Here is a 72,089-nt window from a genome sequence, read left to right as displayed (position 1 = left end):
TGTTCGAACAACTCCTTAAGTGAGTAAATCCTGCACCGGTAATATTAGCTGAAACTTTTCGCTTACTTAACCACTACATAAAGATTGGCGGAGGAAGATTTATAGGGTGCACACAGCTTCTTCAGGTTTGGATCCATAGTCACTTCTGGAAGACTAACAGGATCTCTTACCGCCGATTCAGCACTACTTATTCTCTTTTGGGGGAATTCCTTACACTTAATGGAAAGAAGGTACCCAAAAGAAAAATGGATAAAAGTATTCACACACCTTTAGGATAGAGATATTTTTGGAGAGCCCCTTGGTTAACCTATAGTAACATTCTTTTTCGATGTGGAGACTCAGAAATCATAATTGGATTATGGGGAGGAGTCAGATATTCTCCCCTTTTGGCACTTCGATAGTATGGAGGCATGCCAATTTGTCCTAACTACACACGAAATATTTGTATCAGAATTTGCATACCATGGGGACAACTACAAGAAAAATGTCAAGGAAGTAGCTGAGTCATGGAAGAAGATATTTCATATGGATATTGTGGCTGCTAAAGACATGCTTACCCTAGACTATTTGGAGTGGCAGAAGTTAGGAAAGAATGACACCATCCCCGTCCCATATTATGAAGACACTCGGACCATGGAAGAACATCTTAAACTCGTTCCTTTTAACTAGAAATAGAAAGAATAATTCGAAGAAGAAAGAAAGAGGTGAAACAAAGGCAAAGGGAACTTGAGGTCGAAAGATTCCAGTGGAACATACACTAAGCATGTCATAGATGGGCTCTTTAAAATCAATGATATAAGCTACTTTATCCCACCAATCATCACTCACAAGCTTTTCTTTCACAAAGTTTGTTTTCACCATGTCATTCTCCCTATAAGAATTCCATTCATCACTAATGACCATTGCTTGAAGTCCCTGCTTGATGAGCTTAAACCTCTTAAGCATCACAATGATCGAAGCAAATGCGTATCGGCACTGAAAGTAACTTAAGAGGACTAAATCTTTGAAAGATTACCAATCTCATGTTATGATTCATGATGAAATTGTTGATTATTATGGCATCCCCGTGAATATTAGTAATTCAATGGCACAGGTCATGTGTTTCCTCATTTCCGTCGACATTTTTTGCCGAACAAATATTATTCAAGGCAATCGAAGAAAAACGAGTATCGGCAACTGAAAGTAACTAAGGACTAAATCTTTGAAAGATTACCAATCTCATGTTGTGGTTCATCATGAAATTATTGATTTGTATGGCATCCCCGTGAATATTAGTAATTCAATGGCACAAGTCATATGTTTCCTCATTTCCGTCGAACTGTTTTGCCGAACAAATGTTATTCAAGGCAAGATTAAGTGCATGGACAACACACGGTGTCCAATAAATATGAGGATACATGCTCTCAATAATCTTTCCTGCCCCCTTGCAATTAGTTGCATTGTCAATAATAATCTGCTCCACATTTTGATGACCAACCTCATCAATCACTTCTTTAATCAAATTAACAATGAAAAACTTATCTTTGACTTCACCAAAACAAATCACAACTTTAAGAAACATAAGTTCATTTCCAGAAGTATCCATGAAATTAATGAGAGGCTTTCTTGTTGGATCACTTCAACCATCACACACAATAGTTAACCCTTTTTCTTGCCATGTTGCTTTAATTGGTTGCAAGAGCTTCTCAACATTATTTTTTTCTTGTTGGAGCAATGTGGTTCGTAATTTATTATAACCAGGGGGAAGATAACCAGGAATATTGTGAGTTGTAGCAAAAGTGAAAGCCCTGTGATAATGAGGATTTTTAGCAAGATTAAAGGGCAAACCACTGGTGTAGAACATTCTTGCAATTTCTTCATCTAATTGGGCTCTCGTATTCATGTCGAATGCTATAGAAAGAGGTCACAAACAAGGCTTTCTCTTCTTAGAAGAAGAATCAATCTCAATTCCAACTGAAGATTGAGAGGGAAAATAAACTTCTCTAGTTACTCCTTGTTTCTTTATATTCTCCCACTCTTCTACCAACCTTACCATTTCAAGTTTTTGATTTGTAGTTACCTTTTTGTAAATTGCAACTCCTTCACCTGTAATTTGAAGCAAATGTGCTTTTATCCTACTATAGCTTCCATTACGAGTTTCGCTGCAAATGTTACATTGAAAATTCCAAGTTCCTCCAACAGTCCCTCGCTTTTCTATCTTTGTCACATAATTCCACAATGGAGATAAATTCGCATTTTGGGACAATGAAATTGACACACTCCCACTATTACTACCAGCCCCACTACCACTTTGAGATGGCATATTTATACTACATTAATATGTTTAAATTTAAAAAAATTAAATAAGTTTAAATATCATACATCAATTGAATGTAATTGAAAATAAAGCATGTTGATTAATGTTTACATGGTTTTAATAAAGCCTAGCCCCTAAACCAATTAACGAAGAGGTCAAATAAACATAGTGCAACATGTGAAATAAACCTAAGGTTATTTATTGACTTTGATTTTCTTTTTCAGTAGTTCATTTTGAGAATATAAAAGGCGAAAATAGATGTGAATATAAGTTACATACATACTACTATTAATGAATATAAAAGGATATTCATTAAAATCAATTTAGATCCTTCATCTGTTGAAGTGCTTAAGAGTTTAGTCTCTGACAACCTAAAAGTGGACTCGAACAAGACAATGTGATGATAACCCTAATATGTTTTGTTTCGAGTTGTGAAAAGGTTTCCGGAAAATGGATTTTGTTCTATCCTATTTCGAATATAGAATTTGTTATCTATTTTTTGTTCTTGAGAAATCGAAATTGCTACTACTATAAAAATGAAAACCAACACTGTTTAAATTGCAAAGGATATTCGGTAATGAAAATAAATTGAAAGGGTAGAGAAAATAAATTGAAAAACATAGAGAAATGGAGAACTTACATAGCCAACTGAGAGTTTGAAACCTAGAAGTCTTCACTTTAGCATCACAAATTTAGTTTTTGAAATGAAATAAAGTTGTTTTCTAATTTTTGTGATGAGAGTTGAGAGACGATGAGAGAAGAAAAAGGGCATTAAGAAGCTGTAAAATTAGGTTTTTCTATGAGTTTTTTTTAAATGGAAAATGACAAATAAAAAGATCCTGGGGACGCATGTGAAAGTCACATGCCATCCCGAACGTCCCCATGTCTCGGTGAAACATCCCCGACTTCGTTCAGCCGTACCCTACCACCGTGGCACGTCCTCGGTAAGTACCCCAGCCATCCCCGTATCGGGGACGTATCGGGTACTTGAAACGACACAATTATGGTGTCTATGTGCTTCCTAGTTGGTAGTCGATTGCTCGTCTCTGTTTAATGGAGTCAACCTGACGAGGGTTGCGTTTGTCTAACACTGACGGGGTAGTTTCGACTGTAACTGGGAAAACGTCTATTGACGATATTTTTCGAGACTTCTTAGGCAACTTCATGTTTGCTTTCAACAAAGACTCAGGGTTCTCTACGATCCTCTTCATCGAACTTTGAGGTATCTGCCATGGTCTTCTTCTGGCGTGGGCTCACGGTTTTGAACGAGACTTGGTTCAAACTGACAATAGTGAAGCTTACCATCTCTTACTTCAAGCGTCAATGGAAAGTTCTTTTTCGCAAGTCCGACAAATCGTAGCTCTACTCGGCAATGTCTGGTATGTGGATTTCAGTTTGGTGAAAAGAGAAGCGAATGGTGTTACCAACTTTCTGGCTAAGTTTTCTCCACGTGATGATGGTTGGTTAGTTATTTTTCCTTCTCCCCTAGCTGGACTCGACACTGTTCTTGATAGGGATCTTCATGATCTTTTCTTATATATGATCTCATTGATTTTTAATTCTCGAGCTTCTGCTTCATTAAAAAAACTATAGCTTATATTAAATCCCATTTTCTAAACAAAGTTACTATCAGTCTACAAGATCAATCCCCAAACACTGAATGCAACTCGATCTAGATTTTATCCTCAAACACTACATGCAACTCAATCTAGATTTTATTGGTAAATAAATGAATGAACAAATAGATAGTTTATCCTAATATTTAAGCTTAATTTAACTTTAACATTATTCACAATATTCTTATCAGAGAATTAATAGAAAATTTTGATTTAATCTTATTTAAAGGTTTTATTGTTTGAATCACAACTGAAAATTCGGAATTTAAAATGTATAAAAGGATAGAGAAGCTAAATCCAAAATTATTCATAGTTTAAAGACTGATAAAAGAAATCGACTCAAAATTTTGTACATTCTAAGGAAAAATATGATTTTCGAAGCGACACCGTTTGAAATCGAAAATCCCTTATATAAGCCTAGCTTGCAACTCGAAAATAAAAAATTTCTAAAAAGAAAAAGAAATCCCTACAAGGTGACAAAAGGGAGAAAATGAGACCAATTCCGATGGAATTCGTGGTTGACCAAGACGATCAAGGCTCAGCAATGGAGGTCGACGATGTTGAGCAGCTCGAGATCTGCGGCGAAAGTGCCATCTCCTTCGAGAACAAGCTCACCGACTTCGATTCTTCAACAACTTCGAGGACGATTTCGATGACACTGACATCAACTAAAAGAGAGAAAAAAATATCAGAGTTCTGATATTTCCACTTTTCTCTCTGTCCCCGCTTTCTAACTCGAACTGTTCTCTGGATAATGGTGTTGTAATCTACAAATTTTTGTCGGTATAAATGTGATTTCTCATTTTAGAATCATCTTTCAATTTATTTCATTTCTGTTACTGTGCTTTATTTATGAGTCTGGTTAACAATTAAATATGACTATAGCATGTCAATCAAATGTTGCATTTGGATCACAAGGAAAATCTGGGTGAATTCTTAAATTGTACGTAATTTTATTTTTATTTACATTATATAATCTAGCAATCCCTAGAATTCACTCTCAAATTCTTAATTCGGAGGCGCAGTGAAATCCCAAACCATAATTGAATTTACGTCTTCGTACTGTTGAGCTTCAGTTTGCTCATATTTTAAGACATTAAATTATTAAATTTCATCGTCAATTTTTATTACATTTCTATTTTGATTTTTAAATTGCAGTGATTTTCATTTTGATCACTTCTTATTTTGTTCACTTTAACGGCATCTATCTTCCATTAATATACAGACTCGGCTTAATTGAGTTGGCATTATTGCATAAAAAGTTAAATTAAAATATTTCTTAGACGTGTAATTGTATTCGTAAAAGCATCTTCTAGGTTTGTATGAGATGTGTATTATTATATTATTATATATTACTTTTATTATTATTTTAAAACTCGTTTTCTTTTTTCTTTTTTTTTTGTGTAAGGTCCAACCCGCAACCCTACTAGGCCCATGTGTGCAGACCCAACAAGGCTATGGTTTCTGCCATTTGCTCCCAGCCTCTAGCATCTCCACTATTGGATCAAGATGAGATCCAACAGCCTACGAAAGAGACCAACCTTAGGGTTTCTAAACCTAACAACCCCCAGTCTCCTAGCAATGGGGGATTCGCTCCACAACCCTAATTTTTTTGACCGATTTTGAAGAAGTTATCCCCTAGTGGGAAACTAATTTCGGGAAATCAAGCCAATAATCAACAACCTAAATGATTCTAATCTAACTAGAACTCTAAACCGAACAAAAAAAGGGGATCTTTAAGGCTATAAATCCCTGCAAAATGAAAAGAAATTGATTACATTGAAGCAAAGAATACTTATAAATTTCGAAAAGAAACTCAAGAAAAAGGTATTATTCTTACTTTTTTCATCTTTGCTCTTGCATGTTGTTTATTTGGTTTATTTTGTTTTTCGTTTTGACTCGAAAAACCCACGAACGGAGGAAGTTGATGACCAGAGGAGGTTGAGTGCGAAAGATCTTCTTTAGATCTAGCTCTCATTGAGGCTTTTTAACGAAGATGATTGTGGTATTTGAAAGAGGATGATGTGGGTTTTTGAATGGTGAAAAAACGGTTTGGTTTTGGCGCAAGTCTACGGCGGGCGGCCGGCGGAGCATGGTCGAAATCTGGGTTGCCATGAACTCCGGTTGAATGTTCTTCGTTTGTCGAAGAACACTTCAGAGAAAACACTGGATTCGTTTTGATTCATTTTTAGGGAGAGCGGAGAAATAAATTTTGTTTCTTCATTTTGTGTTTTATAGCTTACCCGAAAACCCACTCGGATCCCCTGAGGATCCGTGTGTTTTGCCGTGGGTTGGGTCTAATTCCCATTCAACCCCTTAAGGTTTTATGCGAATTCGTTCATTCATTTACTACATTTTTTTCAATTTAGCCCCACACTTTATTTTATTTTTGCAATTTGGTCCTTTATATATTTCATGTTTTCATTTAATTGTATTTAAAAGACTATTACGTTTTTTGTGATTTTGACCCGACAGCAATTGTTCTTATTTTTATTTTTTTAATTTAATTAATTCTTAAATTGTCTTTTTTAACTTGATCTTGCCATTTGCATTTTTCTTTTATTTTAATCGATCTCTTATTCACATCATTTTCTTTATTATTTTGTGTTTCTTAATCTGTGTGGTTTGTTCCTTTATGTGGCATGAATTCGTTCTATTTATTTTTTGCATTTCATTCTGTTAATTTTATGTCCATTTATTTTTTTATTTTTTTTTTTTTGCATGTATGTACATATGTATTTCTTTTTTTCTTTATTTAAAGTATTAAAATTTAATTTTTGTTAATTCTTCCTTTTGAATCACTCAATATTTTATTTTCACAACCTAACCTCTTTTTGACCTTTTTTAGGGGTACTTTAAATTGATTAAAAGTAAGTAATTTGGATTGGATTTTTACTTTTAATTTAACTTGTAATTTTTGCAATTAAGACAACTAGGAAATTAAGTTAGTACCGAAAGGACAGAATAATGATGCTAATCCTTCCTTGAGTATAACTGACTCCTGAACTCGACATATTTTTGGTAAGACGCGGATCAGGTAAGGAAATAAACTGAGGTGTCCGATCAACCTAATTTTTATTTTTAAAGATAAATGGTCGGTGGCGACTTTAACCCATTTATTTAAGTCAAAGCCCGATTTCGGGCCCACCCAAAGACGATTACGACAACTTGACGACTCTGCTGGGGACAGGTAAGTGAGTCAGTCTAAAATTAATTTCTGGTTGTCTTCTTAAGCGAAATTTATAAGGTTAAATTTTAATTTATTTATTCGATCCTTATTACTTATCTTTGATTATTTTTCAAATAAATAGTTGTACTGACGTTTTTTCAATGATTTTAGCTTCTTAAAATTTTCATCTCAGGCTATATAGCAAGCTCCAAACCCTTTTATAAGTGGAGGTGAAAGCGACGCCATCGTGGGAATTTATTATCCGTATAGGCCTAGCAAGTAACCTTCGGGATTCACATACCTTATGTTTTCGTGTGAATTTATTCTCCGTATAGACATAAGGGAATGTGTCCTCTTGAGTTTAACTTGGTCCACATAAGCTTGTAATGGGCTTAGGACTGAGGGTCTGGCAAGCCCAAGGGGGCACTAGCAAGGAGAACTCGGGTACCCTTTTTAGAACTTAAATCGGGACACTACAAAGAATCAGAGCCCACCCCAAAACTCCATTTCAAAACTTAGGTTGCTTGAGTGATTTACGTCTTTATTTATTATTCAAATCCTGTAGTATATGCGGTTGGGACTTGTTTAAAATTAAGCATGTGGGGTAGGATCATTTTTACTTCTCTTTCATTTTTTGTTCTCTTTTTTATCATTCGCATCATTAAAAGAGGTGATTGTTCCACGAAAAGTGTTCGTTACACACAAATAACCTGCATTAATGGACAAAGGGGTTGTAATGTAATAGGTGAAAAACGCAGGGGTCTGACTATGGTCCGAAAATATTCAGAAAGAAAAGGAAGACAATCTGCAAGGAAACTGTGTGTCATATCTGGTTGGTTATGCTTCTTTCAGCCTTAAGCATAATGATGTTCAAGAATATAGTATTTGGGACAATTGGAAAAGTGACCAGAAACGAAGATTCTACTAGCGGTATGGTGATATCACACTTCTACTCTATGTCAAGATAGATGAGCACCTAATTCGAGCCTTAGTATAATTCTGGAATCTGGGGTACAGCTGTTTCACATTTAACCACGAAGACATGGTACCCACAATCGAAGCATATACCACTTTGCTTCATTACAAAGAAATCATAATGGACCGGGTTTACACCAAGTACATCAAGAGTCAGCCTTTCAAGAATGGGTTGGCGAAAGTTGCGGGGGTAGATGAGAAGTGGGTAACTGACCGGATTCAGCACAAAGGTAATGGGAAGGAATTGCTTGGACCCATATCAAGAAACTAATGAGAATCATCCTGATGAATGGAAGGCATAAACCTTTTTGTGCTGGGCCTTTATGGTTTGGTTATCTTCCCAAAGACTTTGGGATACATTAAGGCGGTTGTGGTAGAATTGTTCGAACAACTCCTTCAGTGAGTAAATCCTGCACCGGCAATATTAGCTGAAACTTTTCGCTTACTTACCAACTACATAAAGATTGGCGGAGGAAGATTTATAGGGTGCACACAGCTTCTTCAGGTTTGGATCCATAGTCACTTCTGGAAGACTAACGGGATCTCTTACCGCCGATTCAGTACCACTTATTCTCCTTTTGGAGAATTCCTTACACTGAATGGCAAGAAGGGTCCCAAAAGAAAAATGGATAAAAGTATTCACACACTTTAGGATAGGGATATTGTCTGGAGAGTCCCTTGGTTAACCCATAGTGGTATTCTTTTCTGATTTGGAGACTTATAAACTGTAATTGGATAATGAGGAGGAGTCATATATTCTCCACTTTTGGCACTTCAGCAGTATGGGGGCATGCCAGTTTGTCCTAACTACACACGAAATATTTGGATCAGAATTTGCATACCATGGGGACAACTACAAGAAAAATGTCAAGGAAGTAGCTGAGTCATGGAAGAAGATATTTTGTATGGATATTGTGGCTACTAAAGACATGCTTACCCTAGATTATTTGGAGTGGCAGAAGTTAAGGAAAAATGACATCATCCCTCTACCATTATGAAGACACTCGGACCATGGAAGAACATCTTAAACTCGTTTCTTCCGAACTAGAAATAGCAAAGAAATAATTCGAAGCAAAAAAGAAAGGGCTGAAACAAAGGCTAAGGGAACTCAAGGCCGAAAGATTCCAGTCAAAATTATATGCCGATACTCAGAAGGATCGGGCAGATAAGCTAGAAAGAGAATAAGAAAATCTCCTTTGAGCTTGAAGATTTGAGAAAAGGATATCAAGAGCAAGTCCAGAGCAATTCCAATCTGAAGAGATCTTCTGAATACAAGAAAAGTGAAGCTAGCAGCCTGAAAGAAAGTTCGAAGGACAAGTTGAAAGGAAACCCTAAAAGAACAACTTAAGACCTCCCCAAAGACGTTTGTTAGATTGCCAGCACTAGAATTAGCTTTTGAGGATCCAGATAGCTGATTTAGAGAAGTCTCATCAAAAATAGTAAGAACAGGATGGCCAAACCATAGCTGAGTTAGAGGCTATTGTGGACAGGTTCAATAAACAAGTAAGAGAGCTTTAGATAGTTCCCTTTGATATAGGATTTCAATGGCATTTTCGTTGGGAACATGCCCAGCAAAGGGTGAAAACTAGAGATGCAGTCATCGAGATTTCTTGGAACAAGTACAAAAAGCAACTTGTCACTTGCACGGTTTATCAATAGAAGCTGGAGTGTTCGGCATGGTATTCAACCAGTGACATATGAAGGAAGACTTGTCAACCTGTTAGAAGTTGTTCGGGGTTAAGAGGACTTAGTCAGAATGTACCTTTAAGATGTTTATCTCTTAAAAAAATAAACATTTTGTCTCAATAAAGATTATTTATAATAACAGACACTTTTGATCAATGACTTTAATTCTCATGCATCATGCATTTTTTCATACTTTGCATTTTATTTTTATTTTCCATGTTTTTAAATTCACATTAACTAACAGAAAATGTCTCATCAGAAGAGGGAACAAACATCGGGTTTACCTCCACAAGATCTGGACACGCATCATCCTCACAACACTTGTACAAAGAAAATACAAACGGAAGCAAAATCGTTCAACTCGAAGAGAACATTTGAGGTTGCAAAGAGAGTTGGAAGAAAAAATAAGTTAGAATAATCAAAGTACTCTGGAAACGATCACTAAAAGCCAAGAGTCTTTGGTCGATCAAATTATTGCCAAGTTATCTTGCTTAAATCAAGCAAGTGTGCCTGGGGTAGGGTCATCTGAAGGGGTAGCTATGCCACCTACCCTGCAGGTGGTTATCTCACCTGGAATCTTACCAGAAATTCAAGGGGACTCATCCGCTGCAAAAGCAAAGGCCTCGTTTACTGTAAAGGTATAGACTTCTGTATCCAAACTTGAGAATAATCTGGATGATTACCATATACCGGATTTTGATGAAGAATAAAAGGCAAAGAAAATGGAAGAAAAAATCAAGTTGTTGGAGGACCAAATGAAGGTGGTTAAGGGGGACCATGATTACTATGGAGTTGATGCCTTAGAGCTAAGCTTAGTCCCGGATTTGGTAATTCCACCAAAATTCGAGGTCCCTGAGTTTGAGAAATTCGATGGGAACAATTTCCCTTCAGCTCACATTACCATGTTTTGTCGAAAGATGACATGATATGTAGAAAATGACCAACTCCTGATTTATTGCTTCCAGAGAGTCTGTCTAGTTCGTCCATCTAGTGGTACAATCAGTTGAACCGATCTCATATCAAGACCTATAAAGATCTAGCCAAGTCATTCTTGGAACAATAAAAACATACAAATGATACGAAACTAGATTGAGTTATGTTCCAAAGTATGGAGAACAAGTAACGAAAGTTGCAGACAGTATGCACAGAGATTTAAGGATTCAGTTGTGCAAGTTCATCCACCCTTGGACGAGAAGCAAAACCAGGAAGCTCTTCGTGCAAACGCTGAAGGCTCCTTACTTCGGGCACCTAGTAGCAATCACAACTGGAAATTTTTCTGACTTAGTTATGGTCGGGGAGATGATAGAAATGGCCATAAAATAAGGTAAGATCGAAGGAGATGAATCAAGCAAGAAACCTCCTATGAAGAAGAGGGATGGAGAGATTAACAACATCAACACCTACAACCCAATAAATGTATTACAATCTCTAACTCAAAAAAAACTGCATCTGTACCGTCAGGTACTTCTAGACAAAATCCAAAGGAACCTATGAAAGAAAGAGAAAATGAGCATTTTGATCCTATTCTCATGAAGTACAAAGAATTGTATCAACGACTCTTTGACACTCATGTAGTGTCACCATACCCAATGGAACCTATGAAGCCCCCATTCCCCAAGTGGTATGATGAGAACGCTCACTGCGAATATCATTGTGGTGTTCTGGGGCACACTATTGAGAATTGCCTCGCATTCAAGAGTATCGTGCAAAGAATGCACAATAAGAATTGGATCCACTTCAAATCAGGAGCACCAAATTTTGCACAAAATCATTTTCCTAATCATCAAGAGACTGGGATTAATGCAATCACTAAAGAGAAAGGAAGGAAAGTTAAAACTGTGTTTCTGAAATAAAGTCTTCTTTGGCTTAGGTATGGAGATAGATAGTGAAAGCAGGATTTCTTGCACCACATTGTGATACATCAAGAGGTGAAGATGGTAACAATGTTGTTTCCACAATGAAGAAGGGCATGTGTACAAGATTACTCAGAGTTTAAAGCTTTTATCCAGCTCATGATGGATAGGTATGAGTTGGAATTATATGAAGAAGTCCAAGACACTCCAGAAGTATATGTTTGTGCGACTGAAGATTCATCCGAAAATGGATATGGCAGGGATCGTCCTTTGGTAATTACCCCTAAAATAAGGATAGGAGATAAAGCGCAAGCAATGGTGGTGATCACAGCACCCAACCTTTTTTTCTACAAAGACAACAAGCAACTGCCTTGGAAATATGGATGCCAAGTAAGCACTCTGAAGGAAGATGACAACAAAGTGGGGCATGCCGTGGGGAAATACTACTCCCAAGAGGCTAAGTCCACCCAAAGACCACTTGAACCATTCAAAGTGGACGTGATGGCAATAAACGACCCAATAAAAGAGGAAGAAGCTATAGAGTTTTTGAAATTTTTTAAACACAGTGAGTACAATATCGTGGAATAATTACATAGCTTGACAACACGTATTTCAATATTGACACTGCTGCTAAGTTCAAAGGCACATAGGGAGGCACTTCTGAATGTCCTAAATCAGACATTTGTGCCACAAGACATGCCAGTCAACAAGATTGATCGACTGGTTACCAACAGTCAAGATGATAATATCATCTTATTTTCTGATGATGAGATTCTGACTAATGGAAGAGGTCGAGCTAAGGCATTACTCATCACAACTCATTGCAAGGGGCACGCCTTACCTAGTGTGTTAATTGACAATGGTTCTTCCCTTAATGTGATTCCTTTGTTATATTGAAAAGGCAACCTATGGATACTTCCCACATGAGAGCATGCCAGAGTGTGGTCTGAGCATTAAATGGGACCAAGAGGGATGTAATTGGCAAGATTGAGGTACCCTTAACCATTAGACCCGCTACTTACAACATCGAATTCTTGGTGATGGACATCATGCCTTCCTACAACTACCTTTTAAGAAGGCCTTGGATCCATTAAACTAGAGCAGTACCATCTACGCTGCACTAGAAAGTCAAGTTTGTCATTGATGGGGCTCTTGTAATAATTAATGTTGAAGAAGATATAGTGGCGAGTGTGACCACTGATGCCCCATACATAGACGTAAATGAGGAAGTGATAGAGTGTTCGTTCCGCTCTCTAGAGTTTTTGAATGCCACATTTGTGGCTGAAGGAGGAAAGATTTCCAAACACAGGCTCTCTGAATGCACTAAAATGCAGATCAAGCAGACTTTGGGAAGAGGTGCCAAGGTAGGAAGGGGGTTTGGGAGTTTTTTGCAAGGAATGATTGACCCATTCTTCCTATAACAAAGTTAGACCAGTTCAGGCTTGTTTTTTAGCCCAGTCAACAACAGAAGAGGAAGGAAATTCATAAGAGTTGAGAAAGAAGGTTGGCCAATTAAACGAGAATGAATTTCAATGGGAACTCATTGTTTTCCCACCTCTTTACAATTTAAATATGGTGGCTACGTGTTTGAGACCACCTTACCAGATTGAGAAGTTGCTTTAAAAGATTTGAATATCAACGCCATAAGCACAGATAATTCTGAAGATGCAGATAGATCTGGAATCCGCCCATTGCCACCCGGATTTATGCTTAGCAACTGGACGGCTGAATAGCTACTTGTGGTTTTCAAATGTCTTTCAGAGTAATACTCAAACTCTCCCTATTCGCCTATACCCAGGGCAATAGGTGATCTTTTATAAGGGTGAATACATGGTTTTTATTATCATTCAATAAAAGATGTAGTTTATTTCCCATAAAACATTTCTTCTTACTTTGTTTCATTTCATTTCCTTTTAAATTTAATTTTCTTTCATTATGTAATTCATTTCATCTCCTTTCGAATTTATTTTTCTTTCATTCTATGTGGGATGTTTACCGCTTGCATATACACATTTCGTTTCTCCTTCCCCTTTCAGGTCCTAAGATATTAATGATGCATGCATTGATGATCCTAACCCGTAGGTGGATATTGAACAATTCAATTGTCTTGGGGAAATTGATGAATGTGACAATGAAGAAGAGTACAACTTACCTTCTAAATTATTAAGGATGTTAGAAAGAGAGGATAAATAAATATTGCCACATGAAGAGGAAATTGAGGTCTTGAATCTGGGCATAGAAGAGGAAATAAAGGAAGTTAAAATTGGCACAATTCTCTCGGCTGAAGCAAGACAAAACTTGATAAACTTACTTCAAGAATACAAGGATTTGTTTGCATGGTCGTATCAAGACATGCCTGGGCTAGATATGGATATGGTAGTCCACAAACTATCTATCAAACTAGAATGTAAACCCGTGCAGCAAAAGCTAAGGAGAATGAGACCTGAAATGCTCCTTAAAATAAAAGAAGAAGTCAAGAAGCAGTTCAATGTTGGCTTCCTTCAAGTGGCCAAGTACCCGGAATGGGTAGCAAACGTAGTGTCAGTTCCAAAGAAGGACGGGAAAGTGCACATGTGTGTCGACTACAGAGACCTTAACAAAATAAGTCTTAAAGATAACTTTCCCTTGTCGCACATAGACACTTTGGTGGATAATACAGCAGGGAACACTTTCTTCTCGTTCATGGATGGATTCTCAGGATATAACCAGATTAAGATGCATCCTGATGACATGGAAAAGACCACATTCGTCAAATTATGGGGAAATTTCTGCTACAAGGTGATGCCCTTCGGATTAAAGAATGTTGGGGCAACGTACCAAAGAGTTATGGTGACCTTGTTTCATGACATGATGCACAAGGAAATTGAAGTTCATGTCGACGACATAATTGTCAAGGCACAAACCGAAAACGAATATGTCGAGAATCTGAGAAAGCTCTTCCAAAGATTAAGAAAGTTCCGTTGAGACTGAACCCCAGCAAGTGTACCTTCGGAGTAATATCTGGAAAGTTTTTAGGCTTCGTGGTCAGCCGGAAAGCATCGAAGTTGATCCTGATAAAGTTAAGGCCATCCTAATTTACCTTCGCCATAAACATAAAAAGAAGTTCGAGGTTTCCTGGGCAGATTGAATTATATTATGCGATTCATATCTCAATTGACCGACAAGTGTGACTCAATTTTCTGCCTTCTTCGAAAAATAGCTCTGGAATATGAGATGAAGACTGCCAGAGAGCATTCAAGAGAATAAAAGAGTATTTATCTCGCGCTCCATTTTTAATGTCTCCTATTCCGGGCAAACCTTTATTCATGTATTTGTCCATCTTCGAGAATTCAATGGGATGTGTCCGGGGTTAACATTATGAGTCCGAAAGAAAGGAAAGAGTCATTTACTACCTGAGCAAGAAGTTCACTGATTGTGAAGTTAGATACTCACCCATTGAAAAAGATCGATGCTCTTTTTCTGGGCTACACCTAGACTCAGACAGTACATGTTGTACTACACCACTTGGTTGATTTCCAAGTTGGATCCACTAAAGTACATGATGGGTGTGTTCGCTCTCTCCGGAAGGTTAGACAAATGGCAGATGTTATTATCTGAATTTGACATCAAATACGTGAGCCAAAGGCTATAAAGGGAAGTGTCATATCTGACTTTTTGGTAAGCAGAGTGGCCGAAAATTATGAGCCACTGGACTTTGACTTCCCAGAAGAAGACTTGATGGTCATATCTCTAGAAGAAGCAAGCACATCTACAAGTGATTCCTGAAAAATGCATTTTGATGGTGCATCAAATGCATTAGGACATGGTATTGGGGCTATATTAGTCTCACCTGAGGGAATGCATTACCCGTTCACTAGCATATTGAACTTTGATTGCACAACAACATGGCAGAGTATAAAGCTTGTGTTTTGGGGATTTGAGCTACTATTGGACAGAACATAAAGACCTTATGGATATATGGAGATTTGGCTTTAGTAATCTATCAACTCCGATGAGAATGGGAGACGAAATATGTAAAGCTGGTGGAGTACCGAAAGCTAATATTGGATCTACTCAAAGAGTTTGATTAAGTTACCTTCCATTACGTGCCTAGAGAAGATAATCAAATGGTTGATGCTTAAGCTACCTTGGCAGCTGCATTTAAGGCTGGTGGGGAGTCAGACATGATGCCAATTGACATGCAGTCGTATGAGTACCCGGATCATTGTTAGCAAATCGAAGAAGTAAAAGACACTCAGCCATGGTACCACGACATTCTGCAATACATCAAAAACCGATGTTATCCAGAGGAAGCCACCAAAACTGATAAAATAACTATTAGAAGGATGACGACTGGATATGTTCTTGATGGGGAAGTCTTATACAAGAAAAGCCATGATCAAATCCTGTTGAGATGTGTAGATGTAGAATAGGCAAAGATGATATTAGAAGAGGTACATGACGGAGTTTGCGGAACGGATGCGAATGGACATATGATGTCGAAACAAATAATGAGATACGGATATTTCTGGTTCACATTGAAAGGCGACTGCATCAACTATGCTAGAAGATGTTATAAATGTCAAATCTACAAGGATAAAATAAATGTTCCACCTCAACCTCTTCATGTGATGACGACACCATGGCCCTTCTCTATGTGGGGCATGGATGTTATCGGGAAAATCCATCCGAAGGCTTCAAATGGTCATCGATTCATTCTTGTAGCAATTGATTATTTTACCAAGTGGGTGGAGGTTGTGTCATATGCCAGTGTCACTTAGTCCACTATTTGCAAGTTCTTGAAAAAATAGATCATATGTCGGTATGGTTTACCCGAAAGAATCATTACCAATAATGCTACAAACCTCAACAATAAGATGATGGACGCTCTTGTGAACAATTCAACATAAAGCATTACAATTCTACTGCTTATAGACCGAAGATGAATGGAGCAATAGAAGTAGCGAACAAAAACATCAAGATAATAGTGGAGAAAACGACTGAGACATACAAGGATTGCACGAGAAATTGCCTTTTGCTTTGTTTGCTTACGGAACTTCAGTACAAACTTCGACTGGGGCAACCCCATTTTCATTAGCATATGGGATGGAGGCAGTATTGCCCATTGAGGTGGAGATTTTGTCGCTCTGGGTTTTGTCCGAAGTTAAACTAGACGATGCAGAATGGGTACAAACTCGATATGATCAGTTGAACCTAATAGAAGAAAAGAGGTTGAAAGCCATTCATCATAGTCAACTCTACCAAAAGCGAATAATTCGAGCACATAATAAGAAGATGCACCCAAGAGTATTCCGTGAAGGAGATCTTGTGGTAAAGAGGATTTGGCCAATTCAAAAAGACTTCAGAGGAAAATGGATGTCAAATTGGGAGGGGCCTTATGTCGTGAAAAAGGCCTTCTCTGGAGGAGCACTTGTCCTGACTGAAATGGACGGGTCGGAACTACCTAATCTCATTAATTCAGATGCAGTCAAAAAATATTTCGCTCAGGATGAAAACCCGAGAAGGCGCCCTAAGTTGAAGCAAAAAAAGAAAAAAACAAGAAAATAAAATGTTTAGGGTGAAAACCCAAAAGGACACCCTAAATTGCAAAAAAAATAAAATAAGGAAAATAAGGTGGGTCCAAGATGAAAACCCGCGAGCGTCTTGAAACCAATGATGGATCCGAGTTAAAAACTCGAAAGGGCAATTTGGATAATGATTCAGGAAAGGTCTTGGATTAAGACAGTAAAGCATTACGGCATCCAAATCTTTTACAAACTTAACGATTCGGAGAAATGTTGCACTCTCCCGAACATTGTCGCATTTTCGAAGTTCCCTTGACAAAGGATATACTCAAAAGTCAACTAACGGTGTATCAATTCAAAAGCGCCTGCATTATTGAGATCTAAGGCATCTACTTATATTTCTTTCATGTATTGACTTTCCAGAATGTTTGTCATGTACTCTTTGTTCCTTTTCCCTGATAAATAAATATGACCATTTTTCTAAGTCAATTCCTTTCAGTCATCTTAGATTGAATTTAAATAAGAATGATTTATTCACTTTTAAAAAAGATAATCAAGTATTACTGTACAAAGATTTTCCGGAATGTACAGGTGGCCGGAAGCCGAAAAAGGTTGTTATACTACACTCGAGATAATGGGTTCCAGTTAATTGAGACGACGTTGTTCAAGTCAAGATTAGAGATAAAGCTTCTTTCACGAAACTCCTAGAGTATGTGTCAAATCAAAGATCAGAAATCAAGAATCAGAAAATCAAGTTTGTCAAAAGTCAAAAGTCATTTTAGGCATATATAAAAATAACATGTTGCATATGCATTTTAGGCATATATAAGGACATTGCATCCATAGTGACGCATAAGTGCATAATTTTGCAGATTCATGTCAAAGTCGATTTCAAGAATACTGGATTCAAAGGAAGCTCAAAATTAATACAGTCTATCCAAGTAAAGATTTCAACTTCACAAGGAAGGATGTCTGGCTCAAGGCAAATTCAAGATTGACTCAACTTCACATCGAATGAGTCACCTACGATTTCAACTTCACAACGAAGGATATCGTACCCAAAAGATTGACCCAACTTCACGACGAATGAGTCATCTGTAACACAAAATGAAAAATCATTTTCATACCAATATCTTCAGGTCAAATTCCAGGTTCACAACGAAGAATATTGGACTAGAAGACGATTCATGAGCTACTTTCCAATACTTTAGCTCGGTTTCAACTTCACAACAAAGGATATCGCGCTTAAGAGGTCTATTATTTCAACTTCACAATGAAGGATATCATCCTCAAGATTTTCCAGTTCAACTTAACTTCACAGCGAATGAGTCAACCACAATTTCAACGTTATGATGACGTATATCGTGCAAGCAGTCGTTTCAAGATTGACTTAACTTCACAGAGAGGAAGTCCTCCGTAATTCCATCTGAATTAATAAACCAATCATAACATCAGATTTCAACTCTACGACGGAGGATATTCGATAAGATGGGAATTGATCCCCATAATAGCGGATGTTAAACCCAGCCCAGTGATACATTCGTGATAGACGAAAATTGTGTCTTTTAATCTTTGCCCTATTCCCATTACACGATTATGGGCAAAGAGGGGCAGCTGTAGACACATATTTTCGTCTGACCTTGTTTATATAATATATTATTTATATTATATAGTATAAACATATTATATTGTTTATATTGTATAGTATATATATTATGTTATTTATTTTGACTATTTTATTATATGGTATAGCATACATATATATTATATTATATAGTACATATGTTAGTATACTATATAGCATTTATATTATATAATACATATATTATTTTATTTTATATTATTATATTATTATATATTACTATTATTATTATTTTAAAACTCGTTTTTTTTTTTTTGTGTTAGGTCCAACCCGTAACCCTACTAGTCCCATGTGTGCAGACCCAATAAGGCTAGGATTTCTGCCTTTTGCTCCCATCCGCCAGCATCTCCACCGTTGGATCAAGATGAGATCCAACGGCCTACGACAGAGACCAACCTTAGGGTTTCTAAACCTAACAACCCCCAACCGCCTAGCAAGGAGGGATTTGGCTCCACAACACAATTGTTTCGGCCGGTTTTGAAGAAATTATCCCCTAGTGGAAAATAATTTCGGGAAATCAAGCCAATAATCAACAACCTAAAGGACTCTAATCTAACTAGGACTCTAAACCGAATGAAAAAAGGGGATCTTTAAGGCTATAAATCCCTGCAAAATGAAAAGAAAATATATTAGATTGGAGCAAAGAATAGTTGTAAATTTCGAAAAGAAACGCAAAAAAAATGTATTATTTTTTCCTTTATCGGCTTTGCTCTTGCATGTTGCTTGTTTGGTTTATTTTGTTTTTCTTTTTGACTCGAAAAACCCCACGAACGGAGAAAGCCGATAACCAGAGGAGGTTGAGTACGAAAGATCTTCTTGAGATCTAGCTCTCCTCGAGGCTTTTTAATGAAAATGATGGTGGGATTTAGAAAGAGGATGATGTGGGCTTTCGAATGGTGAAAAAACGGTTTTGTTTCGGTGCCAGTCTACGGCGGCCAGCAAGGCGGAGCATAACCGGAATCTGAGTTGCCATGAACTCCGGTTGAATGTTCTTCGTTTGTCGAAGAACACTTCAAAGAAAACAATGGTTTCGGTTTTGATTCATTTCTAGGGAGAGAAGAGAAATAAATTTTGTTTCTTCATTTTGTATTTTATAGCTGACCCGAACCCTTGAGGATCCGCGTGTTTTGTCGTGGGTTGGGTCTAATTCCACTTTCAGCCCTTTAAGGTTTTATGTGAATTCGTTTCATTCATTAACTACATTTTTTTCAATTTAGACCCACACTTTATTTTATTTTTGCAATTTGGTCCTTTATATATTTCATGTTTTCATTTAATTGTATTTAAAAGACTATTACGCTTTACGTGATTTTGACCCGACAGTAATCTTATTTTTTAATTTTTAATTTTTTTATTTCATTAATTCTTAAATTGTCTTTTTTTATTTGATTTTTCCATTTTCATTTTTCTTTTATTTTAATCAATCTCTTATTCACATCATTTTCTTTATTATTTTGAGTTTCTTAATATGTGTGGTTTGTTCATTTATGTAGCATGAATTTATTCTATTTATTTTTGGCATTTCATTATGTTAATTTTATGTTCATATATGTTTTTTTTTTGCATGTATGTACATATGTATTTCTTTTTTTCTTTATTAAAGTATTAAAATTTAAATTTTGTTAATTCTTCCTTTTGAATCATTCAATATTTTATTTTCACAATTTAACCTCTTTTTGACCTTTTTAAAGAGTACTTTAAATCGATTAGAGGTAAATAATTTGAATCGAATTTTTTACTTTTAATTTAACTTGTAAATTTCGCAATTAAGACAACTGAGAAATTAAATTAGTACCGGAAAGACAGTACAATGGTACTAATCATTCTTTGACTGTAACGACTCTTGAACTCGACATTTTTTGTAAGAAGCGGATCAGGTAAAAAATAAACCGGGTGTCCGATCAACCTAATTTTTATTTTTAAAGATAAATGGTCGGTGGCGACTCTAACCCATTTATTTAAGTCGAAACCCGATTCTGAGCCCACCCAAAGGACGGTTACGACAAATTCATTACCGTAAAAGGTTGCAAATCTAGAAACTAAATTATAATCACCATTTCTGTTTTATATCAACAAACATGCCATCAAAATTTTAAAATCAAACCAAAGACACCAACATTTCCAACGCCCATTTAAAACCTAAACATGTAGATGCAACCACCCACAATCTTAATCCCGATTCACCTTAAACACGTCCCTAAGAAAACCGATAGAGTTGCATCTACCTACCAGCTGAGAAACTTTACAGAGAAAAGTGTCCATGTAGTTTTCGGCCGTAACAACATCAATAATCATCATCCGGGACGAGTAGCTACAGAGATTGTTCGCAAGAAGTCAGTGGCAAGTCGGTCATCCTGAAGCACAATGACTTGGAATAAGCAATAAAGTTTTATTACTTGGAAACTAGGAAAGGGATCAACTCTGATTCACAATAAATATAGTCAAATGAATTGCAAAAGAATAAAAGGATCTGAATGCATTCACTTTCTCAATTTAACTTGAAATGTTAATAGAATGAACGAAACTAACCATCAAAGCCGAGCTGTTTGTCAACTGAATAGGGTTTATCGGTAACACTAGCATTCTAAAGCATATGTTGGGACCTACAACAGTGGAGAATAATTAGGCTGATTTCAAAACTATGATAAGAGAGAAAATCAGATAAACTCTCGGTGAATTCAATCATTCTAAATAAAATATGATAAGAAACTACGGTAACGAAAATCGAATAAACTCTGGGTGATTTCTATTGTTCTACAGAAAATATTAGACCAAATAATCCCACTAATGGAAATCAGTCTGTACGTACCAGACAATTCAAAAACCAACAAGAGATGAATAACATCCGCTTGTTCAAAGAGCAATCATTAACAGGAAGAAATCAATGTTTTCAAATTGTAAATGAGCTCACTCACCCGCTCTCTCACAGGCGTGCCCCCATTCTCACAAGCAATGTTTTTAAAATATTAGGAAAGATTCAAAACATTTAACCTTAAAGTGACGAACAGTATTTGTAGCAAAGATATTGGGAAAAAAGAAAAACCAAGGAAAAGGCAAATTTATCTGTAACCACAAGGAATACAAGAAAATAAACCTGCATACTCGGCCTCCTACCTCGAGCATATTTTAATCAAGAAAACTGGACGTGTTTTGTGCCATACAATTAGAACTATCATACTGGAGAAACCTTAGCTTTCCTTCCTACATTGGGAAATATAGAATTTGAAATAATTAGTCAGCATTCGCATATTAAAAACCAGGATTGGTATCAAACAAAAATATAGAAGTCATTTAAATGTCAATTGCTAACCTTTGTTCCATATACAAGGCCACATCCAACAGAAGGATGAAAGCAAGCCACATTTACCTCATCCTCTGCACTTGGAAGAACTCTCACAAGCTCCATATCAGAAACTCGGTACACCTGAGTAATGAAGTACAACAAATCACATGAAAGGCATTAATACAAGACAACGTGATAGAAGGGATTTTATATTCTTAAAACAATGCAACTATCAGATAGATAAGGTGTTTTTTTACATAGAATAAGGTTTAACCAGAGATACTAGCTGTGATTGAGCAGATAACACCGAGGACATGCATAAAACATATAAATGCCTTTCAACATCCAGACGTAACCAATTCTCAACAAATCAATAAAAAATAGCAACTGGAACTATAATAACATAAACGATACCTCTAGAATGGAGTATATGGGCACTGTGGTCTGTCCATCTATTAGCACACTTTTGAGAAGTGAGCTGTGGCAACGACCATAGGCAAGTAATATATGCTCTGATGTGGGTGAAAACTGCAAATTATAAAAAACAAGGTACAAATATTACAACTTTGCACTGCTTTCACTACAGCGGCATGCAGGTGTTTCCAAACTATGCATGAACGTCCCATGACACAAAAATCCACAAATCTCAACAGAACAAGTTTCCATTCAATGAACTGAATAGAGTTGGACCTGAATAGATGTTAAGCAATGTGCAGCTCTTATTGCCCTTGAAGCAAGCACCAATCCAAATCTACACAAAAAAGAGCATCAAAATTACAAAAGGATAATAAATATAAACTGTTCGCAGAAGGGAGGGTAGGAATATAAAGAACTGAGTATAAGATGTTTGGAATTTACGTGGCCTCCTCAAGCGAATATATACAAGCTCATACATAACTTGATGTGCCAAAACAGGGTGTTGTGTGGGAGATGTTGCAACTCCTGCAATATCAGAATTTAGCTGGCTCTGGACTCCAGGATCGACTTCCAAATGAGGAAGCATACAGGCAACACAGGCCGCTAAAAATCTCCCACAAGGTGAAAAATGTGCACCCATTTCACTGCAATTATGTTTGTGATGGCAGTTTAAAGGATATTAGTAATATTTTGCAGCATACATGATAAGACCATGACAGCAACAAGACACCAAAGGAGAACAGTTTTCAGAAGAAGCCGAAACACAGGAAATGGAATAATTAATAGACAATGCCTTCAAAAATTATGACGGTAAAGAACACACCTACAAAGCACAGTATGCGGAATGGTCAAGCGACATTTATCTGGATCAAGGAAAGCACAAGGATCTTTCATATCATGTGGCCATATTCTAAGCTTAACAGTGCAAGGTAGTTTGCAGCTGCTGCTTCCGCAAGAGAGGTAGCAAGTTCAGATTGAATTCTGCTGGCAGCAGGTTGAGGATCACTACTATCATGTATGATGTTGCTATAACCAGATTCCCCAGTTCTACCTGAGGAGATCATGCGAGAACGTGAAGAACGATGCCGTGAACTTGATCTTCCAGAAACTCTTGATTGGCCAACACCGTGGCCATACCTGAGGGAGCTATTGAAGCAGAAGTTCCAGCTTCACCAGCTGTAAGAGAGTTCTCATGACCACCACCAGTAGCCAAACGCATATTGCGCTGACCAGCTTGGGTCTGACCAATTAACCATCCTTGCAAGAAAGGTAGCTCCCATGAAGTTGGATCACCAAAAGGAAAAAACTGAGTAGGTCTTTCGACTGATTGCACCTCCATAGTCTCCATAAGCTCCATTGCAGAATGGGAAACATCCGTTTCCATCTCAGTTGGTAAAGGATTCCCTCCTGTTTCTTCTGGCAACGGCGAAGAGCTGTTGGGTTCAACAGGAGACAACAAAAGTTCATAGTGCCCAGTAGGAGTTGAATAAGTCAGAAGCCGTACAGAGGCCGATTGATCACCTCTCTGATGCACACCATTTGAACCAATGTCACCATCAGTATTCTGCAAAGATGTTGTCCCATTATCTCTAGAAAATGATGGCCATATCATGAAAGGTAAAGACATTAGAGGTAGTTCATTTGTCAAATTAGATCGATCATTTGCGAAATATACAGTTGGGGCTGGATAATGCAAGTAACCAGGAGAACTCGCCACTGTCATTGATGAATCAGGAGCGACAAGATCGTTAACCTGCAAATCAGCCCAGAAATCTAATTACTAAGAGTGTAGACTAAAGTACATAATCGATTTGATAGAATCAAAATTTTACCTCAGCAGTCAAAAGAAATGGAGCCGCATATGGATGAAAATGTACAGCTCGGAGAGAACGCCTTGTCTTCAATATAATAGATGGAGATGATGTCTCTCCTCTCCTGTTGTAATGCCATATATATAACTGACAAACAGCTCTACAGTTAGGCAATTTTATATCAATCGAAATAAAGAAGTACACATATATGAAACAATCAGCCTCACCTTATGCCCTGAGGCTACTGCAAGAACTTCCCCTTTAGCATGGAAAGCAATTGACGCAATAGGACGGTCTGCGTTAAGAAGAACAATGAGAAACAGTACAGAGCATAAGCACATTCATGTGCTCTCAATGTGAAATGTTACGAAGGGAAATCCACAAGAGTAATTACAGAAATCACGTGTTCCTATACACTCAGCAGAATTTGCATTCCACAGGCGAACTTCATGATCCAAACTTCCACTTGCAAGTATCTCCGGATACAGTGGATGGAATCTAACCTGTAAAATTCAAGCAGCACAAACTATTAATGTATACTCCACCATAAACACCCCAATTGCACAATCATTTAGGCATTCAAGAGAATAAAGGGATTAAGTAAATATACTAGAAATCTAATTATAGATAAATCATATTGTAATCTATATGTGCTGAATCAAAGATCCAAAAATGCATCTACAAAATGCAAAGCACCAAAGTGACCTTCTGGTTGCATACAAATGAATTGAGCAGCTTTGCTTTATAAGCTAAATTTTTTATCAATCCAATTAGGTTAAAGCGACAGGTAGAAATCAACCAACTTTAAAAGGAAAAAAGTTACAGCCTTACCACCCAAGGTGTCCTACGATGACCACTCAACACCTTTAAACAGTTTCCAGTCTGGCAATCGATAATCTTAACTGTATGATCTCCACTGCAGGATCAAAATCCAAGTAAAATATGTATCAAATCCAAGGGTGAAGTTAACTGGGCACCTGTTAGACTGATAAAATACTGGTAAAAGGAACTCACTGTGTAGAGGCAAGTGTTTTTCCATCTGGACTGAAGGCTGCTGCAATAGTAGACCTTGGAGGAGGCACCAATGGGAAGTATTTTGATGAAAAATGTTGCAATGACTCTGCCTCTACCCTGCAACCCCATTGAATTGCAATAAAGCTTATAAGGATCCCTACTATAAAATAGGACCAAAGTTCTATGAATCACATAAACACATGACCATTAAAAGAATGGACCACAAAGTAAAATATAAAACTTAGTTGCTTCCGCTTTCAAAGCTGTGAAGGAAACTGGGAAAGAATGGTATTACCAGGAAAGAAGATCAGATCTTGCATCTCTTGTTGCTTGAAATTTTGGCCCTAAGGAATCAGGACGGCTCTTTGAACCTTCTCCCCATAGCTTTCATGATGTCCGTTTGGTTCGTGGAGAAACTTCTCTCCGTGCCAATAACGGAAAGACATTGCTAGTTAAGGCAAAACATAAAAAGAACTTAGTCAGCATAAGCATGAAATATCAAAATGTGTACTCAAGTCAATATATGGAATAATGGACAATTCAAACCTGAAAATCTAGAGCTCAATGAGCATAGAAGAACAAATTAAATAGCTAAATCGGTAGTTATCTCAGATGACTTCATTAAATGTAACAATTCTGATGACATTTATGTGTTAATTTTATCATCTTAGGAGGGAATAACATTTTCCATACACTTTTCTTGCAATTAAACCATTGATCTCTTAGGTAATTTAGCCAAAAAGGGAACTGGAAAAAAAAAGCAACATTTCTTTATAGCACTGTTATATCTAAATTGGTTGAAATTTTGCGATAATTCGTTAACATTAAAAAAAAAACTTTAGATTAAGAAAATAGCATCGAAGTTCCAAGCATTCAAATCCTTTCAACAACACGATATGAAATTTTCCAGCTCAGTTCCGAAATTAATCGACAATTCAGCAAAAAAAAAACAACTCAAATTTCAAAAAATCAACATGCAAAACAAATCCAAATCTCGAAATACACCACACTTTCTAATAAATAGGGAACAAGATCCTAAATTTACATCAAAATCTACCAAAATCCGAATCCTTAGCATCCGAATTCAAAAGAGTAACCCTAGAATTCAAATCCAAATCCAATTCATCTAACAAAAATTATGCTCAAAATTCATTGGCATACAATGTTATACCTGGTCCTTCGCGAGCTGGAAGTTGATGGAGCATTCAAAGCTTCTGTTCGTACTGAAGAATCCCTCATCATTTGCCAGAGTTTCTCAGCTTCAATATGTCTCGCCATTTTAATAAAAAGAGGAAAAACGAAGGCTGAGAAATATTCTTTCCTTTGGTTTAAAAATAGGGGGCTAAGGAAATTAGGTTTCGAATTCGTTTGTTAATCTGTGTTAATTATTATTAGTTGAATTTTTTTAAAAGAAATTTATATTTATATTTTTATTGGTTAGATCACTGTTTGTTTCAAGGGGAAACCTAGAAGTAAATAGAAGAAAACATTAAAATATTAGTAATAATTAAAAAATAAAATTATACTGATAGTATCACTGATGTTAAAGAATGATTTCAAAAACTAAAGTACAAATATCCTAAAAGATCAGTGACTATGAGTACAATTTACCTTTAAAGAATTGGAAACAATGCTTCTTGCTATTGTCTTCTGATCTTTATTTATAAATTTTTTTTTTTTGGTAATGGTTGGATAGGTGTTGGTTATCGACTAAAGAAAAATAATCTTTCGAAATATGAGCTAAAACGAAGCGTTTTGGGCTTTGAGCTGAATCCAATAATGTAAATGTTATTAGAGCATGAGCTAAAAGCCTAAAACGAAAGTCATTGTTGAATCAATTGCACAAACACTAACTAAAAAATACACAAGCCATTCAAACATACAGGCAAGTTTCAATGAAGTTTTTTCCCACCTTCACGCATAATTTCGTATGCAAGTTCAAATTTTTCTACAGATGTTGTCCCACATTCTACTTATTTACAAGCTGTTTCTCTCTAACACCAGACCATCAAGGCCTTTAGTTATTGGGAGCTTACCCTCGACTTGGCACGCATAGGATGCGGTACTCGGCATTTCTCGACCACCAAGGTAAGATATACTGAGAAGGAAGTTCTCTTATGTTCAACAGTTTGAACACCTTCAAGAAGTGTCGGCAGAGCACACCTTCGAATTCGAACATCTGATAGCTACAATTAACGCTCAGGTTGGCCGCACTGAAGGTGACAGCGTGTTTGTCGTTCTCATTCCCGGACCGTCGTAGACACTTATTTTTGTCCGGGTCAAACAAAAATATAATTAGTTATATTATTATTATTATTATTATTATTTTACATTTATGCAGGCTCAAGCCCAGCAACCTTGCAGCCCAGATTACAAGCTCCAAATAATTACAAGTGATCCAACTACCCAAACCAGCATTCAAGACCCGACCCGGATCCAGGTTCGACCCAGTACTTGGAGCTAACCCGAACCGGCCCAATGTGATAACCCATCAAATTTAAGGTTTTTAAAACCCTAAAATGAAGCCAGCCGACGCCGACTATTCATCTCCCATCACCGGTGTGTGTAATCCACCGCCCCTCTCCACCAGGCCGAGCCATCGCAGATGATGATTCCTGAAGCTGCCATCGTCATGAATTACGTCAAACAACACCTGCCAAATAATAACTAAAAAAACACAAATCACTCATCCACTAAACATATTTTTTTAAAACCAAATACCAGAAAATCAGTGTGCTATCCTACCATTATTCATCAACTAGTGGGGAATCCATTACAAAAGCAACCCAAAACTCATTATATAAATGGAGGCAACCAGTTTCGAAGGGGAGAGAGGATTGGGGGATTCGAACAGGGGAAGGAAAAGGAAAAAAAAGGAAAAAGATTCGGGTTTGGGGAAAATCGAAAAATAGAGAAGGAAAAGAGAGAGCTTACCGAGGGGTATTGTCCGTCGGAGGCCGTGGAACACCAAAAGCCGCCGAATTTCAACGTTTCTTCGAAAGGTAAACTTCTAGATCTGGGAGCCTAGAGTGAGTTTTAGAATGAACTAGGTTGAGATTAAGCTTGAGGAAAGAAAGACGAACCTTTTGAGAGGGGTTGGGTTTCTCCGGCCACCGCGAACCACCGTGCGCCGTCGTGGGTTGGCGTTAGTGAACGACGGATTTCTCCTCTCCGATGAGGGAGTTGAGAGAGTTTGAAATTCTCTCTCCTCTCTCGATTTAAAACCGAGTAAAATGAAAAAATGAGTTAATATTTGCTTTGTGTTGGAGTTATATAGCAAGTTCAAAACGACGTAGTTTGACAAAAGGGGTAATATGTAATTTCACGCATGGGATATTTACATTCAGGGCCTCTAAACTTTTGTAATACTGGTATTTCGGTCGCCAATGAAACTTTAAATTCCTTTTATTTTGAGTACTTATTTTATTCTATGTTATAATTATGTCAATGTTTCCTTTTTAATGTTTTTATTTTATTTATGTTTGGGCCATTGTATTTTAGTTTATTCACGTTTAAGCAACATAAATTGTTACGTTTTCATTTTTAATCATTTTTGTTGTTGTATATTTTTGTTGAGTTCCTATTTAGGGTATGATATTTTAATTGTTCATATTTTAATCCTTCATAATATTTTGGATTTATTATCATTCTATTATAATTATTATATAATATTTGAGTATTGGCTGTGTTTTTATATGTTCAATGTTATTATCATTATATTTAAAAAAAATATCATGAATAGTTTTTATTTCAACTCATCACATTTGTAGATAGGTATTTTGAGTTTGAATTTATACCTCATTTTATTATCAATTAAATAAAAGGATCATATTTTATAATTTTTTATATAAACATTTTTATCCTATAAATATAAATAAAGTAGTTGTAAAACTTTTCGGCACTGATCTACAATTTCTTTAACCTTTTTTGCTCTTTTTCAACTCCCTTGTGGACATATTTAGATTACATTTCATGAAGCAGAAACCAAAGCAAAATCTTGAATAATAGGTGAAAAGAATTGTGGGTTCCATAAATTATTTGTGGTTTGTTTGTATCCTTAGTGTTTTATTATTTAATATTTCTTATTTTTGTCCTGATTATTGTTGTTGTTTAGTATGCTTAGTTTCATTTGTTTACATTCCAATCTCCAATGATTCTATATTTATATATTAGTCCTTGACTTACACATATTTTGTACATGCGCATATTACCATATGCATATCATAGTTTTTTATTATTTTATTGTAAGATAATGCGTTTTATCTCTGTTTTGAAAACCGGACCGGACCGGCCGGTTCAACCGGGAACCGTTGCTTAGTCCGGTTCAATCTAAACCGGTTGAACCGCTATTAGTGAACCGGCCAGAACCGCTGAACCGTTAGAACCGGACCGGCTAAAAACCGAAAAAAACCGGGATTTTAATTTATTTTTTAAAAAAATTAAACCAAACAACGTCGTTTGTTAAACGAGCCAAGTCGAACTCGAGTATTGCCTGAGCTCGACTTAAACTTGAAAACTTTAAAAGTAAGCTCAATTCAACTCAAACTCACAAGCTAAAAATTATCAAGTTAAACTCAAACTCGAAATATAATATTGAAACTTGAACTAAAAAATGCTTGAACTCAAAAAAAATTAGAAGCTCGATTGAAGCCTAAAATTCGAGCTTGATTGAAGTGAATGAATAGTTATATAATTATAGTTATATAATTTTGTTATGATTTTTTTAACCCCAAATTTATTTTTTTAATTATAGTTATATAATTATATTTATTATTTGATATGTTTTACCTTAAATATTATGTTGTAGTTAATTTGAATCATTTTGTTTCACTTGATTTTATGGTTTTTAACTTATATATGTTATGACTTGCTTTGAATATGACTTGTGATAACAAAAATTATTTTTTATTAAATATTTTTGGTATTTTTATTTAATTTTTTAAATAATTATGACGTCGTCCGATTCTTCCGACCGGTCGGACCGGTTCGACCGGTTGAACCAGTGAACCGGTAGCATGACCGGTTCGCTAACCGGTCCGGGTTCTGAAAACCATGGGTTTTACATATCATATTACTTACATGTATTTTAGTATATTATTAGTGTTTTATTTATTTTGTTTGATCTTATTTAACGAGTTCATTTTTTAAAATGCCCTATTGTCAATATCTCTTGTACTTGATGTTAATATTTTTAAATATTTCATTCGAATAATTTCAAGAGCAAGTATTTATAGAACGGGCGTGAAAAGTGTCACTTGATCGAAGTGATACAATTCGATGCGACATTTGAAGGAAATAAGAACTTGAAATAAATCTTGAGTATATTGTTTATTTTTTTTACGGTTCAATATGTTTTATATAGCAATTAATTTTGTTTTATGCAAATGTCCTTTTTCAATTTATATTTGATTCGCATATTTATCGATGGGTGAATATTTTTTACGGATAATAAATAGTCGAGTTAGCTTTCCCGATGGAAGATTGCTAATTTCGAGATTTCTTTTCGAGTTAAGAATTTTCTCTATTTAATTAATTCGAAGCAAATTAATCAAAGTTCAATAAATAAATTATATTTTAATTTTATATTTGATTCAGGATTTCCATCATTACGACAACGTATAAGCGACACAGTACTAATTTTGGGCACTGTGGGGGTGCTAATATTTCTCCACGCGTAACCGATTCCCGAACCCGTTTTAATCGAATCTTTGGTAAACGCATATCAGCTTTTTGTCTTTAAAAACGATTTTTCTTAACATTATTTTAAAAATATATTTTTAGGTATTCAACCTACATAACTTAAAGGTTGATGGCGACTCTATTCAAATTAATCCAAAAATCATCCAATTTTCTAAAATTAAAGTCGTAAATGTTTTTAAAAACAATAAATAATTGTTCTACATTAAAAATGGTTATGATAGTTAACCCTCTTACCAAGTAACGACAGATTGTCCCTTCTTCGTAAGTCTTTATCCCAAAATAACTGTAGGATTGTAGAAACTCGTCTTGAAATATTTTGAAGATGGTGGAAGTATAGAGCCGTCTACACTGTTCTTCTATTGCTTCTTTTGTTTGTGAAAAGGCCTGCAAATTGAAAGAGTTGAAATCTTCCTTATTTTCCTCCTCATGTCGTTGCTCGAGTCCTTGTTCATATTGGGGAATGAACTCCCTTAGCGACGTTTTGCCATTTACAAGTGTACGGAAGAATGATTCGACACCTTCATCTATAGGGATGCCGGCGAAAAACTTTCCCCGTAAATACAACGGAACCCAACTTTCACGTTTATCGTACATATGTTGTAACCAAACATTTCCCTTCAAGCTGTATTTATTTATAAGTGAATTCCATGTGGTGTTGAACTCAACGGTTGTCTGGCTTTCATAAATGCACTTTTCATACTCGTACCTAAATTCAGTAGGCATTGACCGTAGATTCTCCCGTTCCTTGGCTCTAATCTGCCACGATGAAAAACGATGATGAGTACCAGAAAATTTTCGGCAATTGCTTGCTGGATGGCCATGTCTTGATCGGCAATAATCGACTTAGGATGGCACCGAGACATTGCCTTAAACCATGTTTGAAAAAACCAAGTAAAGCACTCCTTCGATTCATTAGCAATCAAAGCAGATCCAAGAAGCACTGGCTGCATGTGATGGTTTAATCCAACGAATGTGGCAAACAGCACCGCATAGTTACTTTTCCTGTACAAAGTATCGAAAATAATGACATCACCAAATTGACCGCATGAATATCTAGATCTGCCATCCGCCCAAAAGACACTCTGGCAACTACCATTGTCAACCTCCACTGAATAAAAGAATCCGGTTTCTTCTGCTTGTCTGGTTTGAAAATTACTCTAAAAGTACAGGGTACCAATCAGTTCCAATATTGTTCTCTCGGCTTCTTTTGGTAATCTTTCCGTTATTCATTTCACTGAGATCCATAGAGACCATGGCATCGGTTTCTTCTTCTATGAATTTCTTCGAAGCTGTGGAAATTTTTTTCTCATACACCATTTGCATTTCGAGATCATGATTGTGATCTTTATTAAGACGATCTACCATCCAACTTCCCGAGTCTTTCCTCTTAATCCTCATAAATGCCCCACAACCTACTCTCGAGGGGTGCTGGAAGCTTTCTTTTGAACACACAAATCTTCGAGAAGTAATTGACCTATCATTCTTTGAGCGAAACAGCTGGCCGATCCGAACTCGAAACCCAACACTTTCAGCATATGTTTGATAATATTCGTATGCTTCATTAGCCGTATTGAACTCTAGACCTGTATATGGTTCAGCTATAGATTGTCTTCCATCTCCACCTCGTTTTTGCTTTTTGAAATTTATGATAGCAGATGGAGTCGGTACTCCATTATCTATTTGATCCAGCAATTTGACTTTCGGCCTGCACAACACATCAACCAAAGATAGTCAGTACTCCCTTTGTTTCGACTTGTATGACTTGTATTGAGTAACGAACTAGGAAATGAAATTTTAGCATGAAACTACGATAATTTGATGGAGAAATGAAATGAAAACCGGAAATTCAATCACAAAAACAGAGCTAAAAAGCATCAAAATTAAAATAATAATAATAATATGATTAATTTGAAGATTAAAGACAAATTAAAACTTGGTCCCCGACACCCAATTTTTTTATATCCGATCGAGGAACAGGCCTTTTGGCAGCAATTGAACGACCAAGAAGTCATTGGACACCTCCGCACGCATATCACGCATATTGTATCCGTCATATTGATAAGAATTGTATTGAGAAGTTTCATAACAGTTGCATTCGTTGTGAGATAGTCAGCATGGGTAAGTTTTATTTTCAACATGTATATCCATTTTTTAAAGTTTGTTTCTAAAATGACATTAGCACAATATATATTATGAAACATGATATGAACTATGCCAACCAAATTTTGATAAGAGATTGGATAATTTGAAGGTCACATGTAATACCTCATATTTTGACTAGTGATTAAAATGAAAATTTTGAAAGTTTAGTGGTTGAAGTATAAAGTGTGAAAAGTTTAGGGACTAGAAATGTAATTTTAAAAATTTATAGATTTGAGCTCGAAAATGAACAATTTGGCTTAAAATGAGGATTTTTATGATAATCAGATTTTCGATACGGGATTTGTGTTAAAAGTTATAAAGCGATAAAGTTCGATATTGAAATCAGATAATCTGATTGAACCGGATTTTTTTTAAAATTTGAAAGATGTTATAAAATGGTTGTAAATGTTATTTTCATATTTTAGATAAGAGAAATTTGGCTCAGAATAGTGTAATTTTTCAGATTTGACTGACTAGTGGAATTTTTGTGACTAAAATGCCATTTTCGAAACTTGCATGGCCAAATTAGAAATTCAAAGCCAAGTTGATTCATCTTTGACCAAAGAATATTTTAATGGAGAATATGACAATGGCATTTGGTAAATTTTAAAATTCATTAATGGCAAAAATGGAAATTCTCAAGAATTGAATTTTAAATTTAATTAAATTGGTTAAATTTCCATGTGTATTAAAGAATGTCTAGAGAATTTTAGAATTCTTCTTCCTCCATCAGCAGCTGCCGTGAACCCCTTCAAGGTAAGAAAAAAAATTCTTTTCATTTTTTGAGCTATTTTAGTAAGATTTTGAAAACTTTGTGAAACAGAAAAATGTTCTACTTCAAATTATCTATCATTTGGTACCAATATTTCATGGTGAAGATGCTTATATGTTGAGATTGAAAGTTAGGGTTTATGTAAGGTTGTATAGTTTTGAAGAATTTATTATGAATTTTTATATTTTTTATGTTGAAGATTAATTCTAAGGCATGTATGATGATTAATTTGATGTGTACATGCTTTGGCCTAATTAGGGTTTAGGGTTTAGAACGAAATTTTAAGCATTTAAGTTCAGCAAAATGTCAGTTGAGTTGATGTAACATATGCAGCTTGTATTACGAGACATATATAGGCTATGAGTGTTACATCACATATGAACGTGTTTGGAAGTGGGCTTCGAAAATCGAGCGGAAAAAGTGGTCGCATAATACCCCAAACATCAGGTCAGTGAATAAAGTGTAAGAATTCAAAATTTAACGGTTTGATTTTGATAAATTGAAATGTTCAAGGATTGATTTGGAAATTTTGGGTTTAGCATATATTATCAAAAGATTGAAGGATAGAAGGGCAAAATGATCTTTTGGAATGAAATGAATTCAAAATTCATTTTTATGTTAATATAACATGTGAGGAAATAGAAGAAAAGGAAAAGAAAAGCCTAGAAGCTATATCTTCATCTTTTATTCTTCATTTCCACCGTGAACTCCATTGCCAAGGTGAGTAATTCTTGAAGTTGGTTGTTTCTTGTATTTTTTTTTGAATTGGTTTTGAGTCTTTTGGTGGTATAGAAGCTTAAGAAATATTTAAGATGATTAGAAGCTATGGGATTAATGAGTTAATGGTGATTTGGTAAAAAGGGTTTTTAAGGGAGTTGATGAAAATTGATTAGTTTTTGGATTTTAATGATATATTTGACTTTTCAAAGGTTTGAATAAGAAATGATTGGAACATGTTTGAAGAATGGGTGTAATTTTTAGTTTTAAGTGTTCTAGTGAAAATTTTTGATGTTAAAGGGAATTTAAGTGATGTAAATTGGTTGTGATAAGTGTTATGAGTTTAAGGGCATGAATAGAGTTACAAGTATGAGATTTAGGTGAGCTTTGGGGGATGAATAGTAGAAGATGGCTCCCTTATGAAGGTGAATGGTAAAGATGATGATGGTGAGGATGGGTTTGTGGAAAATAAGTGTCCTATCAAACCGTCCTAGTCGCAATGAAAAGGCAAACTCGATAATATGGCTATAAGTGTCCTATCGAACCCTCCTAGTCGTAATGAAAAGGTAAACTCAATAATATGGCTCTAACAACCCTCCTAGTCACGATGAAAAGGCAAATTGGAGTGTGAATATTAATCTCCCTCACAAGAACTTGAAAGAACTCCATGCGAAGAAGCTTCGAAGGCACAAGACAATCAACACTTGCAAAAATGAACTCTCGTTGTATTATTAATCAAAGAAATTTGTTTTACAAAATTGAATGAAGCCTCCTTTATATGGGGGCTGAGTTCTAAAGGTCCTAAATAACTAATGAATAAAATAATAACAAACTAAACATGTCTTAACTCTAATTTCTAATAAAATAATAATAACTAAAAATAATGTTTTAACTCAACCTTAATTTCTAATAAAAATAATAAATCTAATCCTAAGAGATAATGCATCATCCTATATTAAATTATATTACAAATAATCAATATAAATATTGAAAATTCGTAATATTTACAAAATCACGTATTAATCTCGTATAGGAATTTCTGCATGCGTTGTCTTCACTAAAATGAATGTATCTTGAGTTCCCGATATCGGATTGATGAGATTCAAGAACCGTTGGAAAAATAAGAGACAGATGGTTGTATCTCCATAAGACATGTTGACCAAATAAGATCCTTATCCTATTCAAAAAGTCATCGAAAGTCTATTGTTGTTCTAGTCTTCTTTTCCAAGGCTTGGACGAGTGGATCATTTGGAAGAGTTATTACTTCTTCCTTTGATATGAGCCTTGTGATGCATGTATCATCCTCCCTTTCTTCAAAAAAGATTCAAACTCGAATCTAAAACATTAAAGGGAGCAATATTAGAATCGTTTAATGATTCATTCACATTATGCTTATAGAATAGATATGCTTTGAATCATCGAGATTTTGTTCTTCTAATAGGTTCGATTAGAAACATTAGTCCAAAGAAGCATGTATTATGGACTCTGGTACATGTATCATTCCCCCACTCCTCAAAAGGATTTTCATCCTCGAATCTGAAAATCCAAGAGAAATAGAATTAGATGTGTTGAAAGGAAAACTTGTGAAACATTTACCAGGATCAATGTGATGTGTCTTTATGCGTTTTAGTAGAGGTTTCTTCTTTGTAGGGATTGATTTCTTGTAGTCTTGAAATCATTGCATAAAAGTCTTGTAAACTGATGTTTAGGTTGAAATTCAATATGGCATCGGCTACTGTTGGCTTTCATTATGATTGCTTCAGATATTCTCTCCATGGTTTGACTCGTGTGTGGCGAGAATGAGTGTTGAAAAACATGTCAACTGGTTTGTGAAAGTAATCCATTAAGTCTCCTAAGTGTGGTTTATGAATTAAGAATTCTCAGGAGGAGATTTTTTTGACTGCAAAACCTTCGTGGTAGTACATCATCTACTGTGTTTTACTTACCTCGGTCTTTTATGCACTTAAAGGAGTTGTGTCTAGAATGAATGACAACTTCAAGAGTCTTACCTTGTAAAAATGAGAAGAAATACGTTACAATATCATTAAAATGAGAAATAAAATAATTACATTTGGACTCTTATAAATCATGACTCTTTATTGATATGGCATAGTGTTAGGATTTTCAGGTGGCAACCCGTCAAGAGGGTCACCTAACACCATTCGACAACTCTTGGTGATGGAAGATGGTATGGGCCAGTCCTGTGTTGCTTTCACTTTTTCATCATTTATATGGATTCCCTGTGCACGAACTATAAAGCCTGTGGAGTTGTTCAAATCATGTTTCGTCATTAAGATGGCGCCACGACTAAGGCTTTCCTGGATGTAGCTTTTTGTAACAAATATAACTCTTTGGTTTCTTCGAAATTGTATGTTTGATGAGGTATGATGGAACCTTGAATTAGATTGGTTTGTTTTCCTCTTTCCGGTGGTAATCCATCATGTGGATCACCTAACACTTCTCGAAAATCCTGTAAAAGAGATGAAAACACACTAGGCAAATCCTTGTTAATGTTAGAAATTGAAACAATTGATTCCCTAAAGCGAACAAGGATGCAAGGTTTTTTGTAAAGAAGATTCTCTCTCAATTCTTTTATGCTCACACATAGATCTTGAGTCACTCTTTTCTTCTCACAATTAGGTTTACTCACCTCCCATGGGTCATTATTCTTTTGGCTTTTGTAACTAGTGACCTCTTTTATTTTTGCCTCTTTATCAGTTTTTTCTTTTTTTGCTTTCCCTACCTCCTCACAAATTCTCATTTGATCTTTAGGGGCTGGAGGTGTGTCATTCTTTATTGGTCATTGTTTCTCCTTGTCAGGTTTGTTATCTCTCAACTTTTTTAGAGAAGGTGGAGTAGAAGATGATGAAGGATTTGAAGGATTACCTTGGTAAGAGGATGAAGTACCTTGGTAATGTTCTTTGAATTGAAATCTTCTTTGGATTTGTTCTCCGATTGTTATTGCCTTCTTTAGTATATCTTCAAGGTTTTCGTACCCATAAAGGTTAAGAAGATCAGTGATGTTTGAGTTCAAGCGATGACAAATCTTGACAAGGTGTCATTTTCTTCTTCGGTTATGTTAGCCCTATTGAGTAAGGACTGCATCTCCTTGTAGTAGTCTTCAACTGAACTTCTACCTTGTCGAAGTCAGTGCAATCGTAGTTTTACTTCTCGTGCATAATGTGTCGGTAGGAATCACTTCCTCATGGTTTGTTTGAGGTCAGTGCAAGAAGTGATTGTTTGAATTTGGAAGTTATCGATCTTTTTTCTTGTTCGCATCCACCAAATGTGAACATATCCTTCGAATTCCATGGTGATGAGAGGAACTTGGTCATCTTGGGGGCAATCATGGTATGCGAACATGAGATCAATTTTCCTTCCCGATCAATGTACTTGTCCGGATCATTGTCTCCTTTGAAAGACGGGATTGTGAACTTTGGTTTTACAAAGAGTTCGGGTGCTTGGAAACGTGGTTGTGCTTTCTTGGGTACCAAAAGTTTAGCATTGTTTAGTCTTGGATTCTTATTTAATATATCCAGTTGTGGTTCTTTTTGTTCTCTCACGGTATTGTTAAGTTCATTAAATCTTGTTTCAAATTGAGTCGTGAGTCGTGGAAGTACGGCTAAGATAGCCGTAAGTGTCTCGTTGTTATTATCGCCCATCCTGAAATCATAACACTCAAAAGAAAATTTTAAAGTAAAATAAAAATAAAAGAAAGAAAATTCAACAATGCAAGAAACGTCACAAGTCACTCCAAGAAAGTAACACATCGAGAGGCAAGTAAGCCGATCTTTTACTATTTAAAACTCACTTTACCAAGTAGTCTTACACAGTTCGTATCGAAGTTTGATTACTAGCAAAGGCGATAAGAAAACCTAAAAGCTCTAAGAGGCCAAACAAGGTTTAGACTCCAAGAGAATGAGAATGCAAAGAATGAAGAAATATGAAAACTCTTTAGTCATACTAACACAAGGAAGATAATGTGTTAGATAATGTAAAATAACAATAAAAAGGAAAACAAAAGAACTTAAAGCACTAAGAGTTAAAGAAAAAAAGAACCAAACCAGAAACATAAAAAACGTTGGGTAAAGTTGAGCAATATTTTTTAAGGGTTTATCGATGTCCAAACATTCTAGAAAAATTCTTGAATCTTGTTAGATGTGTGTATAAACCACCTGTAAATTTTCAGAACCAAATAACTTCAGTAGTATCCAGTAGACTCTGTTAAACGGTGAGTCCTTAAACAATATATTTTTCGTGATCACTTTGTTCAATGATGTTAATGATCTCTAAAATTTCTAATTTTTTTTGTGTGAATGATCTTCAATATATTTAGTTTCAATATGAAAATTTTCACCACGAAATTCCTCCTTTAGAATTTTCAAGAAATTCGACAAGATTCTAGACCGAATTTACTAATGAAACTTGAACTATGTATTTGAAGGCTCTAATAAACTCTGATTGGGGTGAATTTTGGACTGGATATTAATCTTAGGATAAATATGAGATATGGAGAAAATAAGCCCTAAATTCCTTCATTTGCAATTTTTGAATTTTCGTATTTTTTTTTGTTTTTTTTTATTTTTTAACCTTTTTTATGAAAAAATAGCAAACTAACAAGAATGATTTGAATATAAATTAAAATAAAATAAAAAGAACCTAAAACGATGAATCTTTTGTGAACTAGCTCTGTTGGGGTACCTTAACGGTTTTGTGTGCAAGAACAAGCAAGATTGCTTGCTTCTTTCCAAGAATCAGCCTAAATCTGATACCAATTGATAGGGGAGCGGTGGCGGGTTAATGAGCGTTGCTATTGTTGAAGAATCAAACCTAGAAAGTTCTAGACCTGATGATGAACAAAGGGGGATGAATAGTAAAAGATGGCTCCCTTATGAAGGTGAACGGTAAAGTTGATAATGGTGAGGATGGATTTGTGGAAAATAGATGGATAAGTGTCATATCGAACCTTCTAGTCGCATTGAAAATGCAAACTAGATAATATGGCTCTAAGTTTCCTATCTAACCCTCCTAGTTGCAATGAAAAGGCAAACTCGATAATATGACTCTAACCAATCCTCCTAGTGATAATGAAAAGGAAAATTGGAGTGTCAAGATTAATCTCCCTCACAAGAACTTGAAAGAACTCCAGGAAAAGAAGCTTCGAAGGCACAAGGTAATCAACACTTGCAAAAACGAACTCTCGTTGTATTATTAATCAAAGAAATTTGTTTTACAAAGTTGAATGGAACCTCCTTTATATAGGGGTTGAGTTCTAAAGGTCCTAAATAACTAATGAATAAAATAATAACAAACTAAACATGTCTTAACTCTAATTTCTAATAAAATAATAATAACTAAAAAAAATATTTTAACTCAACCTTAATTCTAATAAAATAATAAATATAATCCTAAAAGATGATGTATCATTCTATATTAAATTATATTACAAATGATCAATATAAATATTGAAAATTCGTAATATTTACAAAATCACGTATTAATCTCGCATAAGATTTTTTGCATGCGTTGTCTTCACTAAAATGAATGTATCTTGAGTTCCCGATATCGGATTGATACGATTCAAGAACCGTTGGAAATATAAGTGATAGGCTGTTGTATATATAGAAGATATGTTGACCAAATAAGATCAGTATCCCATTCAAAAGGTCTTCGCAAGTCTACTATTGTTCTGGTCTTCTTTTACAAGGCTTGGACGAGTGGATCATTTGGAAGAGTTATTACTTCTTCCTTTGATGTGAGCCTTGTGATGCATGTATCATGAGCATACTACTTTAATGTATTAATAAAAGGGAAGAAGACTTGTGATGAGTCAACTTCCAATGATTTTTAACTAAAATAGAATTTTGAATAGATATTTATGTTAAATTTTATGGTTTTACCTAAATTGTATTTCAGAAGCACTGTTTTGATTTCATTACTATGAGTATATGTGTTCTATGTGAATAAATGATCATTTGAATAATGTTATGTGAAATAATTATATGGTTAAAGCCCAAAGTATGTGCTTTAAGAATTAGAGGTATAATTGGCATGCCAAGAGTAGAGGGATTCTATGCGGTCCTTCGGGACAATTCCATGTGGTCTTTTGGGACAATTCTACGCGGTCCTTCGGGACAAATCTATGTGGCACTTCGGTGCATATTCTATGTGACACTTCGATGCAAAATTCTACGCGACAGTTTTGACTGTAATTACAGTGCACAACCTCAAAGTACTCACATACCTTGAGTTCTCAGTGATATATGTTGGGCTAGTTCAACAAGTTAATATGAATTGAACAGTGCATATAACTATATGTTATTTTTATGAAATGTATCTTGTTTTCAATATTCAATGCTTATCCTGAAATATTTAAGCGAATGTTTTAATGTTTTATTATACTCATTTATGCCTCACTAAGTCAAAGACTTAGCGTGTGAGTGTTTTCAAACGTAGGTTCAAAGAAGCCAACATGGTAAAACTAGGTGAGGACAACATGCCTTTGAAGAAGACCAGATCAAACCGATTTAAACAGTATGTGATCTTGTTAATTTGAAATTTTGTTGACATGTACTACAAATGTTTAAATCGCAAATGCTCTAATATGTTTTGTAACTATACTAATTAAGGTTTATGTAAATATATTAAATATTTCTTTTCATTGTCTAATATTAATTTCAATTTTAACTCGTGTTAATGAGGGCTTCGCCACTAAAAATAAAGATAAAAAGTCAAATTTTAGTCGGATTTTCAAAGAGTCAAAGAGTTGAAAAGTAATATTACACCTCAAATTTGTATCTGGGTCGGGTACGTGTCGGGGGTGTGACATTTGTTGGTATCATAGCTACGATTTAACCAATTTTAGACTCAAACCAAAGTAATTTATATTTTAGAAGGTGTATATGCCAACGAAATATAAAAAATCTCTGATCTGATAGTGTAATGAGTATGATGTCTTTGCTAATATAGTTAAGTGATTATATTTTAATAGATGTCAGACTACGAGGGCTCCCGAAGTGAAGCAGAAGATGGAGTTAAAGAGGGTAGTAGCAATTCACCTACCCCAGCTACGCAAGGTGAATAACAGGCCCCTCAGGACTGTCTGTACAAGATCAGGGAGTATTTTTCTGGACATTGAATTTGATTCTGACGCGTTTCCTAGCGTCTACTCCCCCGAATCCTAAGATGAATGTTGCAAATTAGCTAAAAAGTTTAGAAGCACCCGTGTTTAAGCGAGAAACTGAGGAAGGTCTCATTTCTACGGATCTTTTGCTAAATGATGTGAAGATTATGCTTGATGGTCTCTATTGTTCTGAAATAGAGAAGTTGGATGGAGTAGTCTCACTTCTACGAGTTCATGCATGTGTATGGTGGACTAATATAACAATGAAAGTGCCTAGTGATCAAGTGATGTGGACGTTCTTTCTGGAAGAGTTCATGAACAAATATATATTGATGATCAGTTCATTAGACAAATGAAGCAGGAGTTCATGAATTTGAAGCAAGGGAGTTACACTGTATATGAGTATGAGTTTGAGTTTAATAAATTGAGCAGATTTGTAGCTGAATTGGTCCCAACTGAGAAAGATTCATGTGATTGGTTTGTGGAGGGTTTGCGGCCCAGATTGAAGATGTTACTAATAGCTTTGAATCTTTCTACATTTCAAGAGGTAGTGAATGGAGCTAAATCCTTGGAGTGAGCATAGAATAAAAGATTTGGGGAGAAAAAGACCCAGTTGACCAAGAGAGCGGGTGCCTCGTTGAGTGCATCACAATCGAAGAGAAGCTGAGGTTCGGGTTTTCAACCTCAAACTAGATCTGAGTCAATAGTATCCTCAGGCAAAGGATCAAATCCTGTGAGAGCTAGGCAGACTCAATAACCTGAATCAGGAGCTAGAAGGCCGAGTTAATATCAGCATTGTGGAAAAAATCATAGTGGTGTATATCAAGTGGTCTCTGGAGCATGTTTTAGATGTGGGGACACTGGACATTTTATCTGAGATTTTCCGTTAATGACTGAAGAGCCTGCACAATTAGAGATATCGGCTACTGTATCTTAGAGAGGTAGAGGATGAGGCAAGTGAAGGAATCAATCTGAATCGACAACTCAACTTGAAATGTGTGCTACTGCTCGGGTATACAACATTAAGACTAATGAAGATTGTGATGATCCGAAAATCATCAAGGTACTTTCAAATTAATTGATAAACCTGTTTTGGTATTGATTGACCCGTGATCAACTTATTCTTATATCAGTAGTAAATTAGTGAGAGATTTCAGAATCCAGTTAGAAGCTATAAGTAGTGATGTTATTGTAACTAACCCACTAGGGCATAGTACTCCGGTGAATCAGATTTGTCGAGGGTGTCCTATAAGGATTCATGGAATTGTATTCCCTTCTAATTTGATGAAATTACCCTTTGACAAGTTTGATGTTATATTGGGAATAGATTGGTTGTATCATTACCATGCTAATGTTGACTGTCAGAGAATTTTAAGAAGTTCTGATGGATCAGAGATAATTGTGGTCAGCAAGAGAATAAATACATTATCTAATGATATCAGTATTGTCGGCTAATAAGCTAATATTGCAATGATGTCAAGCTTTTATTGCTAATGTGATTAATACTCGAGCCCCAAAGATAAGATTAGAGGACATTCTGACGGTCAGAGAATTTCTAGATATGTTTCCAGATGAATTACCGGGATTACCTCCAGACAGAGAGATTGAATTTCAAATTGAGGTAATGTATGGAATGTCACTAATTTCGATGGCTCTTAATAGAATGACTCTGAACAAACTAAGGGAGTTAAAGACTTACTTGCAAGAGTTATTGGATAAAGGAATCATCAAATCCAGTGTATCACCTTGGGGTGCGCCAGTGCTATTTGTTAAGAAGAAAGATGGTTTGATGCATTTATATATTGATTATCGACAGCTCAACAAGGTAACAATAAAGAATAAGTATTCTCTTCCGAGAATTGATGATTTATTTGATTAACTCAAGGGAACTTCGGTGTTCTCCAAAATTGATTTGTGCCCTGGCTATCATCAGCTGAAGATACAAGAAGAGGATATTCCAAAAACGGATTTTAGGACCCGATATAGCCATTATGAATTTGTGGTAATGCCGTTTGGATTAACTAATGCACCGACAATATTTATGGATCTTATGAATAAGGTATTCCAACCGTACCTCGGTCAGTTACTTGTTGTCTTCATTGATGATATCTTGGTTTATTCAAAGACGAATGAAGAACATGACGCTCATCTTCGAGTGATTCTTCAGACACTTTGAGATAAGAAGCTTTATGCTAAATTGTCTAAGTGTGAGTTTTGGTTACCTAAAGTGGCATTCATTGGACATGTATGTAGTATATGTAGAGGGGATTGTGGTGGATCCTCAGAAGATTAAAGCTATTATAGATTGGGAAATTCCAAGAAATGTTTTTTGAAGTACGGGGTTTCTTGGGATTAGTTGGATATTATCGAAGGTTTGCAAGGGACTTTTCGATGATTACCTCCCCATTGACAAAGATGTTGAGGAAAGATGTGCCATTCATTTGGATGGATAAATGCCAAGAGAGTTTTGAATCTTTAAAGAAGGTTCTAATAGAGGCTCATGTGTTAGTACAACCATAATCGGGCAAGGACTATACAATTTATAGTGATGCTTCTCATAATGGTTTGGGATGTGTTTTGATGCAAGATAGAAAGGTGGTAGCCTATGCTTCAAGACAGCTTAAGCCACATGAAATGAATTATCCGACACATGATCTTGAGTTAGTAGCGGTGGTGTTTGCACTTAAGATATGACACCACTATTTCTATGGTGAACGATGTTATATTTACACATGATCTGTATGTGTTTTGATTACAATTTGAGTGATAGTTGATAGATTGACGAAGACAACCTATATATCAAGGGGATTGTTCGACTTCATGGAGTGCCGAGTTCAATAGTATCTGACAGAGATCCAAGGTTCACCTCAAGGTTTTGGAAGTCTTTACATGAAGCCTTGGGTACTCGATTGAACTTTAGTACATCATTTTACCCACATACAGATGGTCAATCTAAGCGGACTATCCAGGTTTTGGAAGATATGCTAAGGGCATGTGTGATTGATTTTCATGGATCTTGGGAGAAGTATTTACCGCTCGCAGAGTTTGCGTACAATAACATTTATCAATCGAGCACTAAAATGGCACTGTATGAGGCATTTTATGGAAGAAAATATAGAACACCGCTTAATTGGTTCGAATTAAAAGATTGAGATGTTCTTAGTCCTGATCTGATTAAAGAAGTAGAAGAAAATGTTCAGGTGATACAGCATAACAAAAGTGGCAGCAGACAGACAAAAGTACTATGCGGATTTGAAAAGAAAAGAGACTGAGTATCAAATGAGAGATAAAGTGTTTTTGAAAGTATCTCCTTGAAAAAAAGTGCTTCATTTTGGTCGAAAGGGAAATTTCAATCCTAGATTTATCAGCCCGTATGAGATTATAAAGAGAGTGAAAATTCAAGGATGAATTTTCTTAAGGCGGAGAATTGTAATACCCTAAACATTGGGTCAGTAAATAAAGTGTAAGAATTCAAAATTTAGCGGTTTGATTTTGATAAATTGAAATGTTCAAGGATTGATTTGGAAATTTTTGGTTTAGGATATATTATCAAAGATCAAATGATGGAAGGTTAAAATGGTCTTTTGGCATGAAATGAATTTAAAATTCATTTTTATGTTAATATAACATGTGAAGAAATAAGAGAAAAGGAGAAAACCTATAAGCTTCTCTTCATCTCCTTTTATTTATTTCCATCATGAACTCCATTGCCAAGGTGAGTAATTCTTGAAGTTGGTTGTTTCTTGCATTTTTGAACGGGTTTTAAGTCTTTGGGTGGTATAGAAGCTTAAGAAAGCTTAAAGGTGATTATAAGCTATGGGATTGATGAGTTAATGGTGATTTGGTAAAAAGGGTTTTTAAGTGAGTTGATGAAAATTGATTAGTATTTGGATTTTAATGATATATTTGACTTGTCAAAGGTCTGAATAAGGTGTTTGGGGTATTAGAAAGGATTGGAACATGTTTGAAAAATGGGTGTAATTTTTAGTTTTAAGTGTTCTAGTGATGATTTTGGATTTTAAAGGGAATTTAAGTGATGAAAATTGGTTATGATAAGTGTTATTGAGTTTAAGATCATGAATGGAGCTAGAAATATGAGATTTAGGTGAGATAAGTGAATTCTGGGTAAGGGTATCGATAGTGGAAGAGAACATTATTGATATTGTATAAATCGGATGAACATAATTGATACTGAAGGGTAGTATCGATACTAGGGGTATCGATACCAATAATAGGGTACTGATACTGTAATTGAAGAGGAAATTCCATAATACAATTTGGGTATCGATACTGAGGTAGGTATCGATACCATAGAAGGAAAATATCGGTACTGGGTGTAGAGTATCGATACTGTTCAACCTGAAATTGTGAATTAGGTGTTTTATTTAGTTTATGTAAATGATGATTGGTTAATAATTAATTGAGATCGGGTATTCATTTTGGTCATGTTAATGTGTAGATTTCGATTGAAATCAAGTACCGAACGAATCGATGTAATAAAGAGATTGAGCGAAAGTGAAAAGGATTTTTGCTTAGGGTTTAAGTGAGGCAAATGTTAGTGCATACTACTTTAATGTATTAATAAAAGGGAAGAAGACTTGTGATGAGTCAACTTCTAATTATTTTTAACTAAAATAGAATTTTGAATAGTTATTTATGTTAAATTTTATGGTTTTACCTAAATTGTATTTCAGAAGCACTATTTTGATTTCGTTACTAAGTATATGTGTTTTATGTGAATAAATGATCATTTGAATAATGCTATGTGAAATAATTATATAGTTAAGGCCCAAAGTATGTGCTATGAGAATTAGCGGTATAATTGCCATGCCAAGAGTCGAGGGAATCTACCTAGGTCTTTGTGACAATTCTATGTGGTTGTTTAGGACAATTCTACGCGGTCCTTTGGGACAAATCTATGTGTCACTTCAGTGCATATTCTACGTGTCACTTGTGTGCAAAATTCTACACAGTAGTTTCGACTGCAATTACAGTGCATAACCTCAAAGTACTCACATACCTTGAGTTCTCAGTGATATACGTTGGGCTAGTTAAACAAGTTAATATGAATTGAACAATGCATATAAATATATGTTATTTTTAGGAAATTTATCTTGTTTTCATTATTCAATGTTTATCCTAAAATATTTAAGCGAATGTTTTAATGTTTTATTATGCTTATTTATGCCTCACTAAGTTAAAGACTTAGCATGTGAGTGTTTTCACACGTAGGTTCAAAGAAGTCAGTAGAGTAAAGCTAGGTCAGGACAACATACCTTTGAAGAAGATCATATCAGACCGATTTGAACAGTATGTGATTTTGTTAGTTTGAAATTTTGTTGGCATGTACTACAAATGTTTAAATCGTAAATTCTCTGATATGTTTTGTAACTATACTAATTAAGGTTTATGTAAATATATTAAATATTTGTTTTCATTGTCTAATATTAATTTTTGATTTTAACTCGTGTTAATGAGGGCTTCACCAATAAAATAAAGATAAAATGTCAAATTTTAGTCAGATTTTCAAAGAGTCAAAACATTAAAATGTAATGTTACACCTCATATTCGTATCTGGGTCGAGTACGGGTTGGGGGATGTGATAGGTGGTCGGTGATACGGACATGATAACAAATCTTCCTGAGGCCATTAATTCAATACTAAAAAGTACACACCATCTCCCAATAGCGAGTGTAGTGAAAGAGACGTACTTTAGGTTGGCTAAAGTTTGGTCTAATAAAGGGAAAGAGATTGAGTGTATGATAAATCGAGGTAAAATCTGGGTCTGACAGTGGTTGAAGCAATAGAATCAAATGAGTGATTGATAACCTCAATGTTTTTTCATGACTTCGATCGAATTGGACATACTTTTGTTGTCATCGCATGCATACATCTCAACGAATGAGCATAGTTAATTTACAACAAAGATGGTGTGATTGTGGCTGCTTTCAATCATGGAGATATATGTGTGCTCATATAGTCGCTGCATGCATGCATATTGAAATAAATTCATACACCTATGTTGATGAGTGTTTTCACCCGCAAAGGATATTAAATGTCTACAACCATAAGTTTAGATAGATCCCAAATGAATCATATTTGCTAAAAAGGCATCATGATGAAGAGTTGCCAAATCTAATGCTTCGTAGAAGTCCAACGGGTAGACTTGAGTCCACTCGTATTCATACCAATATGGATATCCATATTAGAGAGAAATATAAATCGAATATGTGGATATTTGAAGAGAAAGGTCAATCAAAAAATTTTCCAAACCTACCACGGTACAGGGCTCAACAATAATCTTATTTCTATTTGAATAAATAATTGAATTTTTGGCCTATTTGTTGATGTTATATTTGAATGAATATGATTAATATCAATATTTGAATGAATGTGATTAATATCAATAGATAAATTAATGTGATGGATATTTGTTGATGTTATATTTGAATGAATATGATTAATATCAATATTTATATGTGAATAATATCAATATTTTATTTAATATTAATAAAAATACAACAAATCAAAGAAGCGTGTACAACTTCTGTCGGTGTCAGGGTGTTGTTGAATAATAATGCCGAGACACATGTCAGTTTCGTTGTGGCTGTTGCGATTCTTCAGGAGTTTGTTCATCATAACTAACTTGCTCATTCACCAAGGGCATATGATTCGTTGTTGTAAATACATATCCACCACCACTCTTCTCTCCCACCTAAGGACAAATACTCGTATTTGACATAAAAAATGTCATCTGATCAAAATTATATATTGCTCCAAACATGGGAGAGAACATGGGTGATTGAAAAGGAATAAGCTGAGGAGTGTAGGTCGTAACACTAGAATTGCCAAACACTTAATGAAATGATCTTGTACCGCCAAAAGATTATAATGGGATATTTTCCATTGCCGCTCTGCTTCATGGTGAGATGAACTCCCACTCCGTCTTCGTTTTTTGACTTTACCAAATATTTTCTTATATTGTATAAATTGTCGTTTTTCTATGTTCGTTGTCAAGAACGACTTTCCATATTCCAGTAATAATTCAGGTAATTCGAATTCTGGATGTCAAAGTCATCCGCTTGAATGGGAGTGAGAGTTGGCAAGTATGAAGCTCTGTTGTTCCAAATATTGATATAGTTGGCATGCCTCACAACCCAATCCTCTCTGTGCCTACCCCACCCATCTAATATGTGGGGAGCGTCATGATTCTCTGGAATCTACGAAATAGTTTGGTGCAAGCCGAACTACCTCAACACTCTACCGAAAAATTGGAACTCAACAAAAGAGAAATGGATCAATGGTGTAACAGCACACCAATATTGACAACCCTCCTAGACATGTTACGGCACACACGATATAATTTCTTCATCATCGTATGGCCTTCATATAAACTATAAAATAAAATTAAATAAATAATACTAAGATTCAACTAAATAAATAAACAATATAAGAAACTAAATAAATTAATTATATACCACAACTTTGCATTTAATGTCCATCTTAAATTTAAACTCTTTCATATTATTGTGCACCAACCCCGTTCATTCTATTTTATGCCTCCATCTGTATACCAATCAAAATAAAATTCGCTAATTATTTTTCCTATAAAAATTCATTAATTAATTTAAGAAAATATTTTAAATCAAAATATTACCTTCCGACAAGAGGAAAGTTAAATGCAGTTCGACTAATCGGTGTTAACCATGGAAGTTTGTGCCAGGACCACGATTATAATAACATCATACATCCACCGATTTCCATCGTACACATATTATTTACAAGTAATGACGCCTTGCACATCTCGCAGTACAAGAACACCAATATTGCTGATCCCCAACTATACTGGTAGGTATTCAAAAAGTTATCCAAAAAAGGAAGATATTGTATATGAACAAGATTACCGGATTTATTTGGCATCAATACTCCCCTAATCAACTGTAATATATATGCTCGAGTTGCATATATAATGTTTTGCTCAGTATTATAACAACCAAGCTTAAACTTATTCGCCAATCATTATAACCTCAAACGTGACCCTTTTGTAACTATTTTTTTATGCACCTTCCCAAGGTACGCCCCGCATATTTCAAACACGTCCTGCTCATTTTTCCCACCATTGTCATCCCATTTGTAGGGACCTCGAGTTGTAAAGCCACATCCTCCAAAGTGATCGTACATTTACCACAAGGAAGATGAAATGTATGAGTTTCTGGTCTCCACCGTTCAATTAATGAACTGATAAAACCAGAGACCAAGTTATATTCTCTTACAAATGTTACATCGTAAAAGCCCACCATTTGCAAATTCTGGACAATAAGATTATATGGCTTATCACAAATGTTCACTTGACTACGAACGACTCGTTGTTCGTCATCCTGCAATTTATTAATCCATGGAATTTGAATTAATTCATTGTTCTCAAATAAATTATATTATTCAATAATAATACCAGTGCTCCAAAATGACTAGGAATATGTCGATCATCTAGTCTCAAAATAACATTTTGATCTGCCATGCTTAAACAAATCTATAAAAAAAATTAAATATTTCAATTTATAATATTAATCAAAATTAAAAAAATTAAACAAAAAATCTGTTAAATAAAAATAAATAGTGTAATTAATTCATATTTACAAAAAAACAATAAGATTTAAACTAAACTTATCAAACCGCTCAAATACGATTTAATCTGTAAAATAAAAATAATTAGTCTAATAATTTATATTACTCAATAAAAATGAAAATATAATTTAAACTAAACTTATCAAACTACTTAAATACAACTTAATATGTAAAATAAAAATAAATAATCTAATAATTATAATTTAAATTAAAAACAAAAATTACACTAAAAATTACATGAAAATTTAAATTAAACTTACCAAACCACTCGAATACAGTTTAATATGTAAAATCAAAATAAATAATATAATTAATTTATATTTCAAATAAAAATTAAAAATGAAATAATAAAATTTACACTAAATTCATCAAATTGATTACCAGACAACTCAAATACGAATTCATTGTTAGAGTATGCCCAAAGACCAATCATATGATGATTGTAATAATAATTTTATTTACCGATTTTATTGAATAAAGGCATTGTCGCTATTATTTTCAGTTATATATATGTGTTTAACATAAACTGGAAGATAATAAGGTCCATATAATGACATAATTGTTATTATTAAAAGATCCCTAGTCAAGTATTATTATGGGCATGAACAATAATAATACGCTCAAGACTAACATGTTATTGATTGATGACAACGAGTTGTCATTGACATAGAGATGTCAGAATTAATACATGAATATATTGTTAGAGAACAATGTATTGGATTGACCCACCATGAGCATATGTCTTGGATTATTATGTGACAGTCATAACATTACTCATGGTGATGACTATATGTATGATCCTCAAACTTGAGATCAATACTATCCCAACATATATTGTTGTATGTTTTGATGCAGCTAAACAAGCTCCGTAACTGGTTGCTCTATAAAGACTGTTATTGAATATATCTCAATATATGTAGTGGGTGTGTATGATTAAGATAGGATATGTCCTTCCTACATAATAGGAAATATATCATAGGCCACTTGATTGAGTAAGACTAGAAACGCATAGCCATGCTCGAATAAGTTGATATGAGATATCATAAACTATTCGTTAATTAAAGTCTACTCTAGAAATCAAGTACGAAAAACTAAAATCGGGAGGAAGATATGCGAATACTTACAGCGGGTTCCTTGAAAAACAGCAAGGAAAATAGTGAATTCTGGTGTGTGTTAGGTCTAGCAGCCATTTTGGGGAGAACACACACAAAACCTTCAGTCATTTTCTCTCAAAACTGTTTTGGGGGAAAAGAAAATTGCTCTCAATCGGGTGAACTGAGTAGAGGCCGAGACGTGATTTCATGGAGGCTTACGATTCGAACCGATCTACACCACCAGAATTCACTACTTTCCTTGCTGTTTTTCAAGGAACCCGCTGTAAGTATTCGCATCTCTTCCTCCCGATTTCAGTTTTTCGTACTTGGATCGCTGGTTAGGCCGTCGAGTTTTGTTTCCGCTGCGCCATGGGGTGCGCCGACGGTCCTAACATTCATTCTTCCTTCGATCGAACTTTTTTCTCCCCTTCTGAATTTCTCTCCCGCAAATGCTCTCTTTCCCTCGGCCTCACTCTCCTCAACTCATATTTCACCCAAAATCCAACTCCTCTTATTTTATAACATATTCCGGTGCTCCATTATTGGTCTAATAATTGCACCATTATTAGTTACGTTCCCCAGGCCATGCATGCAACTTTGTTGCTTCTTACGCCATACAACAGCTTTGCTTCAGAGTCAATGTTGCAGTCGAAGTAAAACTGAAGACCCCGTGTATTTCGAGGGCTTCTGCATGGACTGAAGACGCCATGTATTCCACGCGTTTCTTCTCGGCCTGAATACAGTGTGCACACCTGGAGTCTTTAAGTTTGCATGAAGACGCCAAGCAGTCATGGAGTATTTGTTTTGTTACTGTAGATTTCACCCTATATAGGGAAATAATTCCGGATATAGCCTATATTGGAAATTTTTTCACAACAATATCTCAGTCATTTTCCCAACTTTTCGACGAGGGTTTTTATTAGGCCGTTGAAACTCCACGTAGCATTCGATCCAAGGTTCGGATTTGGGTCGGTGGGTGGATGCAAGGCTGGGAATGAATATAATTATCGTCAGTAAATACGGACTTGAAAAAGAGAAAATAACCTCGTGACTGAAAATGCCTTATAATATAAGATTTTAACCAACTTTTTTTGGATTTGCGAAAATGACCAACAAATTCGCAACGCGAACTCCAATTTCGCAACCCAGTTTCCAAATTCGCAACGCGAATTTGTAAATCGCAACACAGAAGTCAAATTCGCAACACAAAAGTCAAATTCGCAACACAGAAGTTAAATTCGCAACACAGAAGTCAAATTTGCAAAGCGCGTTTATTTTCACAATGTAAATTTTATTTTCGAATTCGAAACACAATATTAATTTCACAACACAAATGTAAACATTATTATCGCAAATCATAACCTAAAACCCTAAATCACAACTCAATCTTATCTCCATCTCTCACTCTCTACGGTGACATCCGTCCTCATCTCCGACAAAATCCATCCCCATCTCCGGCGAAATCCGTCTATCTCCATCTCTCAAAGAAACCCTCACAACCATCCATGGTCAGAAATGGAAAATCAACCACCGAGGGTTAGTATTTTTAATCTCTTATTTTTATTTTAAAATTTTTGTATTATTATTAGATTTTTCTTATATTGCTGATAAATTTACTATTAATTTCAATATATATAGATTAACCATTTCACTGAGATTGCTTAGTAAATTCATTCGGTTGCTGCCAATACTGCTAAATTGTTTAGTCTTTAACCTTGTGAAGTTAGTATTTGTCTTTGTTTTGTCTTTTTGTTGAAGAAATGCAATTCATTCAAGTTTCAATTTGCAGAAGAATAGTTTTTGAAACTTAAATTCGCAACACGAAAATGAAAATCGCAACACGAAAATGAAAATATCAATACGATTTTATTTTCACGTTACGATTTTCATTTTCGCGTTACGATTTTCATGTTTGCGTTGCGATTTTCATTTTCGCGTTGCGAATTTAAGTTTTAGAAACTACTCTTATTCTGTAAATTGAAACTTGAATGAATTGCATTACTTCAACCAAAAAACAAAGACAAATACTAACTTCACAGTGTTGCGAATTTAAGTTTCAAGAATAAACTACTACTCTTTATGTTGTCCTTGAACCTGCACTAAACCTATATGTTGTCCTTTTAAATGTTTATATAAGTGCTTACTTCTGGATTGTTATCTAATGCATTTTGTGAACTATGATGGAATAATGACTTGGGTGAATACCGTGCTAGTTTGAAACATATTTAGCTTTATTTTCACTGTTTAATATCATGTCTGTTTATAGTGTATAATATGTAGTTTTTGGTATATCTAACTTGGTATGTCTATTGTTTTTTTAGAAATTTTTTTCAGCTCAATTGATCTTAAGGAATAAATTAAGCCTAGCCACTAAAATTGCGTCGACGCTTACACCTCTACAAAGAAAATTGTTTGAGGATACTTGCTTCGGGCCATGGTTGAAAGTACAATATCCGGGTGGAGATGCTATGTTGACACATTTGTTTCTTCAGACCATGACTAACGATCTACCCGAGAGGATACAACGTGGTGATGAAGAGATATGGTTTCATTTTCCTCCGGCGTATACTTGTTTTGGGCGGGAGGAGTTTTGCTTCATCACTGGTCTACGCTTTAGACACGATGAAGTAACCCGGTACACTAGTTATATCTCCCGTCCATCATGGTTATCTCGGGTTTTTCCTGAGTTGGCAAAGTCGAAGCCGAGTTTACACATTGACGACTTGAAGAGATTATTTGTTAAAGATGGTTTTACTCTGATGGATGACCTTGATGTTGTTCGAGTATGCCACTTATTACTTTTGCATGCCGACTTTTTAGGCAAAGAGGGCAGACAACCTATTTCTGAATACCTAATATTATTGGTAGAGGACCTAAATGCATGGAACCTGTTTCCTTGGGGTTCATATCTATGGAAAGCTACCTGGAAGAAGTTGTCATCTGCCTTCTAGGACCGAAAAAGTTTACGGGGCGATAGTTCTAAATACACTTTGGCAGGCTTTATTTGGGCTTTCAAGGTAAGAATTTCTATATAATGTTTCCAAATTTATAATTAATTATTTAACAATTATTGATGTTTGTGTATTATATTGTTTGTAGATTTGGATATTTGAGGCTTTTCCCAGCATGCGGACATATGCGATAAAAATTCAAATGATATTCCTAGGGCTATTACCTGGAGGATGATCCGCCTGTTGGATTGGGAAGAGTTACTACCATATACGATGATGAATGATGTAAGTTAACACACAAATACTACCATATATAAACAAGTTATTACTAGTACACGTTTAACTTTGTTTGAGCTTTTATATTGTTAGGAGGCCAACTATCCATTACAGAGGCTGAAACCCACAGAGGCTGAGCTTACCACTGATTGGTGGCAAGCTAGTAAGCGGTTTTTTATGGGACGGATGATGAGTACCCCCCACTTCGAGAGCCATCACCTGAACGGGTCGATTCTACAGCTCGACACCCGGAGCCATCACCTGATTGAGCCTTTTCTCCACCTCCACCATCACATATTCCATCACATCATCGAACCTCTTCTCCACCATCACCTCATGATAGGCGACCGGCAAAAAGGCCGCGACATTTATCTCCCTGTTCTCTACCTCCACGGGATGAGTTAGGGGAGTTACGTGATGAGGTCGGTGCTTTACGTCATGAGGTCGATACTGTACGTGAAGACAATGGTGCATGGCGTGATGAGGTACGGTCTTTACGTGGTGAGGTGGATGTTTTACGTGATGACAATGTTGCGCTACGTGGTGAGGTATCTACTTTACGTGATGAGGTAGCCGCTCTATATGAAATTATTTTATAGTTACAGAATGAGGTTCATACTATATGCAATGAGGTAAATTTGTTTAATATTATACTAAAAATGCAAATAACATTTTTTGGCATTATTTATTTACTGATTTATGTATTAATTTATTTTCAGCGGCCCGATAAGGTAGATACTTTACGTCAGGTTTTTCGTGCACGACGGGGTTTACGTATCAGACGTCATGCACGTGCCATTACGTCTCCTTTCACCCCACTAGTGCCAAGAATCCGTAAGAAGAAGCCCGATTCACCTGTCATTGTTCAAGAGACGCCTCCTATCATTCAAGAGGCCCCTCTCATCGTTCAAGAGGCCCCTCCCACCATTCAAGAGGCCTCTGTCATCGTTCAAGAGGTCCCTCCCACCGTTCAAGAGCCCGATTCACATGGCGTCATATGTCGACATATTGATAAACCCCCTCCCGTGCCCGATATGATGGATATGAGTTGGCTTTCGTATGAGTTATCGGCCAGTACCATTCCTCAGCAGGAGAGGGAAACACTACCGGACACAATTACGGATAATACCCTTTGGGCTAAGACCGCAGTTGATTTTTATCTACATGAGCGGAGCCAGGGGTGTTATTCTGACATATGCAAACTCGACGATGTTATGCATTTGTTTCTTGATCAGTCTTGGTGGGGTATATTATTAGGGGTTGAAGATAATGGCTATTTCAAACGGGGGTAAGTCTTATATTCTTCTTATATTGCATTTTGATTATTTTTTTTAAATTTAATAATAAATTCACTAATATGTGTATTTTTTATAAAACAACATATTGATGCATGGGTGTTACGTCTTCTAATAATAAGGAAATTGAAGAAAATAAAAAATACTCGATGATACTCGATGGACTATTATGCCGACATCTTTCACGTAGATCACTTGAAGGATCCGAGAGATTCTTCATATATATTGGGTAATGGAAAAGCTAAACTTTATCATGCGTGGTGGGAGGTCGATAAAGTTAGTATTTATTTTTTGAATATTTTAAAGGTGTTCATAAATTTTATTTGATGTGCGCAATTATTTATGATTGCAGGAGTTTATCCCTATTTTAGAACGTCGTCATTGGCTTCTCATCGAGATTCAGCTCCCATCCCTGAAGACAATAGTATATGACAGCATGTTGAATAACATACCATTGTCTGATTTGAGAGATATTATTTGTAAGGGATAGAGCGCTCATTTGGAGAAATACTTGGACGCGATTGATTATTGGATTAATTCTAGAAACAATAAGCCAAAAAAGTTTAAAGTTACAATGATCAGAGACGATACCACGCCACAACAAACGGAGGGAGCGAGAGGGTATTGTGGTCCTCTTGTATGCATGTGCTTGGAACGTTTGACTACAGGAAGTAAACAGTTTTTACCTCCCACAGATAGAGATAGAGGTACAGTAGGGTTGTGGTTTCGGCATTTTATGGCTCGAGTGATATATGTGAGACGTTGCCTACCTGCATTCGCGTGCTGAAAGTGTGCATAAACAATTGGTAAGTTTGAGCAAGTGTTGTTAACATATATACTCTTTGTTGGTTTGAAAATGTTTGGTTAAGTACCTAGAATTCAATAATTTGTTGTTTGTTGGTTTTAGATGTGTAGAAAGTATTATTTGAGCAAATATTTGGTTTCTGCAGGTTAATCCTGAAGTGAGCTGCATGAAATTGATGTATTTGTGCATAAACAACTGTCTGGGGTACACTTTTTTTGTTTGTTTAATTGAATTTTACATTGATTTGTAAAAGTTGATTTTTTAATTGATGAGGAAATAAGAATTATTTTTTGCTTGTTTAATTGATTTGTAAAAGTTGATTTGTTTAATTGATGTGTAAATAAGTATTATTTTTTGCTTGTTTAATTGATTTGTAAAAGTTGATTTGTTGTTAAATTTCAATCTGCATAATGTTGAAGGCAAAAAAGACCTGTTGAAAGTGCACTTTCGCAACGCGAAAGTCAAATTCACGTTGCGATAGTCAAATTCACAACGCGATAGTCAAATTTGCAACGCGATAGTCAAATTCGCAACGCGAAATTCAAATTGGCGTTACGATTTCGCGTTTCTTATTTGACTTTCGCAACAATCGCAACGCGAATTTGACTTTCGCAACAATCGCAACAAAAAATCTGATAAGTGATAACAACTGAACAGATCATAGCAATGTTCAAACTCAAGTTACTAATGAATGTCTAATGCATTCACACATAAAATACACATAATACAACTTTTGCATTTAAAAATCACCTAAGTTAATAAGTCCCAAAAGGTGAAGCCGGTTGTGATTGAGATTTATTGCGATTTTGATTTTCTTTTGCTTTACACCATATGAACATTCTCCCATGACCCTTCAAAACACAAATCTATCCAAATATGATCAACATTAAATGATTTCATTCTACAAATTGTAAATTAATTTACTAAACAAACGAGCTATAAACTATATATCATCACTAATTTAGAGAAGAACATACCTTTATTAAGTTGATAGTTGATAATTTGGGAGAGAAATCATTGAAAATTATATAGAAATAAAATTATGTAAAAAAATGTCTTCCGAATATTATCCATTTCATCCAACTCATGAAAATAGGATAACCGTTAACCGAAATAGTCTGAGAGAAACATAGCTGATGTAGAAGCAGCTGCATATTTAAAATCTCGAAGGCGATCCATTTGGTTCTCAAACATTTAAAGCATCTGAAGCATTTAGGACTTATGATTTGGGTGGTACTCGGAAGCATTTCGAACTTATTATTTTTGTTTTTATTACAAGTTGTAGCCCTCAATTATCAGGATTTTTAGTTGCCATTTGTTTCATTTCCCGTATACCACCCAGATCATACGTCCGAAACGTTTCTGACGCTTTAACTGTTTGAGAACCAAATGCATCACCATTGAGATTTTAAATCTACAGCTGCTTCTACATCAAGTATGTTTAGCTAATATAGTTTTGGTTTAGGGTTAACCTACCTCAATGAGCTGACTGAAATGGATAATATCTGAAAGGCATTCTTCAGATATCCAATCTTCCTGCTTGTTAACCAAAAATTACGATGGTCGGGATTTCCCTCGCGTTTAAAGTTGGAAAAAACAATGGAAATTAGGAATAATCAATGATAACATGCATATTGGTTAAGTTATTCCATTGAGTAAGTTGTTGTTTGGATGGAACAAAGGCTTGGGCTAATATTTATAGTGGAGCCGAAATTTATATATATTGAAATTCAAACTCAAATTGAAATTTAAATTCAAACTCCAATTACATATGAAATGAATTTGAAATGCAATGTTAAATTGAACATGAAAATTGCATAATTGATTCATACTGTTCAAGTAACATGCTTTATGAACCATCAAGCTAAAAGACAATATTGATTGAGTTCAAAGCTGAGTTGTGAGTTGATGGGGTTGTCACACTTGTCACATGGTGGGAATAAAGTACTCACATGGAAGACATAGATTGTTTTGTTATGCACAACCCATCCCATCTAAATGAAAATATACATATAATATAATCAAACTAAAACATACATACACAACAAATTTATACATAACAATGTTCAAATAATGTACCCACAATAACGAAATTAATCCGATGAAAAAGGGTTATTTCTAACAAAGTTCGGAACATTATTTTCCAAATAATGTACCCATAACAATGTTCAAATAATGTACCCACAACAATGTTTAATTGATTTGTTGTTTAATTTTCAATCTGCATTATGTTGAAGGTAAAAGCTACATGTTGAAGGTACACTTTCGCAACGCGAAATTCAAATTCGCGTTGCAATTTTCTTGTTTTGATTGTTACGATAGTCAAATTTGCAACGCAAAAGTAGAATTCACGTTGCGATTGTTACGAAAGTCAAATTCGCATTGCGAATTTGATTTTCATGTTGCATATTTGACTACATAAAATAAAACTGAAAAAATGAAAGACAATAATCTGATAAGTGATAACAACTGAACAGATCATAGCAATGTTCAAACTCAAGTTACTAATGCAAGTCTAACTAAAAATGTATGCATTCACACATAAAATACACATAATACAACGTTTGCATTTAAAAATCACCTAAGTTAATAAGTCCCAAAAGGTGAAGCCGGTTGTGCTTGAGATTTTGATTTTGATTGCGATTTTGATTTCCTTTTGCTTGGCACCATATGAGCTTTGGAATTTTATGAGGATCCATATTTTGGTAGAGGAAAATATGATTGTGATGGCACTGGTGATCCACAGGTCAACCTTGTATGACCACTTTCCTTGCACCAGCTACATGTTGATATCCTCTTCTCTTCACCCTTAGACGGTATACGATCGTGATTTTTTGGTCAGCCAGGTAGCCTGCTGTCCATGACTAGTGGCAAAACTGTTTGTAAGTCATCTGGTATGTCTCACTCAGAAGGATGTGGAATAGGGTAGACAATCTCGGCATAAGTCTGCTGATATACTTCTGTAGTGTAGCAATCCATAGCGTATGCGCTTGAATCATCTTGGTTTAGATGAAGAATAACTTTTATAACATGACCACACGGATAACCAGATGTTTTCCATTTCATACAACTGCACGTCTTTGCATTTAGATCGACAAGCCCATTTAAGTTATTATCCAATACTTCAAACAAAGTGTTTGAACATGGTTCAACTCTCCATGACGTTGACTTCACAACACGTTTTGTTATTTTTTTTCAGTCCATGGTGTAACACGACGTTCCAATGCTCCTGTAAACTAAATAATACTTAGTAAAATATATATTAAATATGATAAGTTACAAATTTAAAGAAATAATACCTTCATGGTTTCTTTTCTTGTAGTACCACTGTTGAATAGAGGCTCGAAAAAACTCCATTAACATAGTAATGGGTAATTTCCGGGAATGAGGACTTAGAGCGGTGATTGATTCTGCACTATTAGACGTCATGAAACCATATCTTGCTCCAAGTTGATGTACTCTTGACCATCTTTCAAACCCGACATCTTTTAGTGTTTGAGAACATTGAGGCAAAACACGTCTTAAATAATTTATATGCTTATTAAAATCCACTTCCCGATAAGCTTTTACAACTTTCCAATATGTCCATTTGTGATTTTTTATACCAGTAGACCTTGATTTTAGATTTCTGTACAAATAAACACCACAAAGTCTATGAAAAAATATGGGAAACACCTTCTAATAGCGTTGTCAATTGAGTTTTCCCTATCGAATATGATTGTCAGATTACTAATAAGACCTATGCAATCCCTAAGATGCCCTATAAACCATGTCCATGAATCAGAGGTTTCAGATTTGCCAACCCCGTAAGCTATTGGCAGTATCTCATTGTTAGCATCCATGGCTACTGCTAATAAGTTTACTCCAAGGTATCGACCTTTCAAATGTGCTCCGTCAACTATAATAACTGGGTACATGTAAGTAATAAATGAACGAATCTACAAAATAATATACACAAGAAATATAATCATTTAAATATGAAATGCATGTAACTAACAAAAATGAGTCAATAAAATTATATTGATTTACTAACCGCAACACCAATGGCGATAAACAGAAACTCAAAGTGTCCATCTCTATCTATTTTGATATGAGTTACCGACCTAGGATTTTTCAGCTTTAAATTGTGACAATAAGCCGACAGTTGGGAAAACGATGCTTCTGGTGACCCCCTCAACAATTCCAAGGCATAACATTTAGCTCTCCAAGCTTGAGAATATGAGATACTAATCTTGAACTGAGCATTCATGTCAGTCATAATTTCATGTCCCACGATATACCCTGCCATTCAAAAACATTAACTCAGCCAGAAAACCACCCAACACCTTTTTGTTTGTCTGTCTATGGTGAGGAAAAACTTGGGTTCTTGAACATGTATGTTTATCAATAAAAGTCCTAACTTGAAATATTTCGTAATCTTTTATCCTCTTTGCAATCATACACCACGTACAGTTTTTGTCAATCATACACCTTGTTTCGAAACGATATTTGCTTGATTTGTTAACTTTTAGTTGATAGCCATCTTCCACACATTTCGTATACAAAGCTATCTTCAAGTCTTCCTTTGTATCAAAACAATCATCTTTCTTGATACGAATAACTTTTGTGTAACAATCAACTGCTATCTTTACTAACTCTTCTTCCAGTATCTGAAGTAATTCTGGCATATTCCAATTATACTCCCGTGGTATTTTCTTCTTTTTCTTTTCTTCGGGGACTTCTTCTTCTTCTTTTTCTTCTTCAGGGTTATATGAATTACAGAATGAATGTTCAACATGTTCATTCACAGTTGTAACTTCCTCCTCATTATCATCAACAACATAATCCTCGGCAGCGGCTGTTTCATCATCAAAATTCAGGTATTTACCAATATCAAAATCATTACACGCAAGGTCTGTTTCTTCTTCTGAAACATCATCAAAATCCGAGTATTGACCAAGATCAAAGTCCGGGTATTTACCAAGATCAAATTTCGAATACTGACTAGTACTCACAATTTTTTCTGTTGGCTCATCATCGTCTAACTGGTCAATACAAAAACCAGAATTTGGTGCTGAAAGTTAATTGGGATTTAGATTAGGTAAAGGTTATGGGTTTTGAGATTGTGTTTGGTATTGGAAATGTGGTGAAGCAAAATTTTATTGGTGATGAAATTGTGGTGGAACCATTAAATTTTGAGGTTGATAACAACGTTGTACATTGTGAGCACCATAAATTAGGGTTGAAGAACTTAGTTGATTACTACCCGCTACTGACCCAACTTCACTACTTCTAGGTTCAACAATATACAATGTAACATCATCTTCTTGCGAAACACTAATGTAAGCAATGAATCGTTCAACATCTTCATTGTCGGTTAACAAATAAACTTTACCTTTTCTCTGATAAAATAGCCTAAATCCACTTAGAGGCTCTAAATTCAATTTCTTTGCAACACGTAACATTGGAGTTTCATAAGTTAACTTTTTTAATGGTAGTTTTAGTTGAAGATTCATTGGTAAAGGAACATATTGTAAAACACCATGAACATTCTCCCATGACCCTCCAAAACACAAATATATCCAAACATGATCAACATTAGATGATTTCATTATACAAATTGTAAATTAATTTACTAAACAAACAAGCTATAAACTACATATCATCACTAACTTAGAGAAAAACATACCTTTATTAAGTTGATAGTTGATAATTTGGGAGAGAAATCATTGAAAAATTATATAGAAATAAAATTAAGTAAAAAAATTAGAGATGGGGAAGGATGTCGTTGGATATAGGAACGGATGTCGGCGGAGAGAGTGATAGATGGAGATGGAATGAGTTACGATTTATGGATTTAGGTTATGAGTTGCTGTTGCTGCATAGTTATATACCCAAAATATTTGTGTTGCGAAACTAAAACCTGTTGCGAAATTAAATTCGTTTTGCAAATTCGAAAATCGAGTTGCGAATTCGAAATTGAGTTGCGAATTTGAAATTCAGTTACGAATTTGAAATTCAGTGTTGCGAATTTGACTTATGTGTTGCGATTTACAAATTCGTGTTGCGAATTTGGAAACTGGGTTGCGAAATTGGAGTTCGCGTTGCGAATTTGTTGGTCATTTTCGCAAATCCAAAAACAGTTGGTTAAAATCGTATATTATAAGGCATTTTCGGTCACTGAGATTATTTTCTCCTTGAAAAAATCCATGGGAGGTTTGCACAAAGTTCAATTGGAATTTGGAATATGAAAACAAATCTTTTTCCTTATTAAATTTTAACAATTATGTATGTATTTATTAATGTGAAATTAGGGGTTTTGAAGGGGTATGAGAAAATAGAAGAGAGAATTGGGATTTTTTGTCACGTGATCACGACGGTGGAAAGAGATTTAGGATTTTAAGAGCTCTCTTGTTATTTATTATTATTTTTTGATTAATTTATGATAAATATGAAATAATATATTGAGCTTATAAGATAAAGTTTGAATCTTACCATCGTTAATTTTGGTGGAAAATCTTTAAAAATTTGTGTAAATCTTAATTGGTTCTTGAGTATATTCTAACTCTGAACTGAGAGAGACACCTCTAACCTAAATTTTTTTTGTACTAAAAAACAATGTAATCTTAATTATTTAACAATAAATGTTTGTATTTCTAATATATGTATTGTTCAGACCAAAAACCTTAAACGATAACAACAAACCTTAATTATTAAAATCACTTTATTTGTACAATTTTTTGTTAACTAAATTTATATGATATTAAAATAGGTTAAATCATTGATTTTGATTTTTAATTTATTTAAAATAAAATACATATAATCTCTTAATTATAACAGATTATAAAAGTAATCATTTAATTTAATAAAAGTAATATTTATGTAATGGTACATTTAATATTTAATTTTTATATATAAATAACTTGATTTTAATTTTAAAAAATTTAATTTTAATCATTAAAATATTATACCAATTTAATTTTTTATTTAACCTTTTTCTATTTTGACAATTTGATTTTGGCAACATTTATTAAAGAGTATTTATATAATTGGTCATTGAAAAATAAGCAAAAAAAATAGCATTGTAGTTCTAAAAGTAAAGAAATAGTGACTAAGATTATTATTTTATAATAAATTAGTCACTTAAATTTTAACGATCATTATTTTAGTCAAATCTGATGTGACACATTTAACTGATTGAATTGATAATGTTTAACGAGATTGATGATCTTTGATCAACTAATTTGATTCTAATTTAAAAACATAATTTTTTTTTGGATAAACTACAAAGCTTGTCACTTTCATTTCATTTTTATAAATCTATGGTCACTTATTTTAAGAAAATTAATACGTTGTTACTTTTGTTTTTTTTTAATTAAGATCTTTAAATATTTAGTCACTGAGACTTTAACGGGCATTAAACAATTAACGGATTGATGACTTATCACGTTAATAAATGGGTTAAATTTTATTTTAATCCTTAAAATTAAATATTAATTATGGGTTTTTTTTGTAAATCAAAAACATTTTACGGATAAATTTTCAATTACTCCATTTTTTTCTTTTCTTCAACCTGATAATTGCTGGACAAAAACTGAGCCACAGAACAATGCCATCAAAGAAATAGCAGCCTGCTCTACCTCTCTCAACTTCCTCCTCCTTTGGCATTTTGCTTCTTCACCACCCCGGATAATGATGATGAACTTTGCAACAAAACTTCACTTCCCAAAGCATATAATCTCACCTTCACAGTCTTACTCAGTCCATTGAAGCTGCCATTAAGCTTCTTATCATCATCATTTGTATTAGCATTAGAGCTGATATGTGAAAAATCTAATATCTCTTTCTTCCTTTTCTTCTCTATTACCTTCGGGGAACAACAGTGACCCAGATGAGAAACTGAATGTAAAAAAGAAAATAACAAAGACCCAAGAATTCAAAAGCTGAATGCTGAGCTTTTCTGCCAGTGAAAGAGCAGAGATTCAGATCCAAAGAGAAGAAGAAAGCAGTAAGGAGCATTGACTTAGTTGTTAAAACAACGAAGGGAATTCAGCTTTTCCTTCCAAATCAAAGAGAAAATCTGTAAAAAAAAAAAATAAGTTTTAGTTGATTAGTTTAATGAGACGAAAAAGAAAAAGAGATGGTTTGAAGCAGTGTTTTAAATAGCGGAGCGCAAACGTGATAGCGGTCGCTATTTCGCGGTTGCGCCGTTGTCCGATACTGTTATTATCCAAAATAACGGTATTAAGCGGAATCACACCAATAGCGGCCGATTGTGACCGTAACTTAATGGGTAACGACCGATCACGGTGATAGCGTACCGCTATTCCCGTTATTTCCCGTTAGACCAAATCACCTACCGAAACTCACACAAATTTTCTGGGTTTTCAGAGGGAAGAGTAAAGCTTGGAAGAAAGAAAAAAGAAGGAAAATGACCAGACCCATACAAGTTTTTTAGACAACAAAGAGAGGAAAACATGAGATCTCGAAGTTTCAATTGATGATTTTCAACAAAGAAAGAGTAGAGGAATCTATACCTGATTTTCAATTGATGATAGCAGTGATCCAGCGACACCCAAACACCCGATGTTCCAATTGATAGTTTCAACAAAGAAAGAGCAGGGGAACCATACCTGATTTTGTTGTGATCTCAGGATATAAGAAGAAAGGCTTGGGGATTTAATTTTTTATTTTATTTTATTTATGTTTTAGATTTTAAATATTTTTTTAGTTTTAATATTTTGGGTTTGGACCAAAAGAAATCTTAATAAATTAGTAAGATTTGGGTTACTATATTATGGGTTTTTTTGTTGGGTTTATTTTAGTTTTGTGAGTTTTAAATTTTAATATGTTTTGGTAAGTGAATAATAATAGATAATTTTATGGGTTATTTTTTTTAAATGATTATTTTATTTTAAGAGATTGAATGTTGAATTTAAATTTTATACACTTCAATTATTTTTATTATTTATTAATTTATGCAATAAGCTTACTTTTCTTCGGTGTTAGTAAATGTTTATTATATTTTGTATTATATTATTGATAATAGAAGTAATGGATTGTTTTATATTTATAAATTCTAATTTTAATTTTATGTTTCTTGTATAATATTTTTAAGAAATTTATAAATAAATATAAGAATAATTAATGATGGTAAAAATTATGCTCATGTATTAATAAAAGTTTTTAGAAGTTCACAAGTGTTATAAAACACTCTAAATATCATTAAAATTGTTTTTCTATAATTATAATTATAATTTATTATATTTTGTAATAAGTTATGCAAATTAAAAAAATTCACATCCGCGATATCCGCAGTGACCGCGATAGCATCCGTTACGTCCGCGACCGTAATAAACGCATTGCGATCGAAAACGCTGTCGCAACCGCGATTTAAATCCCTGGTTTGAAGAAGAAGCTAAGTGAGCGGCGTGATTTCATGGCGGTTTGACAGTCACATAGGTCTTTCCTCCACGGCTGAACTCAAGCATATCGGAGACAATCTCCTCCACGTCTCGAAACATGCTCCTCCATGGCTAAACTCAAGTAATACCATGCCCAATTCACCAGACTCGGTCTTTCCTCCGATAATGATGCCATGGGTCGACTCATTAAGTTCTGTGCCATTGAAAAAAATGGAGATTTGGACTATGCCTTCCACCTGTTCTATACATTGCCTCAGCCGGATGCTTTCATGTATAATACCATCATCAAAGGTTACTTGCAACGATCCTTTTCTACTTGCCTCAGCCGGATCGTTTTCTTTTTGGTAGTTGACCTGAGGAAATGTCCAGGAAGGAAATGTCCAACAATTGGCAGGATGAAGAAAAGAAGAAAAAAAGGAGTAATTGAAAAATTTATCCCTAAAATGCTTTTGATTTACAAAAAGAACCATAATTAATATTTTACTTAAAGTTCAGAGGTTAAAATAAAATTTAACCCTTTTATTAACGATCCAAGTTATCAACCCGTTAGTGGTTTAACGGTCGTTTATATTAAGTGGCCACATCTTAATTAAAATAAAACAAAAGTGATCACATATTAATTTTTTAAAAAAAGTGATCATATATTTATAAAAATAAAACAAAAATGACCAACTCTATAGTTTACCTTTTTTTTCTTAAGAAGGGGCAAGGTCAAAAAAGAGCATCACTATTCACTAGTACAATGAAAAATCCTTTCTTTCTTCTATGACCTTCTATGGCCGAAAACGAAACCAAAAGTCCATTCTCGAATTCGGATGCATCCAAAAAATTTATAGTTCAGTAATAAATAAGTTATGATATGAAATGTTAATAATTTTATTAATAAAATGAGTTGTGCCTAAGTATGTCATGGTTTATTAAAAAATAAGTTGTGATCTAGAATGTTAATATTTTTATTAATAAAATGGATTGTGTCCAATAATGTCATAATTCACTAAGAAATAAGTTAAAATGTTAAATGTTAATATTTTTATTAATAAAATGGGTTGCACCCAATACCCAACAATGTCATGTTTCATTAAGAAATAGGTTACGATATGAAATTTTAATATTTTTATTAATAAAATGAGTTGCATCCAAGAATGTCATGGTTCACTAAGAAATATGTTGTGATCTGGAATGTTATTAATTTTATTAATAAAATGGGTTGCATACAACGTCCCAAATTCAGGTCAGTAGTTTCAGATCGATAATTGGGTTGTTTCTAGATTTTTGACAAAAATATTAATTTTGGAATTTTTAGTTGATCAATATTTTTCTAAAATGATTTAAATATTTAAATATTTTTTATTTATTTTATGATTTTATAAATGATTTATAAGGTGATTAAATTGAACGAATTAAAATGTTCAATTCTAGTGACTAAATTGTAAAGGACCAAATATAAAAAATCTATGAAGCTATTTTACCAAGTTGGGAATATCACTATTTTCTCTCCATTCTTAACTGTGTTCATAAATTCACTTTCTAAACTCTTGATTCATCTTTCATTCTCATCATAAAAAATACCATTGAAAGTCTTGCCAAAATTCTCTTGTTTCTCCTCCATGGCCCATTTTTCTCCTCACCGTTGCCATCAAATATTTGCTGATTTTGGTATCATTCTCCTTTGATTCTTTATTTCACTCTTCCTTTCTTTAACATTATTCTTTGTCGCCATTCTCCATTGTTATCATGATGGAGTTGATTCTTTGTCAATCTTTTCTTTCATTCTTCCTTTCATTTCAAGTAAAGTAATTTCCTAAACCTTGGTTCTTTAATGCTTCGACGATTAAAAGATTCATTAATAAGATGATATTGAATGATCATGATTTTCAATTGTGAGTTTTCTCAAATAAAGTGATTTTTGGAATTAATTATTGTGCATATTTTCTCAAAAGGTTTTTAAGATTTTATTAAGTTAAATATGGTGTTTTTGAGGTGATTATTATCATACTAAAACAGATTTTTGATTGGGATTAATTTGGATATCATTTTTAAAAAAAGCTTGATTTCGGTGTTTTTCATAAATTCGAGAGTTATAGATTGATGTTGTTTTTGTAGGATTTGGTTGTTCTTGGATGCTGATGTTGATGGTTCTTGAACAGCTTTAGTCAAAGGGAAAGTAGTTCATTCAGTTAGGAGCTTAGATTGCATCAACGATAAGATTTGTCGATCTTTCGGTTGATTTTCGTTCTGTTTTAGAAGCAGAATTTTCTGCTATATTTTGGAAGCCTTAATGACTTAATATATGTTTTCTAAGGTCCTTGGTAGATGTATGTTGGGGTAAAAATGTATGTTGGGGTAAAATAATTTGCCGATGTTCGACAACAAATTAGCAAACACTTGGGGTCGAATCGTGTGATTATGCTATCAAGGTGAGTGATTTTCATTCTCGGATGATGAATGTCATCAATATTAAATGAGGGCTTAGTTGAGGGTAATTCCTTGGATTAAGACACTGTGGTAGGTATGATATTGATGATGAATTGAATATGCATGTGTTATCGATATATGTATGTGAATTATAAATTGTAATGTTACACTTGATGCATAGTTATTTTGTATTGTGAATAATTAGTTCATGTTATGGGATGAGTGGAACAACTTCGCTATCCATGGATGAGTGAGCAACTTACTATCCAATTTAGGTCGATCATGACAACCAACGTGATTTGTTTTTTAAAATTGTGAATCGAAAATGTTTATGTAAAACTATGTATATTGTGTTAACTTCTCCTGTAAACATGGATTATTTGGTCATTGTTCTAATAGGACCTTTGGATATGAAATGCATGCCTAGAAAAATAGTACTCTATGATTTTCTATAAGTGTGTGATAGGGAATATACAGGGTAAGGTTGGTGCGTTGAGCTTAGCTCCAAAAGATCATGGGGTAAGGTTGGTGCGTTGAGCTTAGCTCCAAGAAGATCATGGGGCAAGGTTAATGTGTTGAGTTTTACTTCGAATCATGTGATTTTGGACCTAGGTGAGTCCAAAAATAAAGCGAGAGTTGTATGGAGTCCGTTTATCCGATGAGTAAGTTGTAATTTGAATAAGGGCCAACGATTCATAAAATGAATTAATTATGTGATTGTGTGTGAAATCCGACGGGTAGGTAATAGTGCATGTGTGTGATTGCAACAATGTGTACGATGAATTAAGTGTGATGTACTATGTTATTTGTGTTTTTTATATATATTATGCGTGCATCATGGCATGACATGTTGGTATGCTCATCGAGGTAAAAACAATTGAGGTTTGCATGACATTTAGGAGTGTTCTCCTTTATCATTGATACATGCATCATACTTGAAAGTTTAGTCTTTCATTGGACTTTATATCTTTTCAATGAGATTGTTTAATCATTTTTAGATTGTTATTTACTGATTTGGGAGCTCGAGAGGCAAGGCACTTGGTGGTGATCAAAGCAAGTAGACATTGTAAAGTTATTTTAAACTTCAGTTTTCAATTGAGGCAATATGGGATCTTTAGTAAGGGATATATGATAACAGTGTTTTCACTTATTTGCAAATTCTTAAATGACCATGATGACATTTTTGGTAACCTTAGATTCTTAATAAAAAATGAGGTATTTGTTAATGATGTTGTTGTTCTTAAGTGTTTATTTGTACTAGTGTCTTAAGTGACCAAATGATGTTGTATGCTTTAGGTTGCATAAAATAATTAGGTGACTTGTGTTGAAGTTGACTATTCATTCAATATTGTCTTTTGATGCTAAATTCTTGTATGTTGTGTTCAATGATGTTATGAAGCATGATATACATGTGTTTTTGATATGTATTAACTGGTTCAAGTGTGTTCAAGCATGTTCATCGGTCATAGGATCAATTGTATGGAAGTTTATTGGTTTGTTCTTGCATGCATTTTCCATTAAAAGAATTGATCCCTTCCCTAAAGGATTGATCCTTTGCCTAAAGGATCGATCCAAAACTCACTGTTTTGCAAAGGATTGATCTCTCGTGAAAAATAGTCGATCTTTTGATATTTAATTACATAATGAAAGTGTTAATTGCATGTTTTTCTGCTTGTATGTAACTTTTGCATTATTTATGTTTGGTCCTTAAATTTACATGTATTTAAGTTCCTGTTTGACGTCCCCATTGATCTGAAAATTTGTATTAATTGAATAGGTTGTTAATAATGAATAATGGTGAAATAAATTTATGTTTTAATTTTGAATTAACGATGGTATGTGAAATGACAAAATTACCCCTATGTTGTTTGATTCTGTTTTCTTCGTAATTTATGTTTGTTGGAAGCATGATTTTGTGGAATGCTGTTGTGACGTTACGTGTCGAATGTTTTCTTATAACTATTTCTATTTAGTGCGCATGATTAGAATTTTGGCTATTCAATTCGCTTCGCTTCAAATTCTAATGTGCACTCGGAATATCCATGTTAACCTACGTGGATGGTATAAGGTGTTACATGCGCTCAAGATTGTCATGGTTCACTAAAAATAAATTACGATATAGAATGTTAAAATTTTATTATAAAAGGTTCAAAAGTACGAATATTTTTCAACAAATATCGATACTTTCGAATTTTAAAAAAATAGAAAATGAGAAGGCTACAAAGTATCGATACTTTCCCAAAAATATCGATTCTTTCGAATTTAAAAAAATAGAAAATGATATTTAACTTTCCCAAAAAGTTTTTCCTTTTTTAATTCAAAAGTTTTTTTTGTTGATTCGATTCTCTCTAAATTTGACCAATTTTGTGCAGATAACAATAAAACAACGATCAAATTGAAGGATTGAATGAGAAATTTAAAGTTTTTCCTTATTTTTTGGACGAGATTTGTTTACATAGGTATGTGCTCTTTTGGGGATGTTTGATCTCAAGGACAAACATTTGAGGGAAAATGTCTAATAGCATATCTGATTTCTTCTTCGCTTCTGTTGATTACTTGTTTTCTGATTTCGCAAATTTTCTCAAGAAAAAAATATTACAAAGAAATGATGGCTTTTTAGGGTTTTTTTTTTTGGGAAACAATGAAGAATTTTTACGCTCAAAGTATATATACTTTCAAATTTTTATAACAAGAAATTTAACATTCTAGATGACAACATATTTCTTAATGAATCATGACATTCTCGGGTATAACTTATTTTATTAATAAAAATATTAACATTCCATATCGCAATTTATTTCTTAGTGAACCATGACATTCTTGGGCGCAACCTATTTTATTAATAAAAATATTAACATTCCATATCACAACATATTTCTCAGTGAACCGTGACATTCTTGGATCAACCCATTTTATTAATAAAAATATTAACATTCGAGATCACAACCTGTTTCTTAGTGAACTATGACATTCTTGGGCGCATCCCATTTTATTTATAAAAATATTAACATTCCATATCGCAACATATTTCTTAGTGAACCATGACATTCTTAGTGAACCATGACATTCTTAGATGCAACCCATTTTATTAATAAAAATATTAACATTCCATATCACAACCTATTTCTTAATGAACTATGATATTTTTAGGCGCAACTATATTTCTTATATATTCATAACATTTTTAACTTTTAACTTATTTTCTTATCGTGGAAATATGTAAGCCTCGTCAGCTTAAACTGTAACACCCCCAACCAGTATCCTACCCGAATACGAGTCTGAGGTGTCACATTAACTTTTCAAACTTTGACACTTAAAGAAAATAGGGAAATTTAAAACTTTCATTAAAATAAAAGCGGTTTATTTACATGGATTGATCAAAACAACCAAAATCGATCAGAGCATTCATAACTGACACTTTACTTACATGCCAACATACTATACACGACAAAATACATACTTTATCAGTTACTTCTGATCTGATCCGCTAGCAGTGATGCTGTT

The 72,089-nt window shown here is 34.6% G+C and overlaps 2 pseudogenes; both read right to left on the bottom strand.

Annotated features, from left to right (window-relative positions):
- Positions 1 to 20,763: 20,763 nt before the first annotated feature.
- On the bottom strand, positions 20,764 to 26,544 carry LOC120136971 (annotated as a pseudogene).
- Positions 26,545 to 27,139: 595 nt separating this feature from the next.
- LOC120136970 lies at positions 27,140 to 50,238 on the bottom strand (annotated as a pseudogene).
- Between the last annotated feature and the right edge of the window lie 21,851 nt (positions 50,239 to 72,089).

The sequence above is a fragment of the Hibiscus syriacus genome, unplaced genomic scaffold (genome assembly GCF_006381635.1).
Source record: "Hibiscus syriacus cultivar Baekdansim isolate YM2019G1 unplaced genomic scaffold, ASM638163v2 tig00110641_pilon, whole genome shotgun sequence".
NCBI classification, from domain to species: domain Eukaryota; kingdom Viridiplantae; phylum Streptophyta; class Magnoliopsida; order Malvales; family Malvaceae; genus Hibiscus; species Hibiscus syriacus.
Note: the sequence above shows the minus strand (reverse complement) of the source record. Positions and strands in the feature narration are given on the sequence as shown.